Source organism: Octopus bimaculoides, chromosome 14 (assembly GCF_046866305.1).
Source record: "Octopus bimaculoides isolate indiv1 chromosome 14, ASM4686630v1, whole genome shotgun sequence".
Taxonomy (NCBI): Eukaryota; Metazoa; Mollusca; class Cephalopoda; order Octopoda; family Octopodidae; genus Octopus; species Octopus bimaculoides.
In genome coordinates this window covers 31,938,667-31,996,166 of record NC_142941.1, presented here as the reverse complement: position 1 = coordinate 31,996,166, position 57,500 = coordinate 31,938,667, and the positions used below count along the sequence as shown (strand labels likewise).

At 37.7% G+C, this 57,500-nt stretch overlaps 2 protein-coding genes across 2 annotated transcripts; one reads left to right on the top strand and one right to left on the bottom strand.

Annotated features, from left to right (window-relative positions):
* The first annotated feature begins 4,506 nt into the window (after positions 1 to 4,506).
* On the top strand, positions 4,507 to 16,139 carry LOC128249345 (uncharacterized). The gene is made up of 3 exons (XM_089362086.1): positions 4,507 to 4,585; positions 8,366 to 8,620; positions 12,407 to 16,139. Exons 1-3 carry the CDS (start codon positions 4,507 to 4,509, stop codon positions 15,820 to 15,822), a joined length of 3,750 nt encoding a protein of 1,249 aa, XP_089218212.1. The 3' UTR covers positions 15,823 to 16,139.
* An 11,781-nt stretch (positions 16,140 to 27,920) lies between these two features.
* Positions 27,921 to 44,712, bottom strand: LOC106867461 (uncharacterized). The gene is made up of 3 exons (XM_014912344.3): positions 43,104 to 44,712; positions 31,372 to 31,542; positions 27,921 to 28,798 (listed from the first exon to the last, which is right to left on the bottom strand). The coding sequence occupies exons 1-3, from the start codon at positions 44,443 to 44,445 to the stop codon at positions 28,473 to 28,475; spliced, it is 1,839 nt and encodes a 612-aa protein (XP_014767830.1). The 5' UTR covers positions 44,446 to 44,712; the 3' UTR covers positions 27,921 to 28,472.
* Between the last annotated feature and the right edge of the window lie 12,788 nt (positions 44,713 to 57,500).

Sequence of the window (57,500 nt, the reverse complement as noted above, 5' to 3'; positions counted from 1 at the left end):
ATTAAAATTATTCATGTAACACCAGCATTACACAACACAATAAAATCCCTCTACCCCAACTCGGTAGGGGGATTCCAGAAATATTTGTGCAAGAAATTGTACAATAGCCTCCTTGGTGAAAAATCCAAGGAGGAAACAGAACTTTCTAACGGTAAGTAACACTTTGTTCTTTTGTTTTGTGCTTTAAAGCACACGTATAAATAGAATCATGGTGAAGATTGGCTGTGTGAACGTGCGTGGCTTGGGGTCGCTTTGGAAACAAGGGTACCTCTTAAATGACATCAAGTCACACAATTTGGATATCATAGCCATTAGTGAGATCAGACTCCATGAACCGCGGGCCCTAAAGTCCATGTTTGGCGGACAGTTTAACATTTATTTTTCTCCCTGTCTGCCGAGGATGGGCGGTAGTGGCACGGCGGTTCTTTTTCGCAAGAGTCTGGATCTCCAAGTAAAGACGATATTTACGGACCCGGAGGGTAGACTGGTTGTCCTAGATGTGGACGGCAACGATGGAGGCGCTTTTCGGTTGCTGGCAGTTTATGTGCCTCCTTTAACAGGTCGGTCGGACTTCTTTCGACGTCTAGAAGTATTCCTGGGAACGTCTCGTCCCTTACTTTTAGTGGGGGATTGGAATGCTACCTTGGACACGCATCTAGACTACGTGGGGAGTGACAAAACTAGAAGGGGATGCAAAGGCCTCATAGACCTGCTCAGACGCTTCCAGTTGTCTGACAGGTACCGACTCGACCACCCAAATGTGCCAACGTGGACTTGGAGCAACCGCATTGGGTCGTCGAGATCGTATCTAGATAGGATAGTGTGTAAGACAAGAGATAGAGATAGTTTAGGATGTTCACAGTTCCACATAGTCAGCTACACGGATCACAAACTTGTGACGTGTACGCTAGACTTAGATAAGGCACATAGGCAGGGTCCCGGTTATTGGAAACTAAACGCGTCTTTCCCGCCGAGACAGGTTTTCAGAGACCGGATTAGCACGTTAGTAAAGAGGGCTTTGACGGGAGCCATCGTCAACAACAAATGGTGGTTTGCCCTCAAGAGAGCAGTAAGGGCGGAAGCAATAAGGTATAACAGGGCACTAGTTGTAGAGAGGAACAAAGTAGAGGGGGAGCTAGTGATAAAGTTAGAAGAGGCATTGCTTAGTGGCATCGCATCCGACGTTTTAGCGGCGAGGTTGGCCCTCGACCAACACTTCAATGCTAAACATGAAGGGTGTGCTGTCAGGGCAAGGATGCGTGCTCTGAGGAATGAAGGTGTTGGAGCCGCACGAGAGGCCCGGGTAGCGGAGGCGCAGAGGGGTAACAGAGCCACCATCCGGTCTCTGGTAGACGAACAGGGGCGCGAATTGCTCGAGCCGAGCAAGATGTGCGAGGCGTTTCAGCGGCATTTTGCCCGACTGTTCGGGAGGAGTGGCGAGCGAGAAGGCAGGGTGGACTTTAGTGCCTACCTGCACAGCTTGCCACGACTCTCGGCAAGAGAGGCGGAGTGCTGCGAAGGGGTCATCACGGCGGAGGAGGTGAGGGACGCGATGGCGGGTTGCTCGACGGACAAATCTCCGGGTTTGGATGGTCTGCCCTACGAGCTTTACAACTGTATGCCAGACTTGTTTGGAGACGTCTTGGCGGCCGTGTACTGCAACTGGCAGCAGAACGGGAGAATTCCCGGTTTTGTGAGCCGAGGAGCGGTAACGCTGCTGAAGAAAGATCCAAACAAGGGGGACGCCATAGATAACTTTAGGCCCATCACTCTGCTCAATGCAGACATGAAAATTTTGGCCAAGGTGTTAGCCAAGCGGTTGGCGCTTGTCATCGAGAAACTGGTCGGCACGGAGCAGACGTGCGCCGTGCCGGGCCGGAGCATCCATGACAACCTCCATCTAATGCGCTACATCATAGAGAGGGTAGTTAAGGAACCTGGCATGGGTGGGGCCCTGATCAATTTGGATCAATCCAAAGCTTTCGATAGGGTAGACCATCGATACTTGGAGGCCGTCCTCGAAGCGGCCGGCTTCGGTCCCGTTTTCCGAGGCTGGATGGCTGCCTTGTACACAGGCATCCGTTCGGTTGTTCGCGTCAATGGACGTCTATCGGGACCCTTCGACATTGCACGTTCGGTTCGTCAGGGATGCCCCCTGTCGCCGCTCCTGTACGTATTGACTCTCGAGCCACTACTGCGGAAGCTGGCGACGCTGAGGGGCATCCCGCGAGAACTGGGGTGCGGGACGAGCGTGTCGGCATACGCGGACGACGTCACCGTCATAGCGTCTAGCCACGAGCACATCGAGCTTGTCGGCGAGACGCTGAAAGACTACGAAGCGGTGACGGGAGCGAAAATCAACCGGGATAAGTCGGTGGGTTTGCTGCTCGGCACCTGGAGAAGCAAGCCCATACCGTCCAGCAGCGCCTCAGTCGTGGGACGCTGGACGGACGGTCCGGTCAAGTTGCTTGGAGTCTGGTTCGGTCCGGACCTGCAAACGGAGAAGAACTGGGACGAGATAACGAGTAGGGTGGCCACTCTCTGCCGGCAATGCTCCGAGAGGAAGCTGTCCCTAAAAGGTCGGGCGGAGGTGGCGAACGCGTACATCGCGTCCGTCATCGAATACCGCCTGACCGTCGTGCCTTGTTCCAATCGCGCCATCACCGAAATGGAGCGCATCCTCTTCCGCTTTTTGTGGAAAGGAAGCGTTCCGATGGTGAGGCGATCCGTTTGTTGCCAACACCCGCTGAAAGGAGGGCTCTGCAACAACTTTGCTGTCCCGGATCGACCTTAAGCGGCTGCATCACAACGAAGTCATTCTATAGGGGATTAGTGGAGGGCAGGTACGACGACGATCTCGGGGCGAACCTGGGCGTCGACGAGGAATACCTGACCCGCCTGTTCAGGACGACTTTCGGGCCGGGCCCTATGGACAACTTCCAGAGATCCCTGGCCTGGCAGTGTTACCGAGAGGCGCTACCCGTTCGGGATAAGCTCTATAGACACGGCTCGCGAAATGCGGGGCCGACCTGCCCGAGATGCGGTCAGAGCGATGAAACCGTTCTGCACGCACTCGTGCAGTGTCCAACCATTTCGGAGCTGTGGGCTTATGTCGAACGACTGCTGTCGCGTGTGGGACGAGTCGGTTTATCAACCGAGTCTATCGTTAATATCGTCACGCCTCCTTCCTTTAAACGGGAAGGAAGAGCTGTATTTATCGTACTTGTGGCTATGGCGAAAGAATGCATCTGGTGGACGCGTCTGAAAGGATTAGAGACAAATACTTTTCTCTCTGGTCAATCTCTCATCAACTTTTTCAAGTATCACTTGAAAAGGAAGGTGAGAGTAGAGAGGCAAGTGTTGTCTAGCAAATGTTTCGAAAAAAGATGAATACATGTAGCAAGAATGGCACGTATAAATGACGAAGCCACCTTGACCATGATTCTATAAAACGTTTTAAATTTTGTAAACAGAGTTACTTACGTTTCTTGCATAAATAAAAGAAATTTTATTTAACAAACTGTGACACTAAGGACCGAGGTTACCGTGGTCTTTTCGTAGGTTTTTCTTTCCACGGATAACCTCCCCATTTATTGGGAATTTTCTGTATTATTTCGTATTTTTTGTAAATACCCCAAACGTTTTGCGATGTTTTTTTTCATCGTTGTCCCCACTTTTGTTTTTTTCTGCTTTGTTTTCGCCCCCCTCGAAAAGAAAAACTCTACATTTGTATTTTGTCCCCTCTATGTTGAGCCCTGTGTGGCTAATAAAGAAACATATCTATCTATCTATCTATCTATCTATCTATCTATCTATCTATCTATCTATCTGTCTATCCTTTTATTAAAACAGAAAAAATCTTCACAAACTGCTACTCAGAGTTTCACGTTACCCTTCGCCGGGTAGTTGTGATCACAACTGTTCGACGAACGATAATGTGTAACTCTGAGTAGCAGCTTGTGAAGATTTTTTTCGGCTTTAATAAAAGTATATTACTCTACCTTCGGTATTCGAATACTATTTTTTCTCATCTTGTTTTGCATTCATGTGCTTACTCGTGTGTGTATGTATGTATGCATGTATATATGTATGTATGTATGTATGTATGTATGTATGTATGTATCTATCTATCTATCTATATATATATATATATATATATATATATATATATATATATACATACATATATATATATATATATATATATATATATATATATATATATATATATATATATATATATATATATATATATATATACATATATATATATATATATATATATATACATTATATATATATACATATATAATCATAAATATATAGGGGTCAGCATTAGTTGCTTCACCAACATACTGAAAATTTAGAAATAGCAGTCAAAGAACTACTGATTCTAAACTACAAAAAACAAACCTGCCTTTAGTTAATCATGTACGACGTTTCATGGTTAAGAATATAAAACTACTCTTTTCCAATCCTCAGCATGATGTACGAATAAATCTGAAAATGTCTGTAAACTCATGGGTATTTGACCAAGCGACATCAAAATCACATGAGGAAAGGCGTTTACAAAATTTATCCGCTAGTAAGTTCAACATTTCACCCCAAGAATCTATCCCATGTGCGCCACAAATAGTCCCGCATAAAAAAGTCCCGCATAAAAGGGTTGCAGTTTAACCATCTAAGAGACATCAATATAAATATACAGATATAGGGCAGGGAATTGCCAATGAGTTTACAGACATTTTCAGATTTATTCGTACATCATGCTGAGGATTGGAAAAGGTAGTTTTATATTCTTAACCATGAAACGTCGTACATGATTAACTAAAGGCAGGTTTGTTTTTTGTTTTCTCTTTTGTTTTTGTTCTATGTGTGCCATAAATATCGCCATCCGTTAGAGAAAAAATTGTAGTTTAGAATCAGTAGTCCTTTGACTGCTATTTCTAAATTTTCAGTATGTTGGTGAAGCAACTAATGCTGACCCCTATATATTTATGATTATAAATGGTTTTACCGATAAAGGTTTTTTTCATACTGAACTACTTGGCAAAATTGTTAATTATTAATTTTATTACTAATTGGCAATTCCCTGCCCTATATCTGTATATACATATATATATATATATATATATATATATATATATATATATATATATATATATATATATATATATATATATATATATATATTTATATAATGTATACATACATACGCACACACATCCATAAAGATATTTAATTCTCTTTATACAGATTCCCATAGATGCCGTTTCTGAATGTAAGTCCATTTTTTTCTCCCTTTTTTTTTTATCTTAAAAATTAAGAAACTTTTACGAAGTCATACACTTACCTTATGGAATCACTCTAATAATAATTCTTTTTCCTATAGGCACAAAGCCTGAAGTTTTGAAGGAGTGGGCTAGTCAATTACATCAACTCCAGTATTCAACTAGTACTTATTTTATTGACTTGAAGGGTAAAAGGCTAAGTCGACTTCGGTACAATTTGAAGTCAGAACGTAAAGCCAGAAGAAAAGCCGCTTAGCATTTTGTCCGATATGCTAACGATTCTGCTTGCTCACCGCCTTAGAAGGAAAGCAAACTAATGATAAGATCATTTGTGTTATATTTATTGCATGCGTTGTACAGGTGGAATGCCATTGTAGCTATTGAATACATATATGCAGTAATAATAATTTTATATTTTCTAATATACCATTATCATGATTCTTCAGAGGTACACCACTACCTGGTTTCTGACTCAATCGCATCCCAAACCATAGCTGTGCGTATAAAGGTGAGGGATACAAATATCGGTGATAGAAGGGGGGAAAAAGCGATTCTTTATGAACGATGTCCTTCTAAATATTTGTTCTGCATTGAATTATAGACATTCCCATATCACTCTCGCCGTCAGTAATGCAGTGAACAACAATGCTGTTGTTCAGTTGTGATATAAAGTAGTTTGACGCTATACAGCTGCGTTGGCAAAGACATCGCACACTAGCAAAATCTCTAAAAATCTGAAGGAAGAACTCATTTGAAAATTAAGACCAAAATAGTAATTAAATGTAAGTTGGATACCTATGCTATAAACTTATAAAATAAAACATTACTTTCTTTACAGTGTAAGGTACGACCGTGCGGACTCAAAAAGGAGAAATGGTGACGAATGGAAAAACAGAGGACTCCTTTTATTTAAACGTGTCACACGGTCAAACACAAAATTATATATATCAATGATGATATACATAATATATGTTATACGACGATAACATAGATGACCAGCAATGAAAGACCACAACCGTATAAGATGAATAACAGAAATATTTATTGTAGCGTTAAAGATGTATGTCTGTGTGAGAGTGTGAATGAGACATATAAGAACATAATCAAAGACAGGCCGTCATACAAAGAAAAGTGTGTATGTGAGTGATACATGTATGTGTATGTGAAATATTACAGCAAATAGAAAGAGAGTCAATAACACGTGAACAATTATACCAGTTCGTGGGTACACAATAATATGAATCTGTATGTGAAAGTGAGGGGAGGCTGAGTGTGGCAGAGCTGATCACTAGTTGTGATGTCGTGGCATCGATGCCGGGCCGTGTTCTTGTTATACAGATGTTCGTCGCTGGCTGAGAACTCTTGTCTGTTTATTTACCGTGGTGAAGCTGAGTCACCTAAGAGAATCGAAGAGAGAGATGTGCCGCGGAGGTTTGGTTTGGTGTACATAGTAAGTCGTGTTGACGCTGGTGGTGTAGAGGCTGCTTGGTAGTAATCGTGTTGGTCATGACGATGTTGCTGGTTAGTAGTCGTAGACTCTTGTTGCTGATGTGGCGACGGCGGTGGTCATCGTTGGCTGGACGAAGCTGTTGAAGTGGTCGCTGGAACTGCTGCTGCTGTCGTGTGGTACACGGAACAGTTCTCAAAGAGAAACTGGACCGAGACAAATTTGTTGGGTATGAGTTGATCTATTTATAGCGTTAAGAGGGCTCCAAGACGGTGATAGAAAAACGCTATCACGTGACCTTATTAAGGGCTGTGATTGGTCAGTTTGCGTTCTGGCGGGAACGGTTCGAAGAAGTTGCCGATTCGAATAATAATCAGTCACGTGATGACAAGGAATGGGTTCTCTACTACGCTCGCGTTTATTTATATTTAAATGAGAAGATTGTATGTAATGGCGATAGTAGTTTGTATCTAATGGCGGGAGGTAGTTTTGTATGTAATGGCGATCGAGGTGTTAGTTTCACTACAACAGTATGGCTGCCATATTACAGATTTTACAGCAGACGTGAATACAAAACCAAATTAGCCATGATCACCCCATCTTTTTAGGAATATCTAGCACTACATTATTAAATGAAACCTTCCCAGGTTTTTTACACAACAGGAATAACTTTTGGTAGAGTAACATGTTGCTGCTATTTAATATTTCGATATTCAAATGTAATAAATGACCCAGATCTATCTATCTATCTATCTATCTATCTATCTATCTATCTAACGCAAGCTTATCTTTATAGTGAAAAACAGCTGCACACACGTCAATCTCACTTTTTAGTTCTTATGCAATATGTCCAATGACAAGTCAAGACAAATGAACTTGTAGAATGCAGAAGCTTGCCAAAATGGCTAGTGAAACCATTAGTTCTCACAACACCTTCAAACATAGTGTGTGTTCAGGTCAAAGTACAACTGTTTGCCCGACATAATGTTAAGTTGCTACCTGAGTCAGTTACACCCATTGACCTGTTGCCGCCAAATTCGAAGATGTTGAGATGAAGATTATCTATTTATTCCTCGCATCATTTGAATGAAATGTGAACATGCCTCTAAACATACACAGATTGCTAACATGCCTATATATACATTATTGGATGGACATTGACTCACTTGATTTCATCCGCATTTTGACGGGCCATGTTTTTAATCGTGTAGGATGTCAAAATTCACACTCTTCACAAAGCAACTAAAACGGGCTTGCTTGTTTAGTCGACAACGATTTGACAACACAAGTTATACTGGATTACATGTAATTGATAGTTTTTCACAAGTGACTTATAAATAGATAAATAAAGATAAATAGAAAAAGTTCTCTAGTAACTTAAGTTAAAACAAATCAATACCATTTTAAAGTGGCAAGCAGCAAAATCGCTGGCACTCTGGGCGAAATGCTTTACGTTCTTTACGTTCTGAGGTTGACTTTGTCTTTTATCCCTTTTGGTGTCGATAAAATAAGAACCCGTTGAATACTGTGGGTCAATGTAACCGACTTCCTCTTTTCCCCCGAAACTATTGGGTTTGTGCCAAAATTTGAAACCAATATTAATACAATTTTGTTTTTGTTTTTATAGGGGGCAGAATGTATGAAATAGTTCTAAATAAACACTTTACTGCACGAAAGTACTTCAGCAATTGTAAACAAAGTTGTTTACCTAAATGTGCATTGAGATGCATTTATAGTGTCCATTGTGACTGCTTATACTTCCAACTGTTTGATAATTTATGCAGTATATTGGATTCTAAAGAGTGTAATAATACATTGCATTCTACATTACCAGAAACACATGATACTTCGACAGTACTGATGATTCTTCAAGATCAAAACAGTAAGTAAATAGCGTATTTATGTATATGGTTCTTTATTAACTGATTAAAATGTTCCAGGTTTACAAGTGAGGAAGAGTAGCTGTTAGTAAGCTGTTGATGAGTCGAGACACGACTCAAATTTCAAGTTGTATTAAAGTTATTTTTCACTTCACCTTTGTCACTCGTACATTGGGAAGCATATGAATATCAAAATATTCCCCTTTTAAAGAGAGGCTGGAATAGCGTGAACGTTGTAGAGAAAAAGTTAAGTTGTTGGTCTGTCGAGACTGCAGTTCAGTTTTAATTCCCAGTCGAAGCAAATTCCCTTAGCTTTTTCCTGAGGGAGAGAGACATGTGACATTCCTTCCTCCTCGAACCAAAGTTGCGTTAATGATCTGCTAGTACAGCGGTCAAATCTCTTTCAAAACAACTTAGGACACATTGGAGAATGTATTCCTAGAATAGAGAACTGGATGGTTACAATTGGAACACCTTTAGTCACAAGTCAGTTTAATCAGAGTGACGGCTAAACAACATAATATAAGGCTTTGTATTATTTTGCAAGAAATCAAATTTTTTTTTGTAATTTGCGATAGGTTTCAAGTAGGTAACAGGAATAACGACAAATGCATGTGACAATATAGATTAGTTGTCGACGCGTATCAATTTAAGGGACTTGTGACAACATATGAATTTAAAATGAATTCCTTTAGAATAGACACGGGACGATGGCACAGAGTAATGGATGGTGGGCTGGCCGTCAGTAGTTGAGACAATTACAGATCCTTTAACTCTGATCCTGCAGACCTATGGCCAAAGATCTTCCAGCCATGACCAATTCGTCTTCTTGTATTAAATGAGACACTACGATGCCTAAAATGTTCTTTATTTCAGATGGAACAGTGTAATTTGTAGAGTAATTCTATAGCTGGATGCGCTACATAGGGACGCTCCTTCAAAGAACCTCGAAACAGTCCCAAATCAACCGTTTGCTTTCTGGCGTTAAAATATTCTACTTTACCTCCCCTGCAATATTCGTAGCAGTTTCTTTACGATTGCAATCGATTTTCCAATTGATGTTGAAGAATTCTTATAGTGTAGAAGTTTTTGTAAATCTCTTAGTAAATCAACAGTCATATATTTCGCCACTGAATATCTCTATTAACACTGTACTTTTCATGTTTACAGAGTGATATTTTTACATCTGAAATTGAATTAAGAATATTCATTGTGATCATCTCGTTTTTTTGGGAGGTATTCAGTCTCTTGAACTGATATATATTATAATTGATACTTAAAATTATGTTGAGAATGCAGATGATGATTTAATGGTGTAGAGGATATTGAATTGGGAGGATGGTTGTTCGCGTCTTGCCTTTATGAAAGTAAAAGCTGAATGTTTAAAAAGTCCGCCTACATTTGGGTTCCATCTGAGCAACATCTCGAGCAACTGACTTATGAGTAAAACTGTTTGGTTGAAATCTATGTGAAAACACGTCAGATGGACTGTAGAGGAAATTCAAAGGCAGCCTTGTCACACATTGTGTAACGCTGATCCTATCTGAAGAAAATGAGTAGGAAGAGAATTCCATAGGCTCGATGGTCATAGAGATAAAGAATCAGGTAAAATGTTTAATGAGGTTGCTAAGAAAAGTGAAACATAGTAGAGGTGGGGTGAGGAAGGGAGACGAGTGTGTGAGATGGGCTCCTGGAATGTCATTAATTTGTTTAGAAGAGCAGCAGTCAAGGCGGTATCCATAGAAAAGGTGAAGATAGAAGATAGAGTCTCAGTGGGTCAAAGGTTGTAACGAGTTTTGCAGTTGGATGGATGTAATTTTTGATGTTTTTGTGTATAGTAGCAGCAGTATTCTAAATATGGATCTCACTCTCCACTGCGGGTTTGCAATTGGTGAGTAAACAATCTGGGCTGAAGTACTTCTCAGCCTTCACCAGTCTTTGGGAATTTAAGTCGTGTAATATATTTCTTTTTCTTTTTTCGATCTCTTTCTTTTCTCCTTTCTTCTTTTCTTCATTTCTTTTCTCTTCCTCTCTTTTTCATTTTCTTTCCCTGTTGTCTTCTCTTTCTTATATTTTATTTCTTGTTCTTTCTTTCTTTCTTCTTTTCCTTTCTTTTTCTCATTCCTGCCTTTCCTTTCTGTCTGATGATCCTTACTCTGTATACAAATCTTTATTGCAGGAACTCAGGAGAAAAGCAATGTTTACCAAATAATCAATGCCAGTGTAAAATATCCGAACATTACCTTCCGCTCTTTGGTGTGATATTGTGAAGAAGTTTGTTCTTCGACTTTCAACTGCTGTGGTTATTCATATAAGAATGGACAGTGTCAGTTACTTATCATGACTGACTGCTGGAACTCCAAAGTCCTCCTCACTGATGGAAACTATATTGACCTAACAACACCCATAACATGTAAATGGTTAATTTTATGTGAATATATATACTTGCTTTTCTTAATGACTTCACAAGAAAAGTTAGTAATGCTTATGATAATGTTAAGGGTCTTAATGACTGTTCACTGGGGACAGACGACGTTATTCTAAAAATCAGAGACTTGGACAGAATGCTAGCAAAACACTGGCGCCCACTGAGGTAATCCAAGGACCAAGTGGAGATGTAAAACTGAGTGATAGATTGTCTATCAACTAACATTAGAAGTGTTTTCCCTGTCTAATAATTTCCACCTGCAAGATATCTGCTTTCTGTGATACACACACACACACACACACACACACACACGCGTATATGTGACAGTTGTATATGTCCGTACATATGTTTATCTCTCTCTCTCTCTCTCTCTCACTCTCTCTCTCTCACTCTCTCTCTCTCACTCACTCTCTCTCCCTCTCTCTCTCTCTCTCTCCCTCTCTCTGTTTCTCTGTCTCTCTCTCTCTCTATATATATATAAGTGTGTGTGTATACAAACACACACACATGTAAAATCACTCCTGCACACGCACGCACACATGCATTCAAATTTTACGCACACGACAGCGTAAATTGGAAGGGATGAACAAGTGAAATGTATTTAAATAGTAGAACGTCTAGCTGTGAGAGAAATGAAAAGAATGTAAACATAGATACATGAAAAAAAAACAAAAAAGAGAATAAAAACAAAGACCCCCCCCAAAAAAAAACAAGAAGAGTCACCTGATGGACGATCTCTCAGTTTGTTGGTGGCTGCTTAAAGACATTACACGGTTTCCTTCCCCAGAGAACAGTACAGAATATTCAGTTATTATTTAAAGAAGGTATAAGTTAGGCTACCGCAGCAGTGGAAAGTTCAATTTGCATATTTGCATATGTTTACAATTATATAATTCTCTCACAGCTAGTATTTCTAATATCCAAATTTATTTCACTGCTACTGACGTTACGTAGTTCATCGTGACACTAACTACTTCTATTCAGTATTATTCCAAGCACTGCAATCTATGTTTAATGGAGATATACCACATTATTGACTTATGCAAATCGATAACTAACATAACAATAGAACATCTAGGATCTGCATTTCTAAAGGCAATCAGAACTTCTTGCTGTCTGTTTCTAGAGAATGGACGAATTACCACCGAACACTTACACTGCATAACACTCCGTCATCTTGCTTGTTGTTTTTGTGTATATTTTTGTGTCTCTATCTATCTATCGATATCAATTTATACATACATACATACATGCATACATATGAGTTCAGGTTAAGTAAACTAGTCATATATTTTCATGTTCTGTGCTTCAATTTTAAGCTGTTTGTATGACTAAGACTGTGTGTTTTCTTCATTTGTAGGGCCATTTCACATTCCTAAATCAACCTTTCTCACAAGTAGAGTACCATCCGTTGTTACTGATGATGGTGTGACTCATTCTGGTGATTTAACTGGAACCAGTGAAATAATAAATACCAGTTCCACAATAGGAACCAGTTCCACAACAGGTACCGCTGACACAACAGAAACCAGTTCCACAATAGGAACCAGTGACAGAACAGATGCCAGTTCTATAACAGGAACCAGTTCCACAGCAGAAACCAGTTCCACAGCAGAAACCAGTTCCACAAAAGAACCCAGTTCCACAATAGAAACCAGCTCCACAATAGGGACCAGTTCCACAACTGGAACTACTGGCACAATAGGAACTAGTTCCACTGTAGGAACCAGTTCCACAACTGGAAGCACTGACACAACAGAAACTAGTTCCTCAATAGGAACCAGTGACATAACAGAAACCAGTTCCACAATAGGGACCGCTTCCACAACAGAAACCAGTGAGACAATAGGAGCCGGTTCCAAAATAAGAACCACTGACAAAACAGAAACCAGTTCCACAATAGGAACCAGTTCCACAATAGGAACCGGTGACACAGTAGGAACCATTGACACAACAGAAGCGTCTTCCTCAACAGTCACCAGTTCCACAATAGAAACCAGTTCCACCATAGGAACCACCGATACAACAGAAACCAGTTCCACAATAAGAACCAGTGACGCAGTAGGAACCAGTTCCACAATAGGTACTACTGATACAACAGAAATCAGTTCCACAATAGGAACCAGTGACAGAACAGACGCCAGTTCTATAGCAGGAACCAGTTCCACAACAGAAACCAGTTCCACAACAGAAACCAGTTCCACAACCGAACCCAGTTCCACAATAGAAACCAGCTCCACAATAGGGACCAGTTCTACAACTGGAAGCACTGACACAACAGAAACCAGTTCCTCAATAGGAACCAGTGACATAACAGAAGCCAGTTCCACAATAGGAACCAGTTCCACAACTGAAACCAGTCCCACAAGTGGAACTAGTTCCATAATTGGAGCTAGTTCCACAATTGGAACTAGTCCCACAATAGGAACCAGTTCCACGATAGGAACCAGTTCCACGATAGGAACCAGGGGATCAACAAAAACCAATTCCATAATAGGAACCAGTGTTACAATAGGAACCAGTGACAGAACAGAAGCCAGCTCCACAAGACAAACCATTTCCACAATAAGAACCACTGACACAATAGAAACCAGTCCCACAATAAGAAGCAATTCCTCACTAGGAACCAGTTCTACAATAGGAACCAGTGACACAACAGGTACCAGTGACACAACAGAAACCAGATTCACAATAGGAACCAGTGACACAATAGGAACCAGTTCCACAATAGGTACTACTGATACAACAGAAACCAGTTTCACAATAGGAACCAGTTCCACAACAGAACCCAGTTCCACAACAGAACCCAGTTCAACAACAGAAACCAGTTCCACAAAAGAACCCAGTTCCACAATAGAAACCAGCTCCACAATAGGGACCAGTTCCACAACTGGAACTACTGACACAATAGGAACTAGTTCCTCAATAGGAACCAGTGACATAACAGAAACCAGTTCCACAACAGAAACCAGTTCCTCAATAGGAACCAGTTCCACAATAGGAACCAGTTCCACAATAGGAACCAGTTCCACAATAGGAACAGGTTCCACAATAGGAACCGGTGACACAATAGGAATCGGTGCCACAACAGAAGCGACTTCCTCAACAGTCACCAGTTCCACAATAGAAACCAGTTCCACCATAGGAACCACCGATACAACAGAAACCAGTTCCACAATAAGAACCAGTGACACAGTAGGAACCAGTTCCACAATAGGTACTACTGATACAACAGAAATCAGTTCCACATTAGGAACCAGTGACAGAACAGACGCCAGTTCTATAGCAGGAACTAGTTCCACAACAGAAACCAGTTCCACAACCGAACCCAGTTCCACAATAGAAACTAGCTCCACAATAGGGACCAGTTCTACAACTGGAAGCACTGACACAACAGAAACCAGTTCCTCAATAGGAACCAGTGACATAATAGAAACCAGTTCCACAATAGGAACCAGTTCCACTACTGAAACCAGTCCCACAAGTGGAACTAGTTCCATAATTGGAGCTAGTTCCACAATTGGAACTAGTCCCACAATAGGAACCAGTTCCACGATAGGAACCAGGGGATCAACAGAAACCAATTCCATAATAGGAACCAGTGTTACAATAGGAACCAGTGTTACAATAGGAACCAGTGACAGAACAGAAGCCAGCTCCACAAGACAAACCATTTCCACAATAAGAACCACTGACACAATAGAAACCAGTCCCACAATAAGAAGCAATTCCTCGCTAGGAACCAGTTCCACAATAGGAACCAGTGACACAACAGGTACCACTGACACAACAGAAACCAGATTCACAATAGGAACCAATGACACAATAGGAACCAGTGACACAATAGGAACCAGTTCCACAATAGGTACTACTGATACAACAGAGACCAGTTTCACAATAGGAACCAGTTCCACAACAGAACCCAGTTCAACAACAGAAACCAGTTCCACAAAAGAACCCAGTTCCACAATAGAAACCAGCTCCACAATAGGGACCAGTTCCACAACTGGAACTACTGACACAATAGGAACTAGTTCCACTGTAGGAACCAGTTCCACAACTGGAAGCACTGACACAACAGAAACTAGTTCCATAATAGGAACCAGTGGCATAACAGAAACCAGTTCCACGATAGGAACCGCTTCCACAACAGAAACCAGTTCCTCAATAGGAACCAGTTCCACAATAAGAACCGGTGACACAATAGGAACCAGTAACACAACAGAAGCCACTTCCTCAACAGAAACCAGTTCCACAATAGGAGCCAGTGACACAACAGAAACCAGTTCCACAACAGAAACCAGATACACAATAGAGTCCAGTACCACAATAAGTACCACTGACACAACAGAAACCAGTTCAACATTGGGAACCAGTGACAAAATAGGAACCAGTTCCACAATAGGAACCAGTGACATAATACAAACCACTACAGTAACGCAGGCCACTTTAGTGACGCCCACTGTGCCTATGTGTCCTTGTATTTGTGAAGATGTGACACAGCAGCCAGCCACCAAGAAGGAGTTGGAAATTCTTAAAGCTAGCTTAAAAAAAGAGCTTGCCGTAGATAAAAAGAAACTCTCTAAGACAATTCGAGCCAAAACCAGTGCACCGGACGAACGACGATCGGCTCAAGGTATCGGAGTTTTTGCTGTGATACTCCTATCTGCACTTCCTATCTTCATCTTTGTAGTAGACCTTCCTCAACTCTATGCAGACATGAAGACTTTCTACAGTAATCTTTCTAGTTTGTGTTCTAACAGGACGCTACGCTAGACTTGCATCCGTCAATTTTCTAAACGTATCTAGTAACTCATTGCACAATGTACTTTATAAATTATATTGTATTCAAGTGTGTATACATACATACATACATGCATGCACATATATATATATATATATATATATATATAGTAGTAGTAGTAGTAGTCTGCCCTCGTGCAAGTCCTGTGACCCTTCTTCAACGCTTTCTATACGATCTGAGAGGGCTCGTAATTTCGCCTGCCGTCGTTGAGTACATTACCGAAATTTCGGCTTCCATGACATGGCTTGGGCTTTCATTTTTGTATTGTTTTGTATGTATGTATGTATGTATGTATGTATACATACACCCACATCATTATGTATACATCTGTGTACGTACACACATATGTATTCATGTATGTATATACACATCTATGTATGCATGCATATATGTATGCATGTCTGCATATATGTATGCATGCATATATGTCTGCATGTCTGCAAATATGCATAAATCTATGTACATATGTATGTGTATATATATATGACTATATGTATGTATGCATGTGTGCGTGTCAATGATCTTGTATAGCGTATATATACACCAAGTATACAGGTTATACATGCATACACGCTCACACATATATACACACACGAAAATATGCATGCCCGCACAAACCCGCTTTGCCTTTCTCTCAAGCGTTAGTTTTTAAACATACTTACACATACGCACAAATTCATTGCAATTCTTAACTATCCTGTGTTTTGCACAAAATATATATTGTTAAATTAATGTGACTCATAAAAATCACAAATAAGCAAATCCATTACTAAGCTAACCACAAATAGCTTCAAATATTAATATATTTCTGAAGTTGTTTAGAGAATGAAGCTAGGTACGTCTTCTCTGAATAGTGGTAAACAGATTGTAAAACGGTCTGTCAGGAGACCCCTTCCTCTTTTCCCGCACGTCAGTAGCACAGAAAGAACGTGCTTACATTCTTATTTAACCCACAATAAGGCTTTGTAATATTTAAACTTAGGTTAGTTCTTTTGATTTTGCTTTGTTGTGAATAAGATACGCACGAGCACTTGCGCGCACGCACGCACGCACACACACACACACACACATACACATACATATACAAAAGTTGTTTTTTTAAGGAAGATTCAAATCTCTTACTTTAGATGGAAAGAGGTAACCGTTACATCATCAGGGCTTGTGAAACCAAAGGCAAAACATCGAAGAAAGGCCTGTTCTCTAGTGGAAAGGGACAGTCTTATAAATGTTGCAGGGTTCCTAGTCAACAAATACATCAAAAACTGTATACTAGGATGTTCAGCGGGGGTCAATTAAACTTATAATCTCCTCGAACAGGCAATGCATTTCGGCATTACTGTAACACAACTGTAGACCCTAAGAACAACCTATGACATCTACAAGTCAGACAATAAATACACTGGATCAACCATTTTCAATGGTCTGTACTGATTATATGTAACACATTAGATTAAGTGACTTTATATCCATGGATTATCTCCTCAAAGTCACAAGGACAACAGAGTTCTGTAATGCGGAGTATAGATCTGGTTGGGATTTTGTGTCTGATAATAGTCATGTCTACTTCAGATAGGAGTGGACACAGTGAAAGTATAGCAATGTATGATTTTTCTTTAAGTTTAATTTAAGTTCTTCTTGAAAGATTTCAAGCCGGTCGCTAACAAAAGGCCAAGACTTTTTGAATTAGGAAAGTTTCCAGTGTCTGGAAATACGCGGTTGAGTTGGCATGTTGGTTGAATTGTGTATGCATACACCCAAGTGTGTTCACATAAGAATCTCACATGAAGGATTTTTGGAACGACTTACAAATCATCACTGTGCCACTAATGGATTGGATTTGAAGAATCTGCGTCAGTTTCTTTTGCTCTTTCTTCGCGAAACCGAGTATTATAAGGCTTTTGTGCAAATTCGTTGGTACATAACATAATGCACCCGATGATAGGTACAAATGAGAATTCATAGTCAGAGTAGAAGAGCTGTAAGTTCCGCACTAATTCGCCATAAACGTTCTCTTTTTCCCGGGTTTTTGATTGTATATTCATGCCGCTTGGCAGTTGAACTCTTCAACAATGCATGACTTTTGTTCTCTGTTCCACAGAACAATATTAGGTTTGTTATAGTTGTACCGAAATGATGATTTTTATGTATGTATGTGTGCATGTATGTATGTATGTATGTATGTATGTATGTATGAATGTATGTACGTATGTATGTATGTATGCATGTGTGTATGTATGTATTGTATGTATGTGTGTATGAATGCGTGCACGTGTATGATAATACGTCTGTATCTATTTTTCGGTGTTTCTCTTGTTCCTCCTTCCCCTGTCTTTGACTGCTCCCATCTCAACTTACACTTGTCACAACTTCCTCATCTTTGTCCCTTTCCTTCCCTCTTATCTGCTTCTCCTTTCCTACCATTCTTTACCTTTTCCACCATCACAATAACAACAACTAAAGTTCTTAATGTTCAGTAGTGAAAACTGAGGAATTATTATTGTTGTGTTTAGCCTAATAAACTGTCGTAATGAAACACAGTGTCCGGGAATCAATCTTTTTATTCTACTAAAATGTTCAACTTCAGCGTACCAGCATTAAAAATAATAATAATAAAAAAAAGCACACGTGTCCTTATTTGTTGCAGTTTTCTACTAAGGTATCTCATAAAACCTCTGGACTGAAAGAAACCTTTTTGTAACACAGCCTCTGAAATTTTCTGCGAAGTTTGTCGTGATATCACCCAAGCAGTAATAGATTGTCTAATTCATATGTTCCAAAATCTAAACTAGTGAATGAGATAGAAGACATTTATCTGATTCAAAGGAATACTAATTCTACCAAAGAAAATAATCGACTTCAGATGTCATAATTACTTCCTTAGCCAGAAGCTCTCGAACTCTTTGAATTTGATTTTCTCACTACGAGAAAACTGACCATCAACTTTAATGACTTATACAAAGATTTGACAAAAATGTAAATATCCAAATATTAAGCCATAAGCGTCTCTGTGCGGTAAAAATTTTGCTTCCCAGTCACATGGTTCAGGGTTCAGTCCCATTGCGTGATACCTTGGACAAGTATCTTCAACTGTAGCCTCAGGCCGGCCAAAGCCTTGTGAGTGGATTTGGTAGACGGAAACTGAAAGAAGCCCGTTGTATATATATGTGTGTGTCTTTGTGTCTGTGTTTGTCTCCCTTCATCGCATGACAACGGGTGCTGGTGTGTTTACGTCCCCGTAACATAGCGGTTCGACAATAAAATAAGTACCAGTCTTTAAAAAAAATGATAAGCAATGGAATCGATACATTCGACTAAAAAATTCCTCGAGGCGATGCCCCAGCATGGCCCCAATCTGAAACAAGTAAAAGAAAAGATTAAAAATACGTACAAAACTGTTTGTTGCACATAACATGAACACCATCTCAATACACGATTGTCAAATCATAAGTAACAAAAAAGAAGAAAAATCGATAGCTAAAAGGCACTAAAAGTAAAAAGTACAAAAAAAAACCCAAATAAAAAACAAACAAACAAACAAACAAAACAAGACAAAAGAACTCCTAAGCAAAAAACCACATAAAAAGGTGTAACTATCAAAAGATTTATATTAAAAATTTCAATTCTGGATAAATTACAATCAAATTAACTTAATTACTTTTGTTTTTACCCCGTTATATTTTCGAAGATTTCTCGATCAATTTCGTTTGTTGTAATTTTATTATTATGGCCGGGTTCCAACCCGGGCCACTGCAACAAGGTCTATCCGCCACACTCCTTGGAACAGCATCACTGCCTCGATGTCCTGGATACATTACAGGCCAGTGTCTACAATCAAGTTCTCGATGTAAGTGTGACGACGTTTGCCTCTTACATCATCATGAAGTGGGTTCCACAAGACTAGTTTGAATGTTTCCAGTTCAGGGTAGAAGATATAGTTTTACATGATTTATATAAGCATCTATGGATCCAATTTTCTGTAACAGTTCGCTAGGTAGCAGCATTTAGCACTTCGTTTAAGTCCATATTTGATGTTCAAAATTTCTCATAGAGTTTCTATGCACAATCGGTTATGCTCATTTGATTTTTATAAAATTCATGTTGCTAAATATTCTCTCTGCATCGAAATACGTATATGGTAAAATGAAAAGTGTTAAAACTAACTTAGACAAATATTCAAATGAATTTTAGCCAGTCGAATCTTTATACAGTTATACTTCAATTCAGAATAAAACTGTCTGAAACCTGTGTCAATCGTTAGTTCTTAATTTTTTCAAATAAACATTAAAATATCTATACAAATAATTCATTATAAGTTTGGAACGAGGTCAGCAATTTTAATCGACCATAGTGTTTCATTTGTACATATTTTATCAATGAAAGGCAGAGTCGACTTCGGCTGAATTTGAACCCAAAACATAAGGGTGGACGAAATGCTTAGCGGCATTTCGTCCTGTGTACTAACGATTCTGCCAACTCGACGCCTTCAAAAGTCTATATAAATAATTTATAGCAAGAATGTTGTATATTCTGCCGCCTTACAATGATCTCAAATTGATTGCGATAGTTATATTTTATAGCTTTTATTGTTTATCCCAATCAGTTGTTTACGCGTTATCTTTTTCTAATTGAGTGAGAGAGCAATACATGCCATCAAAGTGGCACGGGGTACAAATATACGAAGCCCAATGTACCCATCTTGACTACCCGTCTGATAAGGGTACACCGGGCACATGCATCACGACCATATGTGCGCGACATAGTGATCTTATATAAAAACAGCGCATGATCTTGCAGGTGGGGCCCAATTACAATTTTCTTCAAGTTGAGTAGCCCATTCCGCTTAAAAGGTCCCCGAATAGGAGTTGTTTAAGAATGATGAACAAAACAACCATGTTTCCAGAGGTGAATTATTCAACCCCCAAAGAATTCCTCTCAACACATGGCTGTGATGCTCCCCCACTACTTTTGAACTGAAAATTCCAAATGAAATTCTGATTTCACTTTAATGAAAAAGCATTGAATTATAAAAAAAAAGCACTAAAATTACGCAGGCTCATAACACAATGAATTTTTGCTCTGAAAATAGTTAAAAAAAAAAAAGCACTAAATTGGCAACCCTGTTTCAACAATATCATCAATATCTGTAGGAGAATCAACTTTACTATTTAACACGCTATTAATTTAGACATAATAAGAATAGCTACCAGGCTAAAAATAGAAGATAGAGTAGAAATCTTAGCGCTACGTAAACCGTACGTTAGTTTTAAAAGTGTTTCTTGACAACTTCAACTTTAGATCTATAAATCCAGAAAAATGAGACAGCTAATGATCGTAAAAATATTTTAGATTCGAGTATTTAGGGCATATTCAGTTTATCATCTAGTAAAAGATTCCTTTAATCATTCTGCTCATTGTTATAATAACACAATAAAAACAGTGGTTTCAAACAATGACTACATTACATAGAGAACAATGCTAATATTCATAAATGCAAAAATAAGAAAGGAAATATTAATTATGAAGTATAATCCCCCATTGAGTTTAAATGTTTGTTCCATTGTTGCTAGGATTTTCCTAAACTTCATAAATATGCGTTTTTACGTAGATCAGGGGGTCACCAAACTTTTTTCATAGTGGACCAGATATAACTTAAAGAATGCCAAGCGCGGGCCGGATGAATATTTTGTTCAATTCAGGACAATATAGAATACACTGAATGTACACAAAAAATAGACAGTCATCCTATTTATTTATCAATACATAAAATACACACAAAAAATAAAAACAATAAACACATTTTAATAATACCAAAATATTACCAAGTTAGAATTTTTAGAAAAAGTGCACACATAGCTGAATTGCATATTCTCTTTACTTGTTTCAGTCATTTGACTGTGGCCATAATGGAGCACCGCCTCTAGTCGAGCAAATCGACCCCAGGACTTATTCTTTGGAAGCCTAGTACTTATTCTATCGGTCTCTTTTGCCGAACCGCTAAGTTACGGGGACGTAAACACACCAGCATCGGTTTTTCAAGCGATGTTGGAAGGGGGGGGGGCAAACACAGACACACAAACATATACACACACATACATATATACATATACACGACGGACCTCTTTCAGTTTCCGTCTACCAAATCCACTCACAAGGCTTTGGTCGGCCCGAGGCTATAGTAGAAGACACTTGCCCAAGGTGCCACACAGTGGGAACCCGGAACCATGTGGCTCGTAAGCAAGCTACTTACCACACAGCCACTCCTACGCATAAAAAGTAAGCAGCACAAAAGTTAATGAGATTTGTGAAGCTAGCGTTTTGCTTTATACACTGCATTACACATCAACAACCACTCTGTGGAAACGTTTGCTTTATGATTGCTGCAGCCAACCATAAAAATTGCTTTCATCAATGTGCCTTGTTCGATGTATTAACTTCACACACTTCATTTTTGAAAAAGGTTTGCTCATAAACATAAGTTGTTCCAAAAACTGATGCCATACCTGAGGCAATTTTTTCAATTTTGCAAACTCATCAGCAGGCAAGCAGCGATAAAATTCAATGAGGTTTTATTCTCTGTGCTTCTCTTTCAACAAGGTATTAGCTTGCAAGTCAATAAGCTCCAGTTGTAGTTCAGTTGGCATGTTATCAAGATTACAGCCAAAGGGATTCTCAAGCAAAAGAATTTCATTCTCAATTCTGTCAAGATCTGAAAATCTTTGAGAAAATGATTATTTAAGTCACAAATAATTTTTCCGAAACTCGATGTTAACATGTTCCACATTTTCTGTGCAAAACTCGGGATTCGAACTCAAAACCTCACGATCGTAATCTCGACGCTCTAACCACTGAGCCATGCACCTTTAAACACACACACACATACACGCGCGCGCATATATGTATATATATATACATGCACACACACATATATATATATGCGGAAAATTTGGAGAATGGCTGCACAACTTTCTAAAGGATAGACGTCAGGCAGTAGTGGCCAATGGAGTAACCTCCAAGAAAACGCAAATAGCAAGTGGTATTCCACAGAGCACTGTCTTGGGGCCACTGCTGTTCACAGTGGCCCTCTCAGACATGCCTCGGCTGCTCAGATAGCCACCCTTGCTAGCTATGCAGATGACACTAAAGTCTCTCAGACAATACAAAATCCTGGAAATATTGTACATCTGTAACGGGAGCAGGATGCAATATACAGGTGGGGTGAGGACAACAACATGCAGTTTAAAGTAGAAATTCCAGGCCCTACGCTACCAGCACACAAAACTAAACGACATGCAGACAGGATACACTCGCCCAGGAGGAATTGAAATCCCTGGATCAAAATCAGTGCGTGACCTGGACATTGACATGAGCCATGATGCATCTTTCCAAGTGCTTATTACCAATTTGGTAATAAAATGCAGACGGCTGGCTGGATGTATCCTCCTAACTTTCAAAGCAAGAGAAAAGGAGACATTGATGATCCTTTGGAGAACATACGTTCTCAGCCGCTTAGGCTATTGCTCCCAACTATGGCCACCACGCAATATAAAATCCATGGAGGAACTTGAAGCAATCCAACGAAGCTACACTAAGGAAATCATCTCGATGCAACACGTCAGCTACGGGGAAATACTTAAAGAATCAAAACTCTTCTCCCTGGAACGAAGGCTGGAGATATATGCAGTAATATACATCTGGAAAATCCTAGAAGGCCTTGTACCAAACTTTGACATAAAAAGTTACTCAAACTGCAGAACGGGGTGCCACTGCATAGTGCCAAAGATTCCAGCATCGCCAACAAAATACAGGATCCGATACTGCAGCAGCGTGGGCTTCAAGGGCCCACAGCTCTTTAATATCCTTCCAAAATGTCTGAGAGACCTGCATGGTGTGGATGTGTCTTGAAAACAAAACTAGATCTCTTCCTGTTACGGGTTGCAGATGAGCCTACCTCATGGAAGGAAACACAGATGAGGGCACCAGCATCAAACTCCCTCATTGACCAAATGCCACATATCAGAGGTGGTTCCAAATAATGGTGTAGCTCAGTCAAAGGTGGTGCACCAGCATGACCGCAGGCTTGCAGTTTAAACATTTTATATTAGTTTAAAATAGTTAAAATAGTTATATTTATACATATATATATACATACATATAGATATATATACCTATATATATATATATATACATATATATATTTTATACATATATATATAATTATACATATATTTATACATACATACATATAATTATACATATATTTATACATACATACATATAATTATACATATATTTATACATACATACATATAATTATACATATATTTATACATACATACATATATATATATATATATATATATATATGCATTTATACATAGGCGCAGGAGTTGTATGTAAGAAGTAAAACAGAAATGATTTGTAACTGTACTGCCAAAGTTCTGCAGCTTAATAGCAGTTTAAGAAAAGTGAAGATAAAAGCTAAGTGGAGAAGTATGGAATAAGTCATTGTTATACGCTTATAGAAAAAATAGACACGTATCTTTTTAGAGAACATAATGTAGCTGAGAGCTATAATATGAGATGTTTGTCTAATCAAAGAGCAGAAATTGAAAGAAGATATATGAAATGGACGTGTGTATGTGTGTGTTTTTGCGGATAATTTGGCGGGAGTTTTACAGTCAGCACGAGGTGGTTTGTGTTTATCTCTCGAGTCCAATTTTTGTGAATCTGTCTGTAATAGCAATGCCCGGGCAAGTGAAAATATTTTTTTAATATGTGGTTGGGGAAAGAAGGGGATCTTTTGAAGTCGGCATGAAAGCGAAAGAGACAGAGAGAGCACGGTTGTATCAGTGAAGTTCTTTTGAAGCTGCGTGAGATAGAAGAATTGATGTGCATGCATGCGTGTGTGTTTGATGGGATGAGCGAGACAGAATGTGTGGTGTGTAGATGAATTGCTTTTGTGAGTGTGTGAAGAGACAGTAATGCTGATGGTGTGTGTGTATATGAGAGAGATAGAGAGAGGTAACTGAAGTTTTTCATTCAGTTTTTGTAGTGAGTGAATGACAGAGAGAGAGAGAGAGAGAGAGAGAGAGAGAGAGAGAGTGGTTATGCATGTATGAATGACTTCAGTGACGCACTCTCACACACACACGTAGGTTGTTTTAATCGATTTTCTTGGTAACTATTGAGGCTAGGAAAAAATACAAACCACATTCCAATCTATGCACCCATCTCCACATGTGTGCCATTTTTCATGCGAATCCACCTAGCCGTTTGGCTGTGAACCTCAAGACAAGAAAGAATACAATGCTTGCCCATGTCAAATTTATATTATAGATGAAAGTAATTAAAATTGAAACCATATAATAGTGAAAGTATTAACAGAGATGTTATTGTTTCACTTTTGACATGTAATACAGAAACAGTGTAAGAGATGAGATTGCTCCGGGCTCAAATTAGGCAAAAAGTTGAAAATTTTTGTGTTCACGACACTGCATGGTCCCTAAGTAAGGTATGTGCAAAATTTGAATGAAATTGGATGGGTAGTTCTCGAGTTTTAGTGATGCACACATACAGACAGATATTCTCAGTTTTACATATATAGATATATTAGATGACACATACAAATATGTGTATACATGCACACATATACATATATCTACATACAATTAAAAAGTAAAATTAACATCCATCATTTGAGAAATGAGAAAAATATCTACAATTGTTGGAATTTTATTTACTGAATTGTTGTACATACATATTTTATATAAGTCACTTGTTTTCAGTCTTTGGTTTGCTCCTGCACCAGATTTTTTCTTCTGATATATATACAGTCATCACGAATAATTGCATATACACAAGTGTGTATGTGTAGATATATATATACATATATAATTACAAAATACTCTCACCTGTAGATATAAGTACATGAAAAAATATACCATACCATCAATCGCACACACTATTTCCACAATCCCATGATCCACACATACACAGAATTACATAATTATTTACTCACAAATAACATTCTATGTACACAATTGCATTAAACATGTATCTACCCAATTACATTGTGTACAAACACACACACATATATATACACACACAACTACATTATGTATGTATACTCATACATGTATATATAAAATTTAAATGCTTGTGCAGGCATTAGACCTTGATCTTAGCCATATATATATATATATATATATATATATATATATATATATATATATATATATATATATATATATAAAACGTACATCTGTATATATGTAGTTATTTTTAGTTTCTTAGTTGTTTTCACCATTATAGTCATAGCCACAAAAGAGCACTGCCACATGCATATATATATATCATACATACATAAATATATGACGACTTGCATATTTATTAATACATTCTGGCAGAGTTTAACATGAATACACTAGTCACTGTTTGTCACAGATGAACAGCTTCTGCTTTGCAATACATTATTACAAGGAATTCTGGGATACCAGTGTTTCAATGTAGTTATCTCATCATCCAGAAGTTTCTCTGAACCAATGAATCTAACAATTGTCAGTGGTCTTATTTGAAATATTAGTGAACAAATTGTTCTCTGATCCAATACACATACCTATCAACTGATTTTTAAAATTGTCAAATGAACAGCAAGATCCAAAATGATGACTTGCATATTCATTCTAATATGGCTACACACATATATACATTTACATTATACATATATACACACAAAGAAACAGTTACATACATGTGTATGGTCATTTTAATGTTCACTTTTCCATGCTGCCATGTATTAGACAAAACTTATTCAGGTGGTTTTTGAATAGCTAGATGCTCTTCCTGTTGCCAACCTCCACTTTCAGGGTACTATTTACCCCTGATTCTCAAATAATGAACAGCTCAATGGCCAGATATATTTTTTTACAGAAGATTATAAACAAAGAAACCAACACATAGACAATGGTATTGTTTTTATGCAGAGCACAAAAAAACCATGAAGACAATACCTAGATACACACACAATATATTTTTTAACTGGTAATTTTATTTACAAGGCATTGGTTAGCTTAAGACAAGAGTAGAAGATACCCATAGGAAGCTTTCAACCATTTCTATGTAAAAAGATTTTCAACCCAATATATTTAAGCTATTATAGCCTTATGTGCTTCAAGATCCATATATATATATATATATATATATATATATATATACGTACACACACATAGACATGTGTGTGTGTGTGTGTTTGCATATATCTTTATACATATATTAATGTTTGTTTTTATGAAAAGTTATATAAAACAAAATTGTGGAACAAATTTACTTTTTACAAAAGAAAGGTTGATTAGTAACTTTGAAGTCTCATGTTACTATTTGTCATCAGATTGTAATATTCTGATGATGGCTAGTAAGCCAAAACTTTGAAGTCAATGTCAAGCTTTTCTTGTAGAGATTAACATTTATACACACACACATATGTCAGTGGTATCAACTTTTGGACAAGTGAGGCAGTTCTCCCAACAATGGCTGCACAGATTAACTTTACAAGGAAATTTCATACATTTAACAAGTGTTGCTCCTTAAATAATATAGGTAGTCATTTTATATATATATATAATATATATATGAACACACACATACATTACACATACATATATATATATATATACAAATTTACAAACACACACGTGTATATAAAGACAAAGATACATATACACACATCACACATATATTCATCTTATACATGCATTATACATATACACACACATATTTGTGTATATTATATATTCACACATACACATGCACACACACTATATGCAGATATACACATATTCATATAGTAAAGAAATTGATGGCAGAATTATCAAGACAGCATGATCAAATTTTTTCTCAGTTAATTTTTTCTATATACTGCAACTGAGGTGGAGTGGTGTATCTTGTCCAAAGATGCAGTGCCAAAGCTCTTGAAGTTTGACTAACACTGATATTAAATGAGCCAATAAAAATATGTGCCTGTAATTGTCTTTTGACCTGCTAGATATAGAAGCCAAATTTTCTTCAAATCACACACTACCATCTGAAAAAAGAAGGACAGACATTTTGGATATTGTAGTCCTGCAAGAATAGCTCTAAAATGTTGGGATGGTCCTGGTTGGAACGTCTCTGATCGTAAGACCTTCCTGTCAGTGCTGATCAGGTGTCAAACAACAACACTAATTATAATGCCATCTGTTTGTAGTCAACAAACACTTATAAAATGTTTTTAAATATCCAGAAGAGGAGAATTGAACAACTCAACAAAAAGAATGAAAAAGAAAAAAAATCATGAAATTTTTTTACAAAATAATTAGTAGATGAATGAGATAAAAAGATTTTCGGCTCCTTTGGGGTTCTCCAGACACTTCAACAACAGATGTATGCACATCTGTTTGAATGTCCTCCAGATGTTCAATACATGCAAACTTCACAGGTAAGGCAGCACATCAGACAAGCTTCATTTCTGCATAAAGATTTGAGAATGGGGGAAAGGGGCAAGGGGGCATAGAAACAAAAAGAAAAAGAAATGTCTAAAAAATAAAATTGGAGAAGGGAAAATCAATTGTGTAACATAAAAAATAAGTTAGGGACTATAGGCAGGTGGTGGGACCATAGGGGTCATAGAGGCAATCTCTGGTAGTGGCCCAGGTGGGTAAAACACCTGCTCCAATCGGTCATAGTCATCAAGTAATGGTTCTGGGTCAGACGTGACGCGTACTGGATAATGACGGAGACAGTTACAAGCTGTGCCAAGTACGGCCAGGCCACCGGCTGTCGCAATCAGGTAGAAGGAAACAGAGAAAGTCACAGAGACACGGTTGCCTGGATATGGCTTGGTGTTCAACTGTAAATCTTTTACTTCAATCGTCAACAGATAGCAAAGTCCATTGATTAGGACACAGATAATTACTGAAATGAAACAGGAAAAACAAAACAAATAATTAAAGAGAGAAATAAGACAAAGACATTAACATAAAACAATTGGTTTATTATTTGAAATGAGTTAATAATTAAAGTACCATCAATGTATATATATATTTGAGATGGTGCAGGAGTGGCTGTGTGGTAAGTAGCTTGCTTACCAACCACATGGTTCCGGGTTCAGTCCCACTGCGTGGCACCTTGGGCAAGTGTCTTCTACTATAGCCTGGGGCCGACCAAAACCTTGTGAGTGGATTTGGTAGGCGGAAACTGAAAGAAGCCTGTTGTATATATGTATACGTGTGTGTGTGTGTGTGTGTGTATATGTTTGTGTGTCTGCTTGTCCCCCCAACATCGCTTGACAATCGATGGTGGTATGTTTACGTCCCCGTAACTTAGCGGTTCAACAAAAGAGACCGATAGAATAAGTACTAGGCTTCCAAAGAATAAGTCCTGGGGTCGATTTGCTCGACTAAAGGCGGTGCTCCAGCATGGCCGCAGTCAAATGACTGAAACAAGTAAAAGAGTAAGAAAAAAGAGTAAAGAATGAGTACTTTAATCTTTGCTTAACTAAACACTGAAATAGCATTGAAATGGGCTGTTATTAACCCTTTTGTTAATATATTTTTGTTAAACACAATATCTTTGTGTCAATTAATTTTGAAAATAATGAGGTCAAAGAACTTTGTCACTATTAAAGCTGGTGTTTGGAACCTAAATTATCATGACACTTTAATGGAAAGATTTAATTTCGATCATTTTAAAACAAAAAACCTGTATCATAGACTCAGTGGTGGTCTTGAGTGGGTTGGTATTAAAAAGTTTAAATTACATAAGTACCAATATACTAATTGTTAATACAGCCATGTAATCACACACATGCTTTTCTTGGACTATTCATTTCCTTCTCTCTGCACCATTTCTCTTTCCAATGACGAGCCATGCTCAAAACATCACACCCAACTCTTTTTTTCCATCTTAAAGTGTCAATCTAATACATTCACTGTGTATGTCCTTTTGGTTTTTTTGTTGTCTTTATTTTTGATTTGTTTTATATATTAGTTTTGCTGCGAAGTGAAAACTCAAAGAGGGGTTTTAATTTCAAGCATGTGGCAATACTTTAGATAGAACACATAAATGGCAACAATTTGGAAAAGTTCAACTAACCTGAAATGAACCGACAGTCACAATTAAAATCACTGCAACAGAACCTTGCTCATACCTTGCAATAAATAATTATAGGTAAATGAGTTCAACCATAACTTGTCTCTTCAAAAAGACACTTGAAGGAAGCAGGTTAGGGTTCATAGGACATATGTCCTTTAAATAGTGGTGACTAATGTCTTCATTCTCCTTGGTTTCTGTGGAGAGTGCAGATGACCTTTCCACCCTGACACAAACTAATGGCTTCATTTTAGTAAGCAGCCTACTTTGACTTGGTAAAGGCTAAGATATTTGTATAGAATAATGTACAATTGACTGAAATGACAATGTGAGCAATAAAGTATGCATACGTGTGTGTGTATGTTTGCATATATGTATATTTACATGCACATGTATGTATGACTGAATATTTGCATATATGTAAATATGTGTCCCAGCATGGAAGGCGGACGCATGATGATGATGATGATGATGATGCATCTTTGTCTTTTACTTGTTTCAGTCATTGGACTACAGCCAGACAGGAGTACTGCCTTGAGGGGTTTTAGTCAAATAAATTGCCTCCAGTATGTTTTTTTGTAAGTCTGTGACTTATTCTATCATTGTCTTTGCTAAACCAAGTCAAGGGGACATTAACAAACCAACACTGGTTGTCAAGCGAGCTGGCAGAAAAGTTAACACGCCGGGCAAAATGCTTAGCAGTATTTCGTCTGCCACTGCGTTCTGAGTTCAAATTCCGCCGAGGTCGACTTTGCCTTTCATCCTTTCGGGGTCGATAAATTAAGTACCAGTTACGCACTGGGGTCGATATAATCGACTTAATCCGTTTGTCTGTTCTTGTTTGTCCCCTCTGTGTGTAGCCCCTTGTGGGCAGTAAAGAAATAGGTATTTCGTCTGCCACTACGTTCTGAGTTCAAATTCCGCCGAGGTCGACTTTGCCTTTCATCCTTTCGGGGTCGATTAAATAAGTACCAGTTACGCACTGGAGTCGATGTTATCGACTTAATCCCTTTGTCTGTCCTTGTTTGTCCCCTCTATGTTTAGCCCCCTTGTGGGCAGTAAAGAAATAAGCAGTGGAGAGAAGTGACAAAGGAATATGATGCAGTCCTCAGACTGATTGGATCCCGTCAAACAGTTCAATCCATACCAGCATGGAGGAGGATAGATGTTAAGTGATGATGATGATGCTCATTATGAAGGCACATTCTATAAAATTAATTGTGTATTCCATCTGTTTGTGTGTACATATGATTATGATTCTTTTGTAGGCAAAAGAAAACTGGTGAGGTGTGAGGTTTATGCATATTCCAAAAGCACCAGCAATGTAAGTAAAGCAAAAAATCAATGCCACACACACACAAAAAGAATCAGTAAAAGAGTGGAGTAAAAACACATACCTGTTGTGATGCTGGATATAGCATTTCTGTGGATAAGCTTCAGACCCCTTTGTGTTGGCCCAAGAAGGTCCAGGAAGAATGAACACAGGCTCCATGCAATAGCCAGGAATGTGAAGACAATAATAGATTTCATTAACCACACCCCTTTCAAGGTGATACAGTCTACTAATACTGTGTGTGAAAGAGAGAAAGAGAGAGAGTTTGTTAGCATTGCAAGGATACAAGATAGATTCTAGGATTGTGAAGGAATATCAAAGAACAAGTGCATTCATACAGTTTAGCTGAATTTTCACTATTAATAAATTACTGGAATATCAATACTGCATGGGTTACAAATATGTGTGGGTCTGTGCATGCATGTACACTTATTGACAGAATTTTTATTACTTCTTTGCTACCTAAGGTTAACTATTAACAGAGATCAATATTTTCTACAATCATAATTCAAAAATACAAATGACATTTTGTCATGAAAGCTTTAAAAGGTCTAAAAGAACTGTCAACTTTCTAGCATTGAGTACTCATTCTTCTGGTTCATTACTAGCACACACAAACACACACGCACATATATATAGTCATATCTATGAATTTTGTGTTGCTGTGAAGTCAGACTTCAAGCAGGCCTTTGGCTTGGTCTCAAGTGGAGACTATACACATATTCTCTCACTCTCTCACACACACACAGATTTAAATAAAGGATTCTGTATATATCTTAATATATAAAACAGAGTTTGTGCATGTGTCTGTTGTGTGCGTATGTTCCTTATGGATTCAAAAACTGAGTTGCCGATTTTGATGTATGAGGTATCAAAAGATTCAGTAATCTTTCAGCTACCACTAAAATATGTTTTTGCACAACAACTCTTTTTTACTACAAAAAGAATCTTGAAAACAAGGTTGGGTCACACAATTTTGAGCTAAGGGAGGCAACTCTGCTTGAACAATCTTTATGTCTTAGAGCATAATGAGAAAATGTTTAAAATACATGGAGTTTTACCAAGGAATGAAACTTCGAATATATACCATCAACTTTATTAGTATTATTTAGTAGATAATCTTTTAATGTGAAGTATGTTTGTCTGTGTTTTGTTTAGCCCAGAGTAGCCTCTGATGTAGCAGACCCATTGCATAGTTATTTTTTTCCTTCCAGAAATACTGTAAATCTGTCTTTCTTTTGATAAAAGGGTGTGTTTTAAGAGAGATTTGGCTGCTATTTGTAGTAGCTCAAGTTACCACAGACACACCTGTGTGTATGTATGTGGTTTGTTGTGGTGAAAAAAAAGTACTTTTTCGCAGAATATCTTGCACAATAATTTTTAAAGAAATCTGGACATTTTTTACTGCTAACCATTCAACTTCAAATTACAATTGTTAATTGTTGGAAGTCAAGTAGACTGAGATGTACATATAGTGTTATCGTATAGAGTGGAAGTTCAATATGAAGTTTTGAACTTATTATCTTGTGGTTAGTAATCCATTACCTTAAATTTGAAGCCATTAAGTCTTTAAACATTATTTTACTGGGTTTAATTTTTTGACTGTTGCCATGATAGGGTATCACCTTCAAAAATTTAATTGATCATACTGACCTCAGTATGCATTTTAATATGGCATTTATTTTATAGACCTCTGCTTGATGAACTGCTAACCTTGAGACATAGTTGGAGACAATACTTGATTTAACAACAAATGTAAACACACACACACACACACACACATATTAGATGCAAGAATGACTGTGTGGTTGAGAAGTTTGCTTCCTAACCACATGGTTCCACGTTCAGTCCCTCAGCATGGTTCTTTAGGCAAGTGTTTACTATGATAGCCTTAAGCCACCCACAACCTTGTGACTGAATTTGGTAGATGGAAACTGCAGCGTTGTCCATCAGAAAATGACTGAAAAACATGTTTATAAAGAAGAATTGTTTGCTTCATACTCCTCGTGTGCCGATTCTGCTCATAAGAAAGGAACAAATAATACAGTGTGGATGTAGGTCATAACACCCAGGTAATGCCGGGGTGCATTGCTAGTAATTATCTATAGCTCATTCTGTGTTGGTACTCTAGTAAACATTTGGGAGTTTTCCACCTTGTAACATTATGTAAATTAATTTTATCAATTGTCAAGTGGTGGTGGATAAACACAGACACTAACACACACACACACACACACACACACATACATATGATGGGCTTTATTTCAGTTTTCATCTATCAAATCCACTCTCAAGGCTTTAGGAGAAGACATTTGCCCTAGGTGTCATGCAGTGGGACTGAAACTGCAATCATGTGGTTGGGAAGCAAGCTTTTTACCACATAATCATGCCTGTGCCTATATATATATATATATATATATATATATATATATATATATATATATATATATATATTAGGTCATTAAGAATGAAATGTCCAATTTTCTTGTGCACCAAGTTTGACAGTCGTTAACTCTAATGTTTTATCCTGACAATTCTTTGTTTTACAACATTGAAGGGTTACATCATCACTTTTCGAAATGCAATTATATTGTGAGTTTTCTCTTGTAAATCAATTTTTTTGAACACATGGATAGATAAAAAATTCTTGTTTACAAATATGAGTTCCATCATGGAACCAATCCATCCCGGACAGCTCAAAATATCAATGAAGTGTTTGGTGAAGATGTGGTGAATGGGCCCACTGTATGTTGATGGTTAGAGAAGTTCCGGTCTGGTGACATTACTCTTGAAAATCAGCCCTGTGGTAAACCTGAGACCAAGGTGGATAATGATGAGCTGGAAATTGTAGTGGAAGCAGATACATCTCAAACTACACGTGAGTCGGCAGCAAGGCTTGATGTTTCAATCCAACTGCATTGGACCATCTGAAACACATCAGCAATGTAAAAGAAGCTGGATAAGTGGGTACCACACAAACTGAACCAACATCAAATGACACGTTGTCTTGAAACTTGTTGCTCTTTGCTGTCACGGCTTAAAAGCAAACCATTTTTGCATCGAATTGTTACATGTGATGAAAAATGGATTCTTTTCAACAATAGCAAGCATTGTGCATGGTGGTTGCATAGAGACGAAGTGCCAAAACACAATCCAAAAAAGAATATTCACTAAAAAAGCTAATGGTATCTGTTTGGTGGTCCAGTGCTGGTGTGATCCACTACAGGTTCATGAGACCTGGTAAGTTAATTACAGCAGATGGAAACATCAACCAATTTGATGAAATGATGAACTTGCAATTCATTCACTGGCAATGAAACGATGAATTTCCAATTAAACAACCAAGATTGGTCAATAGAGACAGGCCAATTGTCTTGCAAGACAATGCTCAACCACATGCTGCACAAAGAATACTACACATGTTACAGGAACTGAACTTAGAAGTACTTTGTCATCCACCATATTCACCAGACTTTGCACCAACTGACTAACATGTTTTGTAGGCATTAGACAATTTTTGCAAGGAAAAAACTTCAAATCTGAAGAAGATGTAAAAACAGCCTTTCATGATTTTGTTACCTCTTGCTCTCTAGAATTCTTTGCTGCTGACAAAACAGCAAAATAGTGTCGATAATTTAAGTGCATACTTTGATTAACTGCATTGCTTTTTTGTTGAGATAAAGTAAAATAAACTTTCAGTTCAAAATCAGACATTTCATTCTTAATGACCTGATACATATATATATATATATATATATATATATATATAGCTACACAATCCTTTATCTGGAACCCTTGGGGATAGTTGTGTTCTGAATTTCTTCGGATTTCAGAACAAAAGCCAGCTGCCACAGATTGTAAACTAGACATTAAAACAGACATCCTACTATGATAGCAAAAGCACACAATCAGTGGGAAAAATAAAGATTTATTTATAGCATAATGCACTGGTAAATGAAATAGTGAGATAGTTAAGATCACAAATAACAAAATACATATAGTGGGACAATTTAAAACAAAAATACATGATCCACAAGTACAAGTGTACACATTACCATGGTATAGAGATACATAAATATTCACACTAATAAAGATAGACTACAAATTGTATTACAGTTTATCTATATGCTTGAGCCAGAAATTGGTTCAAACTAGTCTAAATTTGTAGCTGCAGTTAAGTTGTAGAACAGGATCCGTCAGTGTTATCAATGTTGTCATTGAGTTGCAGACAACCTTCTGATGATGAACCAGGAATGAGATGCTCAAGTGATGTAGTAGCACTACAAGAGAGGGCATTTAAAAAGACTTCTTCAAGTATCATGTTTCATTAGTGTAGGTTTCTGTCTAAGCAATGTTTCTTTAATTGAGTAAACTTCCATAATCTGTTACTCACTGATAAATGCACGTTGTTCAAGGCCAGCTATTAATTGATCACAAATTTTCAGCATGTCGTCTATAGGAATTTTTTTTATCAGTGTTCTCTGTCATCATCACAATTGTCTTCATTTTTATATGTATTTAACACCATTTCAGTAATTTCTCCATCACTCATGTACAACAGGAGCATCATTGTCACTGTTATCCGTTGGGGTATATGCAGTTCTTTTTGACATTTTCAGGGTAAATTATATACAAAGTCACAAAAAACATGAAGACAGCAAACAGCAAATGACCATCTTCTCTCTATGAGTGCTAAGTCACACCTGATACTTGACAGTAAGTAGCAGCTGACCTGCCAAGCATTGCCACGTGGCACATGTGAGTTAGTTTGGTCATGGTGGTCAGCTGTTTGCATACCAAACAACACCTGTTATGACGCGCTCCACCCTCCACAAAAAAGTTTGGTTTTGGGAGCATTTTGGATTTTAGAATTCTGAATAAAGGATTGTGTACCTGTATGTGTGTGTATATATATATATATATATAATTATACTAAATGGATCTATGACCCTTGTGAGCCCTGGTGCCATAGCACTTATCTTGATAAGCTGCATAGCTTAGGCATCTACACCTGCTAGAGTGCACAATGAAAAAGTATTGATTGTTATTTTAATCAACCCTGAAGGACTGAAAGGCTATGTTGACTACAGTAGGATTTGAACTCAGAGTGTAGTGGGCCTGAATAAATATCCTGAGGCATTTTATCTAACACTGTAATAACTGTCAATTTGACTCTTTCTCTGAGCAAAATGTCCAGTTCTTTAAGTGAAAATAAGAGACAAGATTTCCTTTGCATTTTTCACTAAATGGTTGATTTAATACATTGTCAGATATGATACAACCACCAGGCCACTGGATCCCTTAAGAAAGTCTATATGGGTGGGAGATTTCATACTGACACAAGCCATCGGATACCTTTAGCAAAGTTTGCTGTTCCAAGAATTCAAGCCGGAGGACAACATCCTCTCTTCCTACCATCATTAGTTTTGGAGGCACAAATCACGGTCACTGATGAGATGTAAAAATAATTAGCCCTGAATAGACACACATACATACAGGCACATACATATACACACAATGGCAGAAACATAGCTGTGTGGTTAAGGCGTTCACTTCCCAACAACATGGTTCTGGTTTCAGTCCAACTACTTGCCACCTAGGTTAAGTGCCTTCTACCATAGCCCTGGCCAGTGAAATCCTTGTGAATGGATTTTGTAGACAGAAACTGTAAGAAGCCTGTTGTGTTTATGTCCGTCAGTTTTTATGTGTGTGTGTGTGCGTGTGTGTGCGTGTGCGTGTGCGTGTGTGTGTGTGTGTACACATGCATGTATGTATGTGTCTGTTTCCTTGTCTTGACATTGCACAACAATAGTAAGTGAATGTCATTATCATACAAGCGATGTCTTATTTCCAATCTTCTGTAAATATATTTGTTATGGAGAAATATTACCTTGCTTGGAAACAGGAAGGGAATATATATATATATATATATATATATATATATATATATATATATATATATATATATATATACACACACAACTACCTGGTTGATTTCAATGAAGGAGTTGTTTCTGGTTTAGAAACTGGCTTTTTCTCTACTAGTGTGTAATTCATAAAATGAAACCATATATAGACACAGACATACAGATAGAAACATGCATACACACACACACACTATATATATATATATATATATATATATATATATATATATATATATATGGGAGAATTTACGAAAAACACAATAACAGACGAGGACAGGTGGTGTAAACAACAAAAGGACATATATATGATGATATTATTGCTTATAATGATATCAGTGGTTTAGCATGTGTAAAAAATTTATCAATTAATAATTAAGGGTACTAACAAGCAGTACCGGCATGCTAAATATAGCAGTTAAAATGACCAAACCACAAATTTTCACTTAAACATAAAGGTGAAAGTGGGCAAATGAATAAAAATTCCCAAACCCTGAACCAATGACAAAAATAATCAACCATGATTTCGAACTTTGAGAAAAAACTCTAAGTTCATCTTCAGTGAGTCTTACTGACCCCAGGGTTATAGAGATTATTCATCTCACTAATGTGTGTGATGACCATATTTACAGAAGATAAAATAAGTGGGAAATCTATTTCTGCTTTGGCTAATAAGACATGTACAAGAATAACTATATCATTCAATTAGATAAGCAACTTGATTATGGACATACTAAAAATGAACAATTTTGACCTTGCCGCCACAGTTGGCATCTTACCATATTTGCATACTATTGTTAATTGAGACAAGAGAATTCTCTGTGTTGCCACACAATTTGCTAGAAATGGTGCCCAAATTACATTCAATCAACACTCTACCATCTCAAAAGAGGAGTGACATATTTGATAATAATGTCCTGGATATGCTGTTTCAATAAAAACTAATTGGTCATGGTTGGACTACCTTTGATTGTAGGTCTCCTCAAATAAAGCTGACCTGGATCTAAATCTCATCAACAACCATTGCTTGTGTTTCCTGTTAATAATGTTTTACATGCAATGTTTTACCACAAATTATTGATTTACACTGATTAAATCCAAAAGGAAATTACATAAAAGGAGTCAGTCAGTCAGTCAAGGTGAATGAATGGGCCTCAATATATTACTAGTTCTTATTGTATTAGCCACCTAAGCTGAAAAGGAAGAAAAAAAGAAAATAGGTGCTGGTGAGGCTGTGCGGTCAGAAGCTCACTTCCTAACCATATGGCTCAGGGTCTAGCCCTACAGCATGACACCTTGGACAAGGGTCTTCTACTATAGCCTCAGGCTGACCAAACCTTTGTGAGTGTAATTGGTAGATGGAAACTGAAAGAAGCCCATCGTGTATGTATGTGTGTGTGTGTGTGTGTGTCTATGTTTGTCTCCCACCACTTCTTGACAACTGGTGTTTGTGTGTTACTTCCCCTACCTTAGTGGTCCAGCAAAAGAGACCAATAGGATAAGTACTAGACCTTAAAAAAAAAAGTTCTGGAGTTGATTTGTTTGACTGAAACCCTTCAAGGAAGTGCTCTGGCATGGCTGCAGTCAAATGACTGAAACAAGTAAACGATAAAAGATTCTGTCGAATCTGTGGCAGTGGAGACCTGCAGCATTCTTGGTCCCCAAACTATATCCTTGATCACTGTGATCGGGGCGGAAATGGCTGTCTGCAAGTGCAAGCCCCTTGAGTCAAGAGGCTGTTCCAGAGCATTTCCCTCACCATCCTCTGGGGCAATGCCTTTTCCATTTTGCCTGCTGGGACCATGAGGTGGTTTGACTTACAGGAAATTGTATGTTCTACTCCTTAATATGATTAAAACTAAATTCAGAATCTAAATTTTGGACCACCCTACCAGCTAGTGTTAACATATTTAATGCCCCATGCATTAACATTAATTCTTGCAACATACAAACATAACGTTTCACTTTTAACATCATTTTAAAGAGAAACCCTTGCTTAATGTTAAAATCTATATTATATTTTGATTAGTTTGATATCCACTCAATATCAGATGTTTTATTCCAGGATGTGAATTGTACATATGTCAGCAGAGTAGAGGATATGAAATTTAATTCCTTTAGTTAAGAAATATTCAAATCTGCTCTGGTGCTATGTACACATCAAGGAATAAGACACCTAATAGTGACTGGAGAGGAAACTAATCTAAACATAATGTAGATCAGGGGTTCCCAACCTGGTCCATGTGGACCACTAGGTGGTCCACAGGAAAATTTTCTGTGGTCCACCTGAAGAATTTTAATTTTTCTGTACACGCACATGTCGTGCAAATGAAATATGCCTCATCGCATATGTGTGAGCACATACGAGTGCACTCATTACCTATTGGATGATTAGCTATTCAATCATACACGGATTTGTACCAAACAGGTACAGACGCATACAATCGGATCAATGTTTGTACGCATTAAAAGCACACATAAAACTGTGTTTTCTACCTGACTTTTGAATTGAGGATTTCTAACGAAACCACAGTTCTTACAGCTTATCCAACATATCGTATTATCTCTCCAGGTACATACATTTTTACGCAAGTGTTAGTCTAACTGTAATCTGCAGAAATTTTACTGTCAGTGATATGGAAAAACGTTCCCTTAATTCCACCGACTCAGAAAAAAGATTCTGTAGACAATATCATGAAGATTATATCAAATATGGTTTTGTATCCAGTATTGAAGATCCTTTTTTACCATAGTGTATTATCTGCTCAAAAGTATTAACTAACAACTCAATGAAACCCTCCTGGTTTATTTGGCAAGCCAAAGGAATACTTCGAAGAATACCATCACAAAAAAATGTCTCATCTTCATCACTCAAAAATTTCCTTGTCCATACTAACAACCGTTCTGATCTGCAGGCAGCCTATAACATTTCGCTCATGATAGCAAAACAGGGTCACCCACATACCATTGGTGAAGATCTGATTAAGCCCTCCATACTTGAAGCATATAAAGTTGCTAATGTGCTGAATGCTGCCTCAGTTTTAGCAAGTATTCCACTTTCAAACAACACTGTATCTTCCCGCATTTGTGAAATGGCCGAAGATGTCGAATCCATAGTTGTAGAAGACTTGCGACACTGCAGATTCTCGTTGACGGTGGATGACAGCACTTTTGACAATAAATATGTTGTCCTTGCCTTTGCTCGCTATGTGAAAGGTACCACAGTTTGTGAAAACCTACTCTTTATGAAAACTGTACTGAAAAACACGGAAGAGATGATCTACAATGCAGTCGTGAATTATCTTACTAAAAATGGCATTGATCCCCTCAACCTCATATCAATATGCACTGATGGAGCACCGTCTATGACTGGCATATCCCAGGGTTTTGTTGCCAGATGGATAGAATTTAATCACGTCTTCATAATTCATTGCATTCTCCAACAGTTAATGAATGTAAACATTCAGAGATGTTTTTCTACATGTGATCACTACATGTATATATTTTACACTAACTATTAGAATCAACATCACAAAGGAATTATGTTATGCATATTTATCGCTATACACTTATCTTTACAGATTGGTTCACTCAGAGAGGGGCCTAATAAAAAAAGGCCAGTGATTTTTAAGGTAAAGGTTAGTAAATACTAACAACTGAAGTTGACAGACCAGTACTTTATTTATGGACCAAGATGTGGGGTAAAAGGCAAATTTGACCTCAGTGGGACTTGAATGCAAAGTGTAAAGAGCTAAAAGAAATATAGCTGGCATTCCATTAGATGTATTACCTAGGCTAATTCTAACATAAGATGATGACAAGACCTATTATGGAAAAGAACAATTGATTATTAGAGAAAAGAATAGTTGACATTACAAGGATGAACTATAAAATGAGAATGTGTGTCTGTGAAGAGGAAGGTTATACAGAGAGTTCTAAGTAAGACAAGTACTGAATGAAATAAGCTGTTGCAGTAAAAGAACAACTAATTGGAAATATCCAAAGGACCTACAAATGCTGGGTTACCAAGAGCAAGTGCCACTCTCAGCTGTGATCTCCAGCATAAAGCTGCATGCTGAGGGAAGGCTCATCCATTCAGGGTGTATGCTTGCCATTTCATCTTACTGGAGGGCGGCAGCACCTTTCTCTCGAAGAGGAACCTGAAGGAAGAGATGATTAAACAGAACTCCAGTACCAGACTTGTACTGATCTTATTGACCCAGGAAAGGGGAAAAGGTAAAGTCAACTTTGGCAAAATGTGAATTCATAAAAGGATGCAACTTAACACTACAAGTCATTTTGCTCAGCATACGATGTATACTACCAATTCATCACTCACCACTCTCATCCAACAATAATAATGTTACGAATTTAGTCACAAGGCCTGCAACATTAAGTGGTGGAGGTTAGTTGATACCATCAACCCCCAGTACTCCCAGTACTTGACTGGTACGTTATTTCATCAACCCCCACTCCATAAGGATAAAAAGCAAAGTTGATCTTGGTGAGATTTGAACTCAGAATGTAAAGAGTCAGAACAAATGCTGCTAAGTATTTTGTCCAACACTATAATAATTCTGCCAGCTTGCTGCCCTTTAATAATTTCTTACAAAATAACGAAACCTCAGATTTTTTGAGAAGCAAAGTCTGTGACATTCATAAGTTCTCCCAACACATTGGTGTGATATAATTTCTTATAGAGACAAGGCTAGAAATTTTTGAAGCAGAAATATAATTCTAGATAAACACAACTCCACTTTTTAAAACGGATCAGTGATTTCATAGAAAATAGCCTCTTTATTTCTAACAAGAATAGTGACCCCCTAGGAGCAGTGATTCCCAAACAGGTGCATCGTCAATTATTAAAAATATAATTTAAGTCTTTATGGGAATAATGGAACTCGAAGTAGATGATAAACTATAGACAATATCTAGTGAATATTGGGTTGAAAACTATTATGAATAAAAGAAAAATCGAAGGCTGTCTGTCAATAACATATAATTTAAGATCTTAGAAAATCTATACTAATGTTTTGAGTGGCCTGAAAAGTATGTCATTCATAACATTGTCAAACAAAAGTATAAATGAAATAAGCTAGAATTTAGTTTAACTTATGCGAAGTGCACCAGTAAATTTTACATTTCATCTCTAGTGAGACAACGAGAACCAGCTTCTGCCAAGGTAGACGTTGTTGGGGAAATAGTACAGTCTACTGAATTGACTCTTAAGAAATTACTGGTATTATTCTATTGACCCTAAAAGTAAACAACCCAAAGCTGGATTTAAACAGAAATTAGAGGGGTCGACACTAATTTTTCTATTTCAGCTAAACTCATCACTACTTTCAACACAAGAAATTTATTGTGTCAAGGTTACAGTTAATAGAGGCTTTCTAACAGTATAAAGATGGAGCTAAACATTTTTCTTTCCAATTTTAAAATATAATGTTGTAAGGTTAATTTTGTTTCTTTTAATGCTTACAATAAAATAAATAAAATGTCTACAACTGAAAATATCAAAATTTTATTTGTACTGCGGTCACTTCAAGTTGTCATTTTGCGAAACGGATTCTGAAAGCTAGATAACTTTTAGGGAAAAGCAATAATTAATAATTGTTTCTTTATTAAATAATTGTTACAACGTTAATAATTTCTTATACAGACACAAGATTAGAAACCTTGAGACAAAAGGGGGAGTCGATTTTATCGACCGGACTCTGAAAAGGGAAAAAATGAAATCAAAGTTGACACTTGCGGGATCTGAACTGTAAAGGCACGCACCTAAATAACAATGCTCAACCAATTTTGTTACTTTTTCACGATTCTGCTACTGAAAGCTAATAATAACGAAAACAATATTTGATATAATTACCTTCGTCATTACCCGGTCCATATTTGTAACTAAATCCGGTTACCATTTTATTGGATTTCTCTTCATTTGGTACCATGACCTCGACGGCAGTCTGGCTGTTGCTTTCTATGTTCATTGGTAACGATGCCCGATGATCAAGGAAATAGCCGGGATAAAAGAACTGGTAAACTCCGAGGTGTTTCTCCTTGCAGCCACCTCCCGATACGGCAATCCAATTGGGTTCAACGAGGGCCGTGCACAAAACCACAATGACTAGCATACTGACCACAGCTGAGAGTATGTTACGCTCGCGATGCTTTAGCAGTCGTCGATGGTTGTGATGGTGCCCAGAAGAGATGAATGCCGCAGCCGAAGCGGCCGACGAAAAGAGACCACCGCCGCCGCCGCCACCACCCCCAGTGGACGACGGTGCCGACGACAAATGGTGGTAGCCATGGTGACCGACAGAAAAAGATGCCAGAGAAGACGACGAATGACCGCCACCACCACTACTACCACCACCACCGCCGCCTCCTCCGCTGTTACCCAAACTCAGTGTGGTACTTGAAGATGAAACAGAACTGGCGGACGTGACAGCAGTAGAAGCATTTGAACCCGTGTTCATTGCATTATTGTTGTTGTGATGATGATGGTGGTTGTTATTGCTACTGTTATTATTACCGCTACCGCTATAGTGGTGTCTGTTGTTGCTGTTGTTGTTATTGTTACTGTTCGCGTTGGCACTAGTGTGATGGCGGTGGTGGTGATGTCCACTGCTGACTCTCGGCAGAGCAGTGTAAGACGGCGGTGGTGGGGGTGCACCTACACCCCCGTAGAAAGGCGATGTGGTCATGGTGGCTGTAGCTGAGGAATTCGACGACGGTCTAGACGTGACGTGCGACGTAACGGCAGAGTTGTTGGTAGGCGTGAGGGCAATTGCGCTGGAGTAGGGCGGCAGAGCGTAATGACACGGATGTACAGTGTACTGCGGTAATTGAATGGCCGGTCCGACACCGTTTAAGGTCACTGCAGTGCCAGAAGTGGATGAAACAGGACAGAAACCTCCGAGACCCACAGAACTGTTGGTATGATTTGGATAGTACGGCGGAGGAGGCGGAGATAAATTAGTGTTGGTGAAGCTGGTGACCCCACAAGCAGCAGCGTTACCACTGAGTGTGTTTATACTGGAAGTATGGGTCAAAGGTGAATTACTTGACGAACAAGAAGACAACGAAGACGATGATGACGACGAAGTCTGCTGTACGCGAGAGGAGCGCCCGCTGCGATTAGATCTGGACACACGGCAAACTCTTTGATGTCCTCTGTTATTTCGACTCGATCTCGTTTGAGGAGAGTCGGGCATATTTTGTTAACAAACTGCAATTCAAACGCCCTATTTTTGCATTAGTTGTAATTATTTTCCTGTTTAAAACCCCCTCCCAGTGGATAATAAAATTGTTGGTTATTTCCAGAGTTACCTGAGAAGTGGTAGCGATCCGTTTTCGGTGTTAAATGGTCAAAAGAAGCTCAAGTAATTTCAAGTTAACGAAATAGTTAAGAAGTTTTTACATAAGACTAACAAGAATTAATCTCTTTACTTCTGAGCATGCGCACCTACTTTTCTAACTTTAATGAAAAAGTGGAGCGGAGATTTTTACGAAAACAATAATTATAATTAAAACTAAATTATATACATAGTTATAATAAAACCACTTAATTGTAATATAAAATTATTTAAAGTTCAATGAATATATAATTGAAAGTGGTTTTCACATAATTTTATAAGATATGTAACAATAATGGTTGTGCACAGCAAAAAAATAATTTAAGTAAAATATAGAATGTTTCACAACAATATCTAAAGAACACCATATATTATCAAAGCTTTTGATAAATTTATTTAAAGAGGGAAGAAGTTTTTCTAAAATTATCATAATTTCATTTCTTCTACGATCATTTAAAGATACAAATGCCGAAGTTTGTAGAACTGTACAAAATGAAAAGTCAACACGGAAAATATTTTCAGCGAAACGAAACAATTGCTTTTATATCCTAAGATTTGTCATTGTTGCTTTAAAAAATTGGCAAATAAGTTTTCAGTGTCTTCGCGATGTTTTGATACATAACTAAAACAGTACTGTCTGAAATAAGTATATTAGAATATAAAGCATACATTTTGTTTATTAAATTAAGTTATATTTTATGATATATTTGCGTAACTACATTGTCAAAACTAATAGCTATTTAAATCATATTCGGTAGAGAAAATTTCCTTACAAATAAAAGAAAAACTTTTACATTTTTGTGTTTTTGTCAAAATTTATCAAATATTTGCCAGAATCTTTTCAAAAGTAGTATAAAATTTATAATTTAAATGTTTGAATAACTAATAATTACACGGTTATGTCCCTTTGTCAGACAAACCAGGCAAATTTCAATAAGTTGAGACTGTTTTGTGTGGAAAACATATATTAGCAACAGAGGCAGTACGTGTTAATACTGAGAAGTAATATTTATCTCCACTTAAACGTGGATGTTCTATTAGAACAGATTTTACTTAAGTAGTTGCTATGAGACGAGAGTTTTGCATCAAAAAGCCTATACGAAAATTTCTTTACCTCTGTAAAGAACATCTACGGTTAAGTGGAGATAAGTATTATCTCTCTGTTTTGTTTAAGTTATCTAGTAGATATTGTTGTTGGCACTCCGTCGCTTACGACGTCGAGGGTTCCAGTTGATCCGAAGCAGCCTGCTCGTGAAATTAACGTGCAAGTGGCTGAGCACTCCACAGATACGTGAACCCTTAACGTATTTCTCGGGGATATTCAGCGTGACACAGTGTGACAAGGCTGACCCTTTGAATTACAGGCACAACAGAAACAGGAAGTAAGAGTGAGAGAAAGTTGTGGTGAAAGAGTACAGCAGTGTTCGCCACTATCCCCTGCCGGAGCCTTGTGGAGCTATTAGGTGTTTTCGCTCAATAAACACTCACAACGCCCGGTTTGGGAATCGAACCGCGATCCTATGGCCACGAGTCCGCTGCCCTAACCACTGGGTCATTGCGCCTCCACTCTAGTAGATAACACAGTCACTAAACTTCCAGAATCCAGAGAATTAAGAAGTGCGGCCATCTATGTAGGCAAAAATCAATTCAGTAAGCATATAAAATGAAATAAGATTAATGATCGGGTATTTAAATGACCATAAGTGCAAATTAAAAAAAAAAAAAACTTATGTGAAAAATGAGGAGGCTCGGGGTAGGGTTTCTAAAAAAATAAAATAAAAATTCTGGATAAAAGGAAAAGTGCTGATTTATGGATTCTTTTAATATTGGTGCAGACGATGTTGTATAATTGCATGGTTAAGAAGCTCGCTTTGCAAGCATGTGGTTGGTTGCAGGTTCGGTTTCCCAGCCGACCAATACCTTGTAGAAAAATTTATGTAGTTGGAGGCCATGTGGAAACCCATCATACATGCATACATACGTACAACTTGCTTACCAACGACATGGTTCCGGGTTCAGTCCCACTGCGTGACACCTTGGGCAGGTGTCTTCAACTATAAGCCTTGGGTCGACCAAAGCCTTGTGAGTGGATTTGGTAGACGGAAACTGAAAGAAGCCCGGCGTATATATATATATATATATATATATATATATATACCGGAGTAAGTACATGAAATGTGCAACAAGGTGGAAAAAAGAGTACTCAAATACCAGAGGTAGAGTAATATGCTTTATTTAAAAGCAGCAGAAATATAACAAAAAAACCGTTACTCTGAGTTTCACGTTCCCGTTCATCGGACAAAAGCTGTCCGATGAACGGGAACGTGAAACTCAGAGTAACGTTTTTTTTTGTTATATTTCTGCTGCTTTTAAATAAAGTATATATATATATATATATATATATATATATATATATATATATATATATATATATATATATATATATATATAATTATGTGTATTTCTTCTATCTTAATGAATAAAAATTCTTCTGATAGAATAAATGGGTTAATAGAAACCAATGTAGCAAAGAACACAAAATAACTGTGGTTAGCTTCTGTTTTTAAGGCAGGAACTCCTTGAAATTTTGGGTATTTGAGTATATTTAAGAATTTAAGGATTGGAGAAAACGCATGTTATAATTGCATACTGTAGGAATAAAGTATACAATTATAACATGCGTTTTCTCCAATCCTTAAATTCTTAAATATATATATATATATATATATATATATATATATATATATATATATATATATATATATATATATATATATATATATGTGTGTGTGTGTGTGTGTGTGTTTGTGTGTGTGTGTATGTGTATATATATATGTGTGTGTGTGTCTGTGTTTGTCCCCCCTCCCCAACATCGCTTGACAACCGATGCTGGCGTGTTTACGTCCCCGTAAGCTAGCAGTTCGGCAAAAGAGACCGATAGAATAAGTACTAGGCTTACGAATAATAAGTCCTGGGGTCGATTTGCTCGACTAAAGGTGGTGCTCCAGCATGGCCGCAGTCAAATGACTGAAACAAGTAAATGAGTAATGAGTATATGTGTGTGTGTGTGTATGTATGTATGCATGTATGTGTATGTGTGTGTGTGAGTCGTCTAAGAGACCATAAGCCAAGAAAAGAAGCACTCATATATCTGTTAGCTGAGTAGGTATATTATCCGAAATGTATAGTATTAAATATCCATTACGGCTGGTCTTACCAATCGGTTTCACGTAAAGAATACAATGGAGTGTTAGGTAGCAAACCAGTTATATAACTTTACGCTCATTTCGGCTAACTCTGATGAGCGTGAAGTTATATAATCGGTTTGTTACCTAACACTATGTTGCATTCTTTACGCAAAACCATTTGGTAAGACCAGCCGTGATGAATATTTAATAATTATACCTTTCGCATTATATATGTATATATATATATATATATATATATATATGAAATTAAAGAAAGAAAATGCACACGCTTTACATAGTTTTAATATAATTTTTAATATACCTTATATTGTGTTTGTTAACCGGTTTTGCTTTTGCTAATCATGATATTAAAATTTATTAACATACGTATTTTCTTAAGAAAAAATTTTTTTTGTTCATATTGTGTGTGGAGTTTATGAATAGATGATTCAACAAGTAGAAAAACCTAAGGGGAAGTAATTGCTTATTGTTATTATTGTGGACAAGGGAGACAATTGTTCATCTTTCACTGGTGGTGTGGGGGAATGTATATATATATCTAATTGGAAAAAGTCGAAAGTTGAGCCCCCAATCCGAACTGCACTGACTTTTCTGGTGTACAAGACCACCATCAGCTCAATCAGTTGAAGAGGTATACCTCGCAGATCCAAAATCTTCCAAAGCACATCGCAGATCCAGAATCGTCCAAGCACATCCCTGTCTCCTGTCTTGAGGAGGTTGACACAGGCTGCTCGTGTCAAATGACAAGTTATAGACAAGGATACGATTTACTTTAAATAATAACACTCTCGAAAAAATTTACTTTAAATAATAATACTCTCGAAAAAATGCCAAACTTTATATATTTCTAAGTTCCACTTTTCTACCCCATCCCACACTATAACACCGTAAACAGAAAGTTAGGTTAATTACATCCTAACTTATCGGAAAGATGATTAAATACGGGTCTAAATACATGAATATAGGGTCGATAATACTCAAAAACAATAGAAATAAAACATCAGGAATACCCCAGAAAGACACTGTAATTGTAAATCTCCAAACTGCCGTCCTCTAAATAACTCTGGAAAAAGAACTTATATACAAGCCCAAAATGATGGATCTCAACGGAGTAACAAAGACGTATATCGAAATGACGGGCAATTCGTTCAAGCAAAGATATACACAACAACTGGCGTCATTCAGGAACAAAAATAAAAGACATGCGACATTCCAATCTAATATATGGACATTGAAAGAGGGAATAGTAAGCAACCCCTAGATAATGCGGAGCACCATTGCTAAAGTCAGAAAATACAGGGGACGGGGTACCAAATGCGAACTCTGTATCACTGAAAAGCTAAATATCATCCACTCAACATATTAGATATTAGGGATGAAACCTCTCCCTGCATACACAAGCAATACTTTACATTCCGACCAATCCCACCAGAATAATTTCTTTCCCTGTACGTGAACATCGAATATATACAACATACGAACTCCACACATAGAAGATACTCCCCACCCCATGAACTACTTTTGAACACAAACATACGAACACCACACATACCCAGAATATAATATAATACAAACAAATTCACAGTCCAACACGGATTTTTTTCCTCAAAAGTCAAATGCAAGGGAGATAAACCCTCAAAAGGTATCATCCAAGAGTGGCGCCCCTTGATTTCCATACGCGAATTAATTGTGAATTCCCGAGGGAGACATTTCGTGTTTTCAACCAAAATGGAGACGAATACCATTCTTGCATGTGATCGGCTTGAAAAATCGTTGAGGTATTAAGGTATTTTTCTTAACATGAAATCAATGGTAGCCTTAATACACAAATAAAGAAATGCAGTGTTCAGCACTCATTCACATTGTTCGGCATTTACGTGTGTGTGTGTGTGTGTGTGTGTGTGTGTGTGTGTGTGTGTGTGTGTGTGTGTGTGTATAGATAGATAGATAGATAAAACTTACTTGGAAGAGGATGCGTGGCGTTCAATCATATAATATATATATATATATATATATATATATATATATATATATACATAGGCGTAGGAGTGGCTGTGTGGTAAGTAGCTTGCTTACCAACCACATGGTCCCGGGTTCAGTCCCACTGCGTGGCATCTTGGGCAAGTGTCTTCTACTATAGCCTCGGGCCGACCAAAGCCTTGTGAGTGGATTTGGTAGACGGAAACTGAAAGAAGCCCGTCGTATATATGTATATATATATATGTATGTATGTGTATTTGTGTGTCTGTGTTTGTCCCCCCAACATCGCTTGACAACCGATGCTGGTGTGTTTATGTCCCCGTAACTTAGCGGTTCGGCAAAAGAGACCGATAGAATAAGTACTAGGCTTCTAAAGAATAAGCCCTGGGGTCGATTTGCTCGACTAAAGGCGGTGCTCCAGCATGGCCGCAGTTAAAAGACTGAAACAAGTAAAAGAGTAAAAGAGTATATATATATGTGTGTGTGTGTGTATATGGGTATATATGTGTGTGGATGAGTGTATCTGTGTGTATGTATGTATACATGTATACTTGTGTGTGTGTGTGGGGGGGGTACGTATGTTTGTAAGTATATATATGTGTGTATATGTGTACATATCTACGTATATGTAAGCATATATAATTGTGTATGTATATGTATAAACCCATATGTATGCGTTATTAGGTTCTGTAGGTAAGCACATATTTCAATATGTATGTGTGTGTATATATGTATGTATGCGTGTATGTGTGTTTATGTATGTATATGTATGTGTATATGTGTGTATGTGTATATATGTGTATGTGTGTGTGTGTGTACACACATATATATATATATATATGTATACATGCACATATATATGGATATGTGGATATATGTATATGGGTATGTGTATGTATGTATATATGAAAACACTTGAGTTCTTTTTCTTTTATATATATATATATATATATATATATATATATATATGTATTTGTATGTATGTATGTATGTGCATGCGTGTGTTTACGTATGTATACATGTATATATATGTATATGCGTATCTGTTTATTTTATTAGGTAATAGGCGTAGATGTATAGCTATGTGTATGTGTATGAGTCTATTTCTATTTATACATGTGTATATATAAATGGATACATATGTGTATATGGGGACATACACACATATGTGTATATTTGTATATGCGTGGGAACGTATGTGCATATGTATAAATGTGGACTATGAGTGTATATATATGTGTGTGTGTGTATATATATATATATATATATATATATATATATATATACAAGTACACATATATATGTATATATATATATATATATATATGTGTGTATCAATATGCATGTATGTGTGTATTTGTGTATATGTATTTATGTATGCATGTATGTTCTCACACATTTATATGTATGTGTTGTCCAACCCACTATCCGGCAGCGTCCAATTCTCTAACGGTTTTTTTCAAATGAATCAGGTCATAACCTTATCCATCTATTGTTTTCATAATCGGTCATAATGTCTTACGTTTAAGATGATTCCCATGCTTTCCCTGATGAGAAGGTTACAATTTTAGTATCAAAGATCCCTATGGATCATACAGGTTGTTATCCTTTGAAACATATGTAGGAATAAAGTATGTAATTATTACATGCGTTTTCTCCATTCCTTAAATTCTTAAATATACCCAAATACCCAAAATTTCAAGGAGTTCCTGCCTTAAAAACAGGAACTAAACCACAGTTATTTTGTGTTCTTTGCTACATTGGTTTCTATTAACCCATTTATTCTATCAGAAGAATTTTTATTCATTAAGATAGAAGAAATACACATAATTATATATATATATATATATATATATATATGCATATATACATACGTCTATGTACATGCTTACATCTATACGTATATATATATATATATATATATATATATATATATATATATATATATATGCATATGTGGGCACAGGACGTTACAAAACGTGTACAACAAAAAATACGAAGTACGAGTACATGGAATTTGAATTATTTTTTCGCACAACGAATGACACAAAAGGAAAACAAGACAAACGACACAAAGAACAATCCTTCATCCGTTGTTGGCTGTGAAGAGACTCACCTCTTCCTCTTTTGCCACTTGCTGACACACCCATCATTCCACAAAAACTGCCACATCACCCCCACAAGCACCATCTCCACTCACCAAAACACCAACTACACAAACGCATTCTTCACCTTACAGGACATGTTCTGGCAGATCGGTACATTGGCCGAAGAAATTGTCTCAGACTATTTACATTTCGTAACTTTGCCTCGCATTCATATTTTCTCTCTTTCTGTATCATTGTACATATAAGCTTTGTTTTATTTGATTGGACGCCTTACTTTGCTGAACGTTCTCCTTGTACATACTTGCATTGTATTTTTTCAATTGTTCATAAACCCAAAATGAGATTCAGGGACTGCCTCAGAATTGCTCTGACACTGGCAGGAATTTCAGTTGTTAATTGGGAGAAGGAGGCGCCAGACCGAGATGGATTGAGGAAAAGAGTGCACAGTGGTTGTTCGAGATTTGAGGGAAAGAAAATGAAGCACAAGAAGATTAGGAGGAGGCTTCGAAGGATTGAACCTATGGAGAATGAAGGAGTGTTACTTTGTGCATGTGTGGTTTGTAGGAGGAGGTGCTTGAGTCGTGCAGGCCGGGTCAGCCTTCAGAGAAGTCACAGGAATCGACCCATGGTAAATAGTGATATGCCTATTGTCCACAACAGAACATATGCAACATGTCGAAAGGTGTGTCTCTCAGTTGGAGGTTTGAAAAGGCATGTCAAAAGAGTTCATACTGTGGCACCTGTTCCTTCTACCAGCCATCCAGCACAGCTGTGCGTTATGTAATAAAATGTGCAAATCTTTGGCCGGGCTCAAGAGTCATACAACGGCGTCACATTGCATTAACATTGACTTATTTCAATGATTCTTTCTAGCAACGGCTTTGCTCGTATACGAGAAAGCAACTGATATATATATATATATATATATATATATATATATATATATATATATATATATATATAAGAGGAATGTGAAATGGGGACAAACGTACTAGATGTTATTTAAATCATTTATATCACCATATCACCGACATATGTTTCGATTGATGCATTAAAATAAATCCGAGAGGAAGAATAATGTGGAAAAATGCATCTGTAAAAATGACTTATTGATGAATCGCTGTTGTTTATAATCTCCTCCCTGATAAGATTGATGCATTTTTCCACATTATTCTTCTTCTCGGATTTATTTTAATGCATCAATCGAAACATATGTCGGTGATATGGTGATATAAATGATTTAAATAACATCTTGTGCGTTTGTCTCCATTTTCCATTACTCTTATGTTCTCTTAAACACGTCTCACTTCTCCTCTGAATTATCACCCATGCAAGTGTGATTACTAATTTCCCAGGTGCTTATGTGACATTTGGCTACCCTGTAACTGTTCCTCTGGATCTTTCCTTGCAAATTGAACACACACGCGCGCGCGCATAAGAAAAAGAAAACGGAGAAATTGACATATAGGCATCAATTCATTAGAACATAATACAATTCTGAAGAACATCAAACTCAGCTTCACCTACAATTGTTTCCATACCCAATTAAATCAAATTGAGAATTTAGATTAAATCAAATTTCCATATCGAATATCGTTCATTGGGTATTTCCTCAGGGGAAGAATTTAATAGAATGGAGCTACATTTCGATGTGTTGTTTGACCCTTGATAGACTCACATATGTACGTTTCAGCAACCAATGTATTCAAACACATTGCACACGCACACACACAAGTGCATTAAAACAAATTTGCATTTATATATACATAAGTAGCAACGGTCTTTAAAATACGTTGGTTGCTGAAACGCACATATGTGAGTCTATCAAAGGTCAAACAACACAGCAGAATGTAGCTCCTTTCTATCAAATGATGAAATACCCCTGATGAAATACCCAATTAACGATATTTAGTTTAATTTGATTTCTTAAATTGATTTAATTCGCAGAAACAGTTGTAGGTGAAATTGAGTTTGATATTGTACAGAATTGTTTTATTGATGTCTATATGTCAATTTCTCCGTTTTCTTTTTCTCACACATGAAAAATAGTATACCCATATCCATCAATGCGAAGTTAACATCTTTGGTTTTAACTGATACACTGGATAAAACCGGGGAACTTAGATGCTGACATCTCTTTAAGAGGGTTTTATATCCTCGATTTAATTATATATATTGCCGCACTTGACCTTACCTCTCCAACACCACCCTCCTCTCTTGCTTCGACTCCTACTTCTCTTCACTCCTACTCTCCTTTTCTCTTCTCTTCACTCATACCCACCTTCTCCTTCCTCCTTCATCGTCACCCCTCCCTCGTATGTCCTCCCGCCCTTACACATTCCAACTCCACCTTCCCTATCCGCCAAACCCCACCCACCCCTTACACCCACTCCCATGTACCCCACCTCTACCCCCACCCTCTGCCTACCCACATACCCCACCTCTACCCACCCTCAGCCTAACGCACACCCCATCCTTGCTTTCCTCACTCTCACCTCCCCCCACCTCCCAACACCATCACACCACACCACACTCCACTCCACTCCACTACACCATACCACACAACGCATCACATCACAACACACCACCACGCACACACCAGCACTGATCAATTCCCAGCCCCACATTTTCACACCTACACATACACACAGGCACACGTCAAGATTATCAGCTCTTTCCCACTCACACATACGAACTCTCTTATGCACACGCACATTCGTTTTGGGATTACCACTATTTTATTATCTCCTCTTCTTCCGAGCTCTCCCTTCTATCCGGCATTCGCCATGATAGATCGCTAGCCACTACGCATTCTTTTTTCTCTCTCCTTGTTTCTTTCTGTGGAAGAGCGTAGGCTCGAAACGTTAAAGACTTTTTCACTTCCCGAGCGTTATACTAATACATCTGTTTGCTGTCTACACCACCGGTCTTTTTTTTGTGAATTTTCCCTATACATACATACATATATATATATATATACCCACCCCCTACCCACATACCCCACCCCTACCCACATACCCCACCACTACCCACATACCCCTACCTCTACCCCACCCTCAGCCTAACCCACACTCCACCCATGCCTTCCTCACCTCCCAACACCCTCACATCACACCAATACCCTCGCATCACACCACGTACACACTACAACTGAACAACTCCTTTCTCCCCTCCTTATTTCACACTACATACGTCAAGATCACCAGCATCCTATCTCCCACACACACAGCCCCTCGTTCTTCGATCACCATTTGTTATCTCCCCCTTTTCTTAGCTCTCCTGAAAAAATAATTTCTAACTTCCGGTCAGCCATTATTAGCCATTACTATGATTGACCGTTGACTGAACACTATTCAATTTTTTTTCTCCGTGTTTTTCTCCTTGTCTCCGTATTCTTTCTGTTGAAGAGCGTAGCTCGAAACGCCAAAGACTTTCCGTATTCCCGAGCGTCATACTAATACATTCTTTTGTTATTTACACCACCTGTCCTCGTCTGTTGTTGTTTTTTCGTACATTCTCCCATATATATATATATATATATATATATATATATATATATATATATATATATATATATATATATATATATATACATATATATCATCATAAATATAAGGGATTAGCAATTGAGTTGCTTCTCCAACATACTGAAAATTTAGAAATAGCAGTCAAAGAACTACTGATTCTAAACTACAAATTTTTCTCTAAAACGGATGGCGATATTTATGGCACACATAGAACATATTTTATATTTGATATCTCTAAGTTAGATGGTTAAACCGTAATCCCTCCACACGGGACTTCTTTTCATACGGGACTATTTGTGACGCACATGGAATGGATTTCTTTGGGGTGGGATGCCTGAACTCGCTAGCCGATGAATTCGTAAGTGCCTTTCTTATCGTTGATTTTTGGTGTCGCATGGCCAAGGATTACCGTGAATTTTTTTAGAGACACTTTCAAATTTATCAGAATATTTGGGCTGAAGATTGGAATAGTGAAATTTTCATTCGCTTAACCATGAAACGATTCGTACCCAATTAACTAAAGGCTTGTTTTGTTTGTGCTTTTCCCTCCGGTTTTTTGTTCTATGTGTGCCATAAATATCGCCATCCGTTTTAGAGAAAAATTTGATAAATTAAGTGCCAGTTGCGTACTGGGTCGATCTAATCGACTGGCACCCTCCCCCAAAATTTCAGGCCTTGTGCCTAGAATAGAAAAGAATTACTACTTTAACACGCGACCACAACCCCACCCCCCCAAAAAAAAACAGATGTAATAAACCAATATAAAAACAAAAATTTGCACCAACGAACCGGGGGGGGGGCGAGGAGAGGACTCTTGGAAAATTTAATTTTCCCCCTCGTAACTTTGAGGAAAATGGATATCTTTTAGTGAAATTTTATATAGATACCTTTCAAACAGCATAGATTACGATTATAAAGAAATTTGTGGGGAAAAATTTTTCAGAGGGGGTGGGGATACGACTTTCAAAGAGAAAGAAATTCATAAATTATTTTTTTTTGCTTGAGTGTAATGGAAAAAAGTTTGAAAGAGAAATTTTCAAATTCATTTATTTTTCGTTTGAGTAATAGAAAAAGGTTTTAAAAAAGATCCCATGTATCATGGTGAGAGAAACAAATTCATTAATACGGTGTTGAATATGGTTTTACTATGGAAAAATAATTAAGGGTGATTTAGCTGTTGTGTTTAGCACATCACCACCGTTGGAGGGTAAGAGCTGTACCATCAGGAACCAGTATACAGTTTTTGGTGTCATGAGGAACCTGGGTATAATCTTGCTGCCTCCAAAAGAAACTTATGAAGTCATTGGGTTGGCGGTGAGACGAAAAGGAAGCCAGGTCTCATTCCAGATCGAATAATGCACTTCTTGAGGCTTCCATAAACGCTCACTATTTTCCGTGTGAATAGATGGGTTAAGGGGATCGACAAAATGTTCATTATGGTTAACCTGATAGTGCATATAGTCAAGGTTATTCAGGTTACTGTAGGCACGCCAATAATCACTGTAGATTATTAACCCCTGCCTGATGTAGCGGGTAATGAGCGAAATGAGAGTCTCAGCATTCCGTTTGTCGCCCTCGCCACATTCGGTTGACAGTAGGACCATAAATACCTTCTTGGTCAACCGTTCCAGTCCGCCAAAAAGCCAAACCGTTTTCACAAGACTGCCACGTTGGATTTCCGGCCGACCAGAACCGTTTCATCAATCGCAACTACAACTCTCGGCCCTCCTATCACATTTTGGTGGTTTTCTGCCGCCATCTATGGAGGTTTTAAACGACAGAATCCAAGGTTTTCCATTATTGATTTGTGCGACCAAGATGCGCTGAGGAAGTGGTTCACAAAAACCAAAACCTTCCAAGGCAGAAGATGAACGTGTTTCAGAAAGGTATTCATAAATGTAAATATGGAGTAACCACATTCCCTTCCAGACTGCCAAATACTCATAACCATGGCTTGAATGTCATTGAAGATCTGAACTTAGCTGGATAAATTTATTTGGTACCTGCTTACAGCCAAGTGACCTGTGGTATAGTAAACTAAATGTCTTGACCATTCGACAGAGAGCAGTGAAAGTGAAATGGGTCATCAT

Excerpts from the sequence above, each read along its gene's own strand:
- LOC128249345 (XM_089362086.1), top strand. The coding sequence starts at position 4,507 with ATGTCTGTAAACTCATGGGTATTTGACCAAGCGACATCAAAATCACAT. Across the intron at positions 4,586-8,365 it reads TTTACAAAATTTATCCGCTA|GGGGCAGAATGTATGAAATA; the intron begins GTAAGTTCAACA and ends TTGTTTTTATAG. Across the intron at positions 8,621-12,406 it reads GATTCTTCAAGATCAAAACA|GGCCATTTCACATTCCTAAA; the intron begins GTAAGTAAATAG and ends CTTCATTTGTAG.
- LOC106867461 (XM_014912344.3), bottom strand. The coding sequence starts at position 44,445 with ATGCCCGACTCTCCTCAAACGAGATCGAGTCGAAATAACAGAGGACAT. Across the intron at positions 31,543-43,103 it reads TGGACCGGGTAATGACGAAG|TATTAGTAGACTGTATCACC; the intron begins GTAATTATATCA and ends TTTCACACACAG. Across the intron at positions 28,799-31,371 it reads TATATCCAGCATCACAACAG|TAATTATCTGTGTCCTAATC; the intron begins GTATGTGTTTTT and ends GTTTCATTTCAG.